We start from the raw sequence: 68,104 nt of genomic DNA on the forward strand, positions 1-68,104 counted from the left end.
ACAGATCTCTCAAATGTCCTAACTTCATCATTGGCTGAATCCTCTTCGTGATGAGTGATGAGTCAGACTAACGTGCGTTACTGAAGTTGCTAACACTTAACAACGAGGCCATTTCATTTGTCATTTTTGAGTTGCAACAACTTTACAAAATTAAGTAAATACAACTGCAATTTAAGTAAACTTAATAATTACATATAAACATAAACAAAGATAAACTGTTATTTTTTTGATGACTTTTTCAAGGAAAATAATTTTCCAAGATTATTTTAAATAAAATCAACTTGTCTGATTTTACAGTGTGATAAATAAAGAACAGTTCCTAATATTGCTATGACAGTCCCGTAGCAGTTTCTATAATGCATCATGACAGATTCCTCAGAGGATGAGCTCAGTGAGCTGCAGCAGGTTATTGATCGGTGGTTGGGTGTGCAGCAGACAGTGGGGAGTCAGCATATACTGCTCAGATATGGACGGCTGCCCGGCTTCACTGTTCGTCATCGCGTTATTTCCAGCGTCCTCCTGCGTATGCATGCATGCGAGCGACGGGCTGATTTCATAACGTGGGGAGGAAGAGAGGAATGGGGCTTTGAGAGCGGAGGAGCAGCAGTCCCGGTAGGCTCTGTGCACCAACACTGCTCTGTGTATTCCCGGGCCATGCACGCGGCGCACTGAGGAGATGCGGTAGTGGAGGCTGCTGATGCTGCTGTCCGATCGGCTCTTCTTTTTCTCTCGAGCATCATCGCCGTGACGGCCACACACACCGAGATCCAGCTCCGGAGCCAGGGACACCGCAGAGCGGACAACACAGGATGGAGTTCAAGCACCTGGTGGAGGCGGCGGAGAAGTGGTGCTCCGGTAACCCATTCGACCTCATCTTCGCCGAGGAGGACGACGAGAGGCGGCTGGACTTTTACGCAGAGCCCGGCGTCTCTTTCTACGTGCTGTGTCCCGGCGGCACTGACACTTTCGTAAGTGAGCTTCAGCAGGGCCTCGAGCTCTCTCACTGTGTGTGTGTATGTGTGTGTGTTGTTGTAGGTGTGTCGGGGGTTCTTTGGAGGTGGGGATGTCACGGTTGGTCCCGGTTTTCCGGCTGATGGACATGGGAGAGGAGGAGGAGGGCGTTGGGCGAAGTGTGGAGGGGATGATGTCATTTCAGTTTGGGTGCCAGCCTCCCCTCCAAACACCTCCTCACCCCACCCCCCTCTCTGTCGATGGTGTTTTTTTTCGTCCATCATCATCATCAGCTGCGATAACCCTCTGAACCGTCGCACCAACAAGCTCGCGAGGCTGGAAAAACACGAGGCCCGTCGCTTTCAAAATAAAAGCCCCGCAGACCGTCCGTTTGCAGTTGGAAAACAATGGAGTTTCTTTTTTTTGAAAAAAAATTTGAATGATGACATGTATCTACCACATGCCAGTTTCACTGTATCATTATGAGGCTATTTAAAGCATCCACTGCTTGATGTTAAGATCAAACTCAGTCTAGTGTGCAGAGAATCCTCTCCATAGTGAATCCACTGATTTATGTAAATAGAAAGGTTGCTGCTCTGCAGAAACACAGCAAATAAATAACAAAAGACAAATCTTCGTATTTTTTATGACACCTTATCCCTTAATTGTTACCTTACAGTTCCATTACTTAACATACTAATAATGATAAAAATTGAGGTGTTTTCAAAAGGTTTTAAAGGGGATAAATAATGGATAAATTTATAGACTGGAATACATTTTAGGAGGACCTTCATTTTACAATAAAGATGGAAAATGAGGAATTGTTTTCATGATGTTAGGCCATTTTTAAGGGTTTTGTTACCCATTGAAACTCTTGTTGAATTTACCTTGCTACCATTAATGATCCCCATGTTTGGCATTTTAATCTGTAAACCAAAAGATTTTTTTCATGATTTTTTTTTTCAATTTTAAAGGGTTAAAACCATTAATAAAATCCACTCATTTTCAGCTAAAAACAAGAAATGTCAAACTATTACTTCTAAAATTGCAATTAATCACTGAATATCAATAGTTAATTGCATTTTAATCACAACTTTAGAATTTCATTATTTTGCATTTCAAAACAATTTTGAATTCCATATTAACATGGTATAGCATTTCTTACTGGAGTGTTTTAAATGGGAATCAAATGAATGAAAAGAAATTTACTTTATGATCTAAAAACAAGAGGCCTAGAGCTTTCAAAATAAAAGTCTTGTAGATCGCCATGCAGTTGGAAAACAAAGTGGGCTTTTCTTAAATTTAAATGAAGAAATGTATTTGAAGGAAAAGTAGCAGAATCTGCCTTTCTCTTAAAATGCCAGTTTCACTGTAGTATTTTTATTTATAGCAATGGAGGCTTGCTGTTAAACTCAAATTCAGATTTTAATCCAGACTAGTGTGCAGATCAACTGTGCAGAAAACTGGAGGAAGGCAATGAGCAATTTAACAAGACATGGCTCAAAAATGAGAAAAAAAAGTGAAAAACAAAATCAAACAAGAAAATGGTGAAGAAAGCGCTGAATTTCAAAACAAACAAACAAAAACATGTATTCTATCTTATAACCTAATTTTAAATATGAAATTATTGGAATTATAAATATAGTTTTCTGGACATTTTCACTGCTCTTTTGGATAATTCTCTGATAACCTTCTCTTCTATTTGATAACTAGTTTTTGAAAAAAAAATTCTTGGCTCATTCTACTAACGTTTTGCAATTTGTGGGACATTTCTTGCCAAGTTGGTCATTGACTTTTTCCCCATGTTTTAGAAAGAAATCAAAACAATTTGCTCACATTTCACAGATTGAAATGCTTGTGAAAGGCGTCTGAGTGCAGCACAAAAAAAATTTGTCAATCCAAGTTTCAAAGGGTTAATTCACTGATCTATATTGTAATCAACAGGTTGATGTTCTGCAGACACATGGTAAATAAATACCAAGGGACTGCTTCATATTTTTATTATTATGGACTGTTATGGGCTCTGATCCAGAACATTAACTAGTAAACCCCCACTCTTATAAAACAGACAAACAAAAAAAAAAAAACAACTATCTGCCAAAAATGAAGGAAGCAGATTTAAATATTTGAAGCTGTTCAGTTAAATATGTTCTCCCTACATTATGGTCTAAATAATGTTTCTCGGAGTGCCCCGGAAATAACAAATCCCTTCATATTTCTATTTCAAGTGTTTTCCCTCAAACATCCACATTTTAAGTCCCTGAACAAAATCAGAGTCAGCCTTATCCCTTTAGAACCTGAACTGACATCAGTTTTGTTGTGCTTCGTTCAGAAGCCTTTAACAAGCATTGACACCTATTGAACCCAAAAGAATTGGTTGGATTGCTTTTGAAAAAATATAAAAAATATATAAAAAATATTTTAATATATATATATATATAATTAAAAAAAAAAAAATAAAAATAATAATTAAATACTATCTAAAGAAAAGGGGAAAATGACCAGAAAAATGAATTTACAAGACTTTAAATTTAAATTTCTTAAATTTTGTCACATCAAAAATATATTATATTTTATTTTAACACTTTCTACAGGTCATTTGCTTGTCTATTTTTTGTTTTTTACTTTTCTTTTTTTTAATTTCAGGTAATTTTCTTGTAACTTTTTACTTATTTCTTGCCAATATTTGGGCCATTTCTTGCTCACCGCCTTCTTCCCATGATATTGAAAGGAATTAAGGGCTTAATTCTCTCAGGTTTTAAAGGGTTAAGGAAACACAGTGGGTGATTTGTCTTTAATTGTTGAACAACAGTTCTGAAAGTTAAAATCCTCTAAACCACAGAAACAATCTAGAGTCTTTGGGTCCTGCCCTGCTCTGATCATGTCCATGCTGTCCCGCCTCTGTGTGTGTGTGCATCCTGTAACAGTGTGCTGCAGTGTTTGAGCCTTAAGCTCCCGAGGCCAGACCCGCCCTGCTCCCTCCTCCTGCTCAGTGACAGGGACTCACAGGGCGGGGAGCAGATGGAGATGACCCAGGAGCCAGGGCGTCTGTTCACTCAATAACATGTTATGTCACAGCCAGCGTGCATGTGTTAGGAGTTTGGTGTGTCCCACACACAGCAGAGCTGCTTTCCACTGAGAAAAATATCAAAATCCAGCTGCTGCACCATCAAACCAACTTATTGGGAACATCATCACAGAGAAAAAAGACACAGCAGAGGGTTAAATAACACAGTCCCTCTCGCTCACACGCTTTCACAGTTTGCTGTCTGCTCACTCTCAAATCAGCCACAAAAACTCTCTCTGCAGGACTCTTGAGATCTCGCTCAATCAATATCGCTATCAGCAGGGTGTCTCTCTCTCTCTCTCTTCCTGTAGCCTTTTTTACACAGAGATGGTGCTATAGAACCGAAACTAACTCCCTTCTTTATGCCTCCTTTGAATTTTTAAACAGAATCAAACAACGGCAGCATCAAGCTATTCTGGTGTGTATTTAACCCTTAGGGCCTGTTCTGCGAATTTTATTCGCCTTTAATTATTCATTTTTTGATTATTTTGGCTGCGTTCATGCATATGGCATACATTTTGGAAATATTGTGTATTTTTGTTTAACCTTTCTAGCTCAGCTCCTACAATAAGTCTAAAATACACTGTGGAAACAAAATTGTTACATTCAGACTGTTAAGTGCAAAAAATGCTCCACTAAAACTCATTCAAACTGACATTTTTGATCCCACAGCCATCAAAGCATAAAAACATGCATTGTATTATTTCTCAGAGTCATTCTGGGCTTTTGACTTGGAATTTGTCATTTTTACTGTTTTCCACCTGATAATATCATTTCGACCATATTTGGATATGGAGAAAATACATATTAATAATATACATAAATATTAATAATTATTTGATATTTATGATCAGGACTGATGTTGGTAAAATATTAATTAAATGAAAGTAGAAACGAATGTTAATGAAAAATCTTTTTTCAAAGCTTGAGTTTGAAAAGCACGTTTTGTGCGCAGTGATTTGGGTGTGTGTAACATTAAACCGGACCCTAAGGGTTAAAGACAGCATGCTGGCATCCCACGATCAAAAGAGGCATGATGAAAGTGACATGTGACATAGCAGAGTCGGCCTCCAGCAGCACTCTCTAAACAATAACAAAGGCGTGACGTGACGTAACAATCATTTTACCTTCTCTGATATATGGCGGCTGATTTCGTCCTCGTCAGACATTTAAGGTCGCTGTTCTTCTTCTTTGAGTTAGCTGCTAATTGCTAATCGCTGCTTTTTAAACCTACCACGGTGGGGCGTACACAGAAACACGCCATTAAAACGTCACATCTCCCCAATCATGATCACATCTTTCCAGCTTTGTGTTTAACACAGACCTCGTTTTAGTGTTACCACCCGGGTTACTGGCTCAGAGGCGAGACCTCTCTGTCTCCCTTTCCATAATCAGATATTATATACAGAACAGCAAGGTGGTGTAACGGTAGGCGTGTTTACATGGAGCCTACTAATCTGATTAAAATAGGTTTCAAAACCCAACAGATTAAACATGATCCATTTAAACACCTCAATCAGCTTAAACAGGCCCAAACCCATTCACATTTCAAGTGGTTGCAGAGGTGGAGTGTGAAAAGTGTCAGATGCATGTCTTGTGGTCAGTGCGAGACTTTTTGCTCATGTCATACAGCTGCTCCTTTTACATGCATCATGTAAACACCAGATCATATTTGAGGACATCCCATGTCAACAGCTGACCCAAAATCTTCAGTCAGATTGGTTTTTAATCAGATTGTGAAAAAGTGTGCATGTGAACTCTACTAATGTAATGTGATATTCCTGCCTTTAACAGGCAGTGACAAACTGGCTTCTCTCTAGCCATGTTTACGCTGCCTGCTCAAGGCGAGAATAATGCGCCGTTATGCTGCCTTGCCAATCTGTATATAAAGTACAGTCCTGTAAAAGGGGGACAGAGAGGTCTCAGCTTTGAGCCAGGACAGGAGGTAGTAACAGCGCCAGAATAAGGTCTGTGTAAAACATAAAGCTGTAAAGACATGACATGAGTAGGTATGTTAGCGGCTAACTCAAAGAAGAATAACAGTGGCTGTAAATGTCCATAAATTGGGCAAATAATGAGATTCAGGAGCTCCTTCCCCTGCGAGCAAAGGAAGAGATCAGCCGCTATGTAACAGGAATGCTAAATGATTATGGTGACATGTCACGCCTTTGTTATTGTTTAGAAAGGGCTGCTGAAGTTTATGTTTTATGTCGCACTAGAGGCCGACTCTGCTGTGTTACATGTCATGCCTTTTGTTGATTACACAAAGCTGTGATGGAATTTATAATCACACACTGGAGTGAAATGATGCCGCCATTATTTGGTTCTGTGTAAAAGTGCAAAGGAAGAATAAGAAGGGTGCTGGTAGCAGCTCTATAGCGCCATCTCTGTGTAAAAAGGGCCTCTCTCTCTCGCTCTCTCTCTCTCTCTCACACACACACACACACACACACACACACACACACACACACAGAGTCTTTTTCTCAGTCAACCTTGTTCTCCTCTCAAACCCTCATATGGTTGTCCTGTCCTTTCACTGGAGGGCGCTGTGAGATCACAGCACAGCTGCACGTCACCGTTTCCAGCTGTGTCATTCCCCTCAGGAGACAGGAGTAGTTTTCAGTTACCTTGGTGATTTGATTCAGTGTTGAGCAGCTGACAGACACGAGCATTTGGATATGCTTGGTGAATCTGCTGAATTGTGGAGGTTTTTTCGGTGCAGCAGAGGCACACCCTCGTGTGAGAGTCCATCCATCAGTGTCAAACTGGAACAACTGTCCCTCAGCACTGAGAGCCACAGCGCTCACTATTAGGCCCCTCCACAACACTGTGAAAACTATTACATCCAAGTCACATGACTTCTAAAAGTCTCACATGAAGGTGTGTCTGCACCACATATTATCACACCTAATCCCTCCTTTTTTTAAACTTTAAAATCCCATTACTTCACTCACTGATAATTATGAAATGAAGGTGTTTTCATTGGGATAATTAAGAGATAAATTAATAGATTGTAAGAGAACTATATTAAGCCAACACATTTTTGAAAATGACCTTATTAATTATCTTAATATTTAGTATTATAAGTTGTGAAGCAAGGGGTGTTTTTTAAGGTTTCGTATTGATTTTATGGAGTAAAACCCTTTTAAAAAAGTGGTACAAATACGTCAATACTAGAAGACTAGAGTTTTCAAGTGATTATTTTCTAAATCATGATTAATCACAGAATTAAAAAAAATGAATCATGATTTTGAATCGCATTTAAAATTCCATTATTTTTCATTTCAAAACTGTTTTAAAGTCCATATTGACTTGGTAAAAGGATTCTGACCAGACTTTTTTGGGAATCAAATAAATGCAAATACATTTACTTTATGATCTTGACATTTGTATTGATTTCTTTCAAATCACTGTTGCACTCCTATGACACTGTCACCATGTCTTATAGGTGAGACAACCCAAAAGTGCTTTTTCTGTCAAATACAGTAGGTGGATTTCCTTTAACCCTCAAATTTTGCAAACTTAGATCTGAATATAAAATATAAAATACTCTTAAAGAGTTTAGAAAAAAACTCCCATTTATTGCAAGAAAGTTATTACACTGGCATGAGGTGGTATTTAAGGCGATTCAAAAAAGCCATATTTAGCAAAGCTGCAATGGAAACACTCTTTTTCTTTTCTAGGTCACATGATACTATGGCTATCTGCTTGTTGATGCGAACTGGCTCCCTCATGATGCAGCAGGAGCTACAAGAGCTGTTATTGCATCACATAACTCTTTAAAAGTTGAGCGGATCATCCGGAAGTTTTGAATCCACAATTCCTCTGTGACATCGTGGGCTATTACCTCCCAGAAATCCCTTAACCGTGGTCGCTCCCACGTATAAGGGGCTTGTCTTTCCATTATTGCTCCATAACACGCTTACGTGGTCTTGGATTGGAAATAATGACGGCTAGTTCAGTGGCTGCAATAGAAATAAAGCTGCTGATGCTTTGAAGATCCATCACCATGGTTTCTGGAATGTTATCATCAGAGGAGAAGTGGCAGAACATTACTCAGTGGAAACGCAGTCATCTCACAATTGTATTTAATCAACATCTCGAAATTATCGCTTCAATTTTTTGCAAATCTGTACTGGAAACCCGCCTACTGTTTGTCAACCTGAGGCGTCCCATATAGACCCAAGTCTTCCACCATGCTGACTGGTCTGCAGTCAGTTTTCATCCATTTAGCAGCGCTGTAGTCCACGTTTTGGATTTAGTTTCATCCACAGGTCTGTGGAGATTCACGCACTCTAAAATAGTGCTTTGCTGGCTTTGGTGATGATGTTACCTGCTGACATCAGGCTGATTAGCTGCCGCTGTGTGCTCAGCTCGTAGGTGGGAGCTCAAACTCAAAGTACTTCTGTTTGACACAAGGTGCATATTACTTTAGACTTGTGAACTGAGCCATCTGGGTGCCCTTTAAAGTGAAGTGAGACAGCAAGAAGCTGTTGTGGCAGCTTTCCTGTGTAAAATGGCAGCATTAGATTAATAATTAAAAAAACGTGTTATGTTTGGACCTTAATCGCATCTCAATTTTTTAGTATCAAACGCTTTAATTCACAGTATCCCAAACTTTCACTTCGAAGCCTGTCCACTCCACATAGGATCACCTGCTTTTGTTTTACCCCTGCAGGTTATTTCCTCCAGCTCACTGTGCACACTTGGCCAGTCTCTCTTTATAGCCTTAATACATAATCTATAACAGTCCGGCCTCTTGACTCCAATTAAGCAACACTAAAAATAAGTGAAACTGAATTGTTGCGATGGCCTTTCCCAGGCACTGATGTTTATCTGACAGTTGAGATGGCAGACAACTTGCACTAATGAGGAAGTTGATTCTTATCTGACTGGAACTCTTATGTCTGATATCAAGGAATTACACACCATCATTAGTTAACGCTGTTTTATTGGCCATCAGCACACTCTTTCTGACCTCAGAACTCACCAGAGGGTTTATACACTAAACGCAGCCCTCAGACCACACATGCTTTGTGGTAAGAAAGAATTCTCTTGGCTAGGGGTGGAGCAGAATCACTGTGTATTGTATGGCACATGTGTGCATGGATGTTTAGCTGTCTTATTGTTTAGGTAACACTTTACAACAAGACACACAAGTCCTGAACAAGGACTTCCTGAATAACTGCGTTATTCATAAACTACAGGTACAGTCCCAACAGGCAACACTTGTATCTGGGGTCCAATGCCAGGACATCAACAAACACACATGCTGGCACGGATGGTTAGGATTAGGGGAAGAAAGCACATGGTAAGGTGTAGAAAAAACACTCATAACATTCAGATGGAAAGAAAATGCCAGTCTGTTGGACCCATCCACTGCCCCTCCAACCCCACCTATGTGCGTGCTCGCACTCCTTTTATTACATCATTACCAGCAGCATTTCAACCTGACGTTGTTCTGTGGTGTATCACGTGGTCACTTAAGGTTCTGGCCACGATCTCACTAAAGGTGGCTTTTGGCATCAGGATTATACGCTGAAAGCACTATAAAAGCAGCATTTGATGACTTTAGACTGAGAACAGGGTGGGTCCCCAGATATGATGCCATTTTGGGCCCATACCCTTTTGGTATGAGGTAGCTTTAAGATAACCCATGTGGTGCCCAGTTCGGTAAACCAACCCATGCGACCAATTGGAACCAGTGGACAATCACATTTAGGGTCCATTTTTCATCCCATTGACTACCTGCACTGGCCACACAGAAATGTTGGCAGTGACTACATTCTCAACGATAGTAGGTTAATAGTGAAATAGTGATGCAGTCCTAGAAACAAGTCTATATAATACACTACTTTTTCTGAGGCTGATGAAAAAACTGGACTAATATGGTTCTGTAGTATGCAAAAAGGAAATAATGAGTAGCTGTTGCTTTGTGGGTATTTAGCACTGGATTTAGAGTTAACCCTTTGAAACCTGGAGCGACATGAGTTTTCTTGTACCTTCAGACACCTTTCACAAATATTTAAGACTTTGAACCCTAGGCAAATGGATTTCTTTCAAAAAAGGGAAAAAAAACGCAATGAGCAACTTGGCATGAAATGACATGCAAATTGCAAAAAATTAGAGAAAAAGCTGGCAAGAAAATTACATAAAAATTGTCTTTTAAAAAAGAGAATCATTAGAGAATTATCAAATAATGAGGGGAAAATATCAAGAAAATTATGATCATAATTTTCTTGATATTTTCCCCTAAAAAAAAAAAAAAAAAAAAAAAAAAAAAAAAAATAATGATAATAAAACATTTTATTTATAGAGCGCTTTTCACAATTGGTTGTGGAGGGCTTTGATGGTGAGGAGGAGCAGTTTGTACAGGATGCGGCATGACAATATATCCAGTGAGGGGCCTTAAGCAAGGCCTTTAATGATATCCACTGATCTCAGGCACGAGTGATGACTTGAATATAATAATCATACCACCTCGAACCGTGCCTGGGATAACAAGGTTTGTGTAAGGTGTTGGACAGGATAACCTGATGGCAAATAGGCTACTGGTACAAGACAAATGTGGAACAGAGATGATAATATGCCAATCCCAGAGAGAGGGAATATATGCAGAGGATATGGGACCTATGCATACTTCCAAACTCATAATCCATGCTAACCAAGAACTAACTAACTCTGCACTCGCAAGCTGCCATCACAACTTGAGATGCAAAGGGGAGCCAGTACGACAGACCAGAGTGGGGGTGTTATAGTCAACACCCTCACAAACAAAAGTTGGATTCCAAGACCCAGAAACACTGAACAGGCCTGACCTGAGAAAAATATTCATAAGCAAGCTGGAAACCTGGCACCCCTGTGGTCAATTACCACGGTTGAAGGACAAAGTCTCCTCTGAAAGTCTGCTAGAAAACGTGAATGCACTGCTACAAATTGTCCCTACTGACACCATTACAGAGGCCAACAAGCTGATACTCAGTACCGCAGCAGTGGTCCTACAGATGCTTGGCTATAAGATGAACAGAATGAGCCAAAAACAGAAGCAGCAATGGAAGAGAAGGCTGGAGGCCAAAATCAAGGCAGCACGGAGGGAAATCAGCCTTCTAACAGAGCTGCAGAAAGGTGTGACCAGGAAAGGGCTACCTAACAAATACACCAAAGTGTCCATAACAGAGGTACTGGAGACTGCCAAACAGAAACTAACACTAATGGCTGCCCGCCTGAAGAGATACACTAGAGAGGTACAATGCAGGAGAATTAACAGGAAGTGCGCCAACGAAACTTGCAGTGGCAGGGGAATGGTAATGCAGCAGAACCACCCAGAGCTGCGACCTAACAGTACTGGAGAAGCATATGGTAGAAAGAAACCACACATAACACCGATGCTCAGTGGCTAGTGGATCTAAGTGCAGACCACAACAACCTCACATATGAAGTGTCACACATGAAGAGCTGGATAGCATCTGGCCCTGAGTTTGCTCACACCTACTGGCTTGAGAAGCTTACTGCACTCTATGAACACCTAGCAGCACAAGTGAACCAATTGCTACAAGATGGGACCCACCCAGAGTGGACTGTCCTGATCATGAAGTCCCCCAGAGGGAAGCGATACCTTCAAACTACCAGCCAATAACCTGCCTCTGCTCAACATGGAAGCTCCCGTCAGGCATCATAGCGGCTAAGATGACTAGACATATGGCTCAATACATGAGCGGGGCCTAAAAAGGAGTTGGCAGTAACACCACGGGAGCCAAACACCAACTCCTGGTCAACAGAGCAGTCAGCCGAGACCAATCTGTGTACCGCCTGGATTGACTATAAGGAAGTCTATGACTCGATGCTACATACATGGATCCTGGAATGCCTGGGACTGTATAACATCAACAGGATGCTGACAGCCTTCATCAAGACCTCAATTGGATTTTGGAGGACAACCCTTGAAGCTAACTACAGGCCAACTGCCCAAGTGACAATCAAATGTGGCATATACAAAGGTGACGGTCTGTCCCCACTGATGTTCTGTATAGATCTGAAACCCCCCGAGCCAGATCATCAACAAGAGTGGCTATGCATACTGGTTCTGAAGTGGAGCAACCATCAGCCATATCCTCTACATGGTTGACATCAAACTGTACGCTAAGAGTGAAAGTGACATTGACTCACTGATCCACATCACAAGGATCTACAACAATGACATCAGGATGTCATTCGGGCTAGATAAGTGTGGACGCATGGTATCTTAGAGATGCAAGATGATCACAATTGAAGGGTTTGACCTGCCAGAGGGCAACATAGTGGATGTAGATACTGGATGTAGAAATTAAAGCAATTTGCTCAGGTTTCAAAAGATTAATAAGGAGTGATTCATGAAGAAAGTAATCAGTGTGTAGTTGCTTTATGGTTTTACGCTGATATAGCAACATGTTTTGTATCAGTCAAGAACTTCTGATTACTGACTGTATAATCCTGGATTCAGATGTATTTAGGAACTACTTTCCCAGCATGTCAATGTTAGTTATTTTCTGACTTTTCTTGGTAAATATTGAGGACTTTGTGTATCTTCCTGTTTGGTTTATTTTCACTCTGCCTGCTGCATGTCCGTGTAATTGCTTCGTTCTAGTTTTCTGTGTGCTGCACACTGGCCCAGACCCAGCTTTACTTATTTACTGGTTGATTCCTTCAAGTTGTGTGTCAGTCTACAGCCCACAGGAGGCTGCGCCGCCGGAGGGAGTGTGACAGTATTCACCTGACTAACATGGTGTTGATTAGTCACAAGTGTTATTACATAAAGCAGTACTGAAGCTTGAAGGTGCTCTCCTTTGTTGTTTTCAGTGATTGGCACATTGGTTCACCCTGGTCGTGCAATATTTTCTTAATGACTGGTTTGGAATGAAGCCTACTTCATAACTTACTTCTTTGCTCCTCTTTGTTTCTGTGTGCGTGCAGCATGTGTGGAGTGAGAGTGAGGACTGCCTTCCCTTCCTACAGCTGGCCCAGGACTACATCTCCTCCTGCGGGAAGAAGACTCTGCTGGAGGTGCTGGAGAAGGTCTTCACATCTTTTAGGCCTGTAAGGAAAAACAGTGACATCTTTTTAACACATTGCATCAACCACAGCACAGTGACTTCTGCTCCATATGTCTGTTTGTAACAACCCCGACACATTCTGTTCTTTCTGCTGCGGACAAAACATGCTGAAATCCACCCACAACTCGGACGTTTGAATTAATTTTGCTTATCAGCAAATGAGACAAAACAGGAGCAGCACATAAAACATGATTCAAGGCCTTTTTTTACATTCTTAGAATACTCTCATATATTTGACTATTTGACATTTAAAAGTATTTTTACTTTCATGAAAGCTGATAGCTGATTTACTTTGCTCAACACTTCTTTTTTGGTAAATATGAATATGTGAGAATAAATATAACAATACTTTCAGATGTTTTTAAAAATTAAAATAGCTTTACTGTAGGGTATCACTCTAAAACTTATTTCCTTGCGTTTATTGCCCAGAAAATTGATTAATTTAGCCATTAATTATGTCAGTAAGTTATTATTAATGGCATCGTAACCCTTTGTAACCTCGATAGACATCACTTTTCTTGTGCTGCATTTGCCTTTCACAAGTATTTAAACCTTGATTTCTTGCATACGAGGGGCAATGAGCAACCTTGCAACGAATGTACCGCAAATGGCAAAAAGATTTATAAAATTATTTTTGTAAAAGCTGGAAAAAAAAATCCAGAGAATATATTCAAAATTCTCATAATTATATTTCTGAATTTATTTTTATAGAACTTCTTATATAGAGTTATTTATAGAATTTTTTCAAGGTTTTTTTTAGGTCATTTCCCTTTCTTTCTCTCTCTCTCTCTACCCCTAACCCTACCCTAACCCCCCCCAACCCCCCTTACTTTATTTTTTTGTTGTGAGCTTTAAGTTTTGTTTTTTTTTTTCATGTATTTCTCTTGTACTTTTTACAAATTCTTTGCTAATTTCTTGGTCATTTTATCCTAAGTTGCTCAATTATTTGAAATAAATCAAGCCAATAAGCTAAGGTTTCAAAGGGTTAAAGCTCCTCCCTTTCCCCTGCAGGCATATGCACATGCTTCAGACAGTAACCCCGCTTTTTAGGTTTTCTCTCTCTCTCTCTGTTTATTAGACCAAAATTAAATTAGCCAGCAAACCACTCCATCGTTCCTTTGCCTTGCTCCCCACCACTGTGGACTGCTTTTTCTGTAGGAGAGCGGGCAGAGGCTGTGGAGACACACCGTTGGTCAGTGGCTGTAGTGGTTTGAAACCCCCCAGCACCACAAGTGACAGCAGGCTGGTGGCCAGCAGCAATGCTGAGTCTAACCTGTGTAACTGCAGCAACAGAATTTGCTGATAGGGCTGTCCGCTCCCCTGAACTGGGGTTTGCTCTGGAGGGTTTTGGGTTGCTGAAGCCGCTGACTGGGGGTCTATCTCTGGAGCTGCTGCCCACTCTCCACCCAGAGAGGTAGTCTGTAAAAGCAGGGAGTGAGGCAGCGGATACATTAGGAGGGTTTCCATTGCAGATTTGTACAAAACTTAAGCAATATTTTCGGAATGTTGATAAAACACAATTGCGAGATGACTGCATTTCCATTGAGTGATGTTCTGTGACTTCTTCTTTGGTGATAACACTCCAAGAAGCATGTTGATGGATGTTCAAAACATTAGTAGCTTTATTTCTATTGCAGCCACCGCACTAGCTGTCATTATTTCCAATCCAAGGCCCCGTAGGCGTGTTATGGAGCCATAATGGAAAGGCAAGCCCCTTATAGGTGGGAGCGACTATGTTGAAGAGAACAGATTAATCTGACTGTTAACATAGTGCCTTGGATCATGTTCTACCTGGCACTGAATGTTTATTTGCAGATAAACAAGACATCCTTAAACTGCCACCGTACAAGACAGAAAGACATTGTGTTTGTGCAATTTACGCACACACACAAGGCAAGGCAAGGCAAGTTTATTTGTATAGCACGTTTCAGCAACAAGGCAATTCAAGGTGCTTCACACAGAACATTGAAATACAAGAACAGGGGGAAAGGAAACACATTTAAAACATTATAAAAGAAGCATGTAAAAGGTGATTTAAAAAAAGCAAAAGTGGAACACAAACACAAACACCGTCTTTATGTCACAAACTGTAACACAACCTTCTCCTCCTCCACTTGTTAGCTGCTGGGTCTGCCAGACATAGATGACGTCAGTTTCGAGCATTACCACGCTGACATGGAGGGGGAGCCGGGGCCAGACCACCAGCAGATGGGGGTCAGCCAGCAGTGATGAGCCCCAAGATGAGGCCTGCAGCCGGGGCAGAGCTGCTTGGAAGCTCTGGATCTCAACTCATTAGCCCAAACACTTAATGACACACTCTTATCCAAACACACATAAACACACACACACACACTTACGGCCAACTCGCTAAAAACGCACCACCATGTTCTTGAATGTCTCAGTGGCTTTGCTTTCCAAAGAGTGCACTCTGTTGCGCTGTGTTGACCCCCCAACCAAACACACATACACACACACACACACATTGGGGCTATGTGAGCAGTTGCCATGTCCAATGCAAGTACCATAATCATTCACCATCTCGTTAGTTAAAGTTCCACAGCACAGCAATATTACATCAGCCCCAGCTGGCTTTGTTATGCAGAAATACAGTCAGATGTTACCGCAATACACACATTTCCCCCCGTGGCGTTGGAGATGAATGTGACAGATAACCTCCTTCTCCGCCTGTCTGTTGACATAGACGGGAGCCAGCTGAGAGACCGATGGGTGAAAAGTGACGGTTTGTGGCTGCGTGAGGAGTGACGCAGGTATAGTTTTCCACTTTATGGAGAGAGAGGAGAAGCGAATGGAGGCATGTAGGGCTGTGACATAGATACAGACGGGGCAGCTCTCAAACTATCCGGTTTTTAACACACTTAAAATAGTCATACAGGTTACACACTGTCAAATCTAACAAGTGAATTTTAAGAAACCGATTGCCTTGAAAAAATGTAAGTAAATAGAACTATTATTCTAGAATTATTAGTTTAGTTATATTTACTTAATTTTGTGAAGTTGTTGCAACTTAAAAATGACAAGTTTAATACAATGAATCTTTCTAAGTTTTAGCAACATCAGGAAACTACGTTTACTTTGCTATATATCTGTAGACTATACAGTCTTTAAGTTGTGATTAAATGTCCTTTCAAAATACTATTTCCAGGTCTAAACCTCGTATTGTTTATAATGCCACAGTGCTGTGCTCCTCGTTGTTTATACAGATCTGAATCCAAAAAAACCCCCAAAATACGGAACTGTCATTTTACAGCTTTCCTATCAATTAGAAAGAGAGGAGGAAATGACTGCAGCTGATGAGGTGAGTTATAATTCTTAAACATTCACTCATTGGCCGTAAGCACTTATCCTGTTAAGGGCTGCATAGGGGCTGGAGCTTATCCCAGCTGTCATTGGGCGAGAGGGGGCGTACATCCTGGACAGGTTGCCAGACTATCGCAGAGACAGACAACCATCCACACTCACATTCACACCTGCGGACAATTTAGAGTTACCAATTAATCTGCAAGTCTTTGTAATGTGGGAGGAAAACAGAGAACCTGGAGAAAACCCACACTGACACGAGGAGAACATGCAAACTCGCACAGAAAGGCCCCGCCCCATCCAAGGTCCGCACCTCGCCACAACCTGAGTTCGAATCAGGTACCCTCTTGCTACCCTCAGGGCTAACCACCACACCACCGTGCTGACCCCCAATACTTAAACTAATGAAGAAAACTAAAGTTTTAGAGCTAGTGCTAACTTTAGCTAACATCAACTGCTAACTGCGAATGCTAACTGTTACCTCTTCACGTTAACAGAAATCACTCGCAAATACCAAACCCTGACCTTGCGGATATGCCCAATAAAAGCTAGTGGCTTTATACTGTTTTTTTGTCCTAACCAAGTAAGAGGTCTTCAAGAGATGTCTTCAGCCGGTTTACCTTACCTGTTATTGATCATTCATGATATCACAGCTTCCCTAACTTCACCAAAACTCCAAAACACGACTGATACATGGTAGTTTCATTTTGATTTCAGGTTAAAATTGAAGCATTCCTGTCCACTTTTTAAGAAATGCCAAATTCAGAACATGTAATACCTTCTCCCCCTTAATGGTAGGTGTCAGCTAGCCAGTTAACTGTTCATTTCTAACTCAACCAATCATAAACTGAACGCTACCCTTTATTATACCCCCTGACAGAACAGCTACACTGACCACCTTTTTTTTAACTCTCCAAGGTCTCACCGGAGAAAGACGTGCTTATGAAATGATTCATAGGTTCAGCCATTGTTGTATGTTTGAATCTGGAAACAGTATTTTAAAAAGGCGAGACTTCAGACAGATTCTGCTGGTTGCAAACTAGTCGTTCATGTTTGTATATTTTCCTAAACATGTCAACAAAATACAACTGGCAGATCTCCTAACTTCATCATTGTTTAAATCCTCTTTGCTATGATCAAGTTAAGTCAGACTAACTTGGTTTCCTGAAATTGCTAACACTTAGAAAGAACAAGGTTGTTTCACTTGTCATTTTTAAGTTGCAACAACCTAAAAAAAAAAAAGTAACAACAGCTAAATTTCAAGTAGACTAAACAATTTGTAGTTTTTGAAAAGTTTTACTTTTTTGAGGCAATCAATTTCAAAGATTATTTGAAGTAAGCTCAACCTGTCAGTTTTCACAGTGCAGTGCCGAGCATTTTCCTCATGTGGGCATCACAGTGTGCCGCTCTCCAGCAGCATGGATCATTTCTTTGGGTGAGTCTCTTAATATTTCCAAGGCAGTACACCTCAAAGAGTCACTTAACAAGGACGTTTTTAATCAATGTTACTATCATATGACCATCACAACAAAGGCCCATGCTGCAGCTTATTAAGCCCTCCCTGGTTTGGGTGTCTCATTGTTACATGACACCCCTCTGTCCTTTAGTCTTCCTGGTTGTTGGTGGTTCACAGTTTTGCTTCTTTCTCAGCACAATCCGACAAGATTCCTTCCTAAATCCAGCCACCGTCTCTTTCTGCAGTGTGTTGTTTTGAATTTATTGGCTTTTAACCATTATTTAATAAGTGCACACCCAAAGTCCCTGAGTGATATCAGCGGGGAGAGGAACTATTTGTTGACAGCCACCCTTGACCTGCCCTGTTACGTCTGCTCTCACAGTGTGTTGTTATGTGTTACATCCAGTGCACTGCGATGCTTCAGGCCCCCTCATCCATCCACATGGAAGACTGTTGCACAGGGTCATCTTTAGCCTGTTTACTTTGGCTTGTAAATGTCTTTTTATTGAATGTTTCTCATGCAGTGTATCTTCTGTTTGTCCTCCGATGTGTGTGAAACTGTTCAATAAAGCGTGTCAGCAGAGCGTGCTTCTTCTTCTTCTCTTAGCTCAGTGGCACACAAAGAGCCAAACATGGAGCCGGCGTACTGGTGACCTGCTGCTGCTGTGCCAATACCCCGCTGGTCTTACTGGGATTGACGTCACGCGCCACCTGACGCGCCCACTCAGACTGAGCTGCGTCAAGTGTGAGATTAGGAGGGAGCTGCAAACAGGAAACCAAGCTCTGGTCTTCAAATTAAAAGCACAAAGGCTGTCCATTGAGGTTTTCAGTGGTAGCTTTTTCTATTCACTACAAGTTAGTTACTTCACAACCAAACTGTGCATTTGGAGGATTTTCACTGATCTCTAAAGGACACACATTGCCTACACATAAACAGGCTACAGTAGTGGAATGTAACTAAGTACATTTACTTTATATTCACTTTATTTAAGTAGTGTACAAAAGTAAAATTTTGAGGTCATTGTATTTTACTTGAGTCTGTTCTTTTAATGCATCTTTGTACATCTATTCCATTACATTTCAGATGGAAATATTGTGCATTACTATTTTTATCTGAAACTTTTAGTTTCTAGTGACATTACAAATTAAACTTTTAACATAAAAAAGAGTTTATAAAATATGTTTTGATAAAATGTTTCAGATATTAATAGTAATGCACGATATTTCCATCTGAAATATAATTGTATAAATGTACAAAGATGCATTAAAAGTACAGATATTATTTTACTGATAAAGCACCTTTAAAACAGAGTTTACAGAGTGCTTTGACACACAAGGCAGAGCAGAAGCAACAAAGATTTCTTGCAGAGGCAACATAACCAAAGACCAAACCAAACAAGAACCAAACAATAATGCCAAAGTAAGGCCAGACAAAATTTAAAGTAGAATTAAACAAGAGAGAAGCAATTAAAATAATAATAACAACAATAATAATAATAGCAATAACAACCTATACCAATAAGAGTAAATACAATTTTTACGAATAAAAGCTGTAAGCACAGAAATAAGAGTACTAATAATAGAATCAAACATGAGCAAGACAGAATAAAATAATAAACTAAAAGATAAATCAAAAGACAAACAAAACTGGAGGAATTAACATAGACGACATCACATAAAAGCAAGCTGATAAGTCAATTAATATTAGCCGAACAGAAAATTGGTTGGCAATGGTGTAGTATCAGGACTTTTATTTAACTAAAGGATCAGAGTACTTACTCCACCACTGCATATATAGGCTGTGTACATATACATCTATCTACCCGATCTCCAGTAATGGTTGGAGTCCTTGCTACCTGTTGGACAGTTTACAAGCATGAAGAACTTTGGGGAATTTTCATTTGGGGAAAACTGGCCTGTTAATTTGATTATAAGGGACTGTTCTTTATTTAGCAGAGGACTAGGGTGGCTGGAGTGTTTTACCTCTCCCTAAAGTTACAAATAGTTTTCCTTGAGCCTTCCTGAGTGACTTGGAAAATACTGAACATGACCCTCCCTCCGGTATGAATTAGTTTTTAGATGTTAAAACGTAGCCTTTAATATTTGAACGTTAAAAAGATGTAAGTTTAAGTTGAAAAAGCCTCCGTTTTTCACTCTTGTTGTGTGTGCTGGTTAGTTTGTACAAACTTTATTTTGGGTCAAATTTTAAATGAGACTAAAGAATAGATATATCACTTCTTCGTGCTCAGATTTGGTTATATTTTTTTATGTTCAAGGACTGTGGGAAATTTGAAAATCCAACAATAATGTCTGTTTTTACACATAAAGGCTATAATAAATGATGTAGTTTTGCCAATTTTTAAAAGCATGTTATCTTTAAAAACTGGTGGTAAAATAAATAAGATATAGAATTTAAATTGTATGCCCCTCCCCTAAGCCAAGATTTTAAAAAAATGAATCCCTCCCCAGTGCTTAAAAAATGATTAGACATGTCTTTTCCTTTTTGCACCCCCCTTTCCCCCTTATAAATACCAAACTGTCCCTTAAACCACTGTAGCTGTTAAACTGATGCATCTGACAGCTAAATAATTCATTTTCTAGCTCAAGGTGCTTTATACCAGTTTGCACAATTAACCCTTTGAAACCTGATTAAACATGGATAGAGTGTGACAAGCAACTTAACAACACAAAATAGCAAGAAATTAGTAGAAAGAAATTGAAAGTATGCAAAAAACTACATAATTTCAAAAATATTGTTGAAAAATTTGTACATAATTTATATCTAGTTTTTAGATAATATCTAATAATCACCCCCATCCCTGCCGAACCCAAGCTATTTTCAGGTCAGTTTGCGTGACATTTCCTTTCCAAGTTGCTCAGCATGTTTTTTCCCCATCTTTTTTGCAGGAAATCAAATCAATTGTCTTAGGTCTCAGAGGATTAAATGCATCTGAATGCAGCAAAAGTAAACTGTTGTCTATCCAGGTTTTAAAGCGTTAAAACAAACAACAAACAAAACATGTGGCAACCAAAAATCCTAAATGTTAAGGACAGTGCTGTGTATCTGTGGCTCAGAGCTGTTAAAATTATTCAAATCATTTACTTCAGTAAAAGTAATCTGTGTTCTACTGAATATAACTAAATTAACTAAGTACTTTTCTTTAATTTTATATTAATGAAATGATCTTGCACAGTTTCCTGCACGCTGTACTCACCGCTTTTACTTTGAAGGCTGAAGTTGTGCTCTCCTGGTGAAGTTGGGGTAATTTGACGGAACTGCCTCACAGAGGGGAGGAGGGCAATCCCTGCTTTTATTTTTCTTTCCAGACGGCCGCAGTTGAGCACAAAAACAAAGTAAAAGGCAGCCGAGCTGCGAGTCAACATCTGCGCTAACGTGCTCGTCTGAAGTGGAGCAACTGAAGACTTATACCTGAAGACATTTCATCTGTTTGATTTATTTTTCCATTGTTGAAAAAAGGGAAGGGCTGTGCCAAGAAAAAAAATAAGTTATGCGTCAGTGAGTGCGCACTTTACGCACAGGGCGCACCGTCAAACTGTGACATGTTGGATCAGCTCGCCTTTATTGTTGTTCACGTGTCAGCCTTTATTTGCTGTGTCGCCGTCAGCTCTGTACTGTAACCATGTGTCGTGGCTAAAAACTTTAAAACGCACAGAGAAAAAAAAAAACCGAGGTGAAGCTGAGACGGTATGGGGGCCAAGCAGAGCAGCCCAGCGTTTGATGGCAGAACTCGGGCTTATTCCAGCTCCGACCTGCCATCTGGAAACGCCAGCGGAGGAGAACGGATCGCCGGGTTCAGGTACACCAATGGACCGGATGGCCCCCGGATCCGTTACACCGGTGGAGGGCCAACCAGCTCTGGGCTTAGTATACCGGCCGGCGGCAGGTCGGGGTCACACGTACTCAATCAGAGCCTCGATGGCACGGACGGTGACGAGGGGGGCGAGCTGCCTCCGGAGGGACACAGGCTGCTTATAGGTTCCCTACCTGCTCACCTGTCCCCTCACCTGCTGGGAGGTAAGACTGTAACACACGGGTCAGTCACATTCACACCTGGGAGCCTGTGTGTTATTGCTGGGTGCCTTTACAGTACTTTACAAAAACATGATGGTGCATGGGGCTTTTTTTAACCCTTTGAAACCTGCGCAAATTGACTCGATTTCTCTCAAAAACTTTGGAAGAAGGCAATGAGCAACAAAAGAAGAAATGACCCAAAACTTAGCGAGAATTAGTAAAAAGTACAAGCAAATTACCTGTACATTAAAACACCAAAGACAACCAGAACATAACAAAACAAAATGAAAAAAATAACAACAAACAAGGAAACCAAGTCTTGAAAAAAAATGCTAGCTTTTTTTTTTTTTTTTTTTTTTTTTTAAATCTAAATGTACAAATTTCTTGTAGTTTATGCACCTTTTCTTGCCAAGTTGCTCATAGTCTTTTCCCCATGTTTTTAAAAGAAAGGGCAGACACCTAATGGTGCATAGGGCTATTTTAACCCTTTGGAACCTGCGCAAATTGGCTTGATTTCTTTCAAAAACATGGGAATAAGACAATGAGCAACAAAAGATGAAAGCAATAAATCAGTAAAAAGTACAAGAAAATTACCTTAAAATTAGTAAAAAAATAAACAAAAAAATCAAACAAAAACAAAAAAACAACAACAGTACAAAACAAAATGAAAAATAAAGTTAAAATACAAACAAACAAGACTTGGAAAACATAACATAATATTAAACATGTGATAATATTAATTATAAATTTTGTTTTTTTCCCAAGCTTTTTTCATTTTTTTCCCCAGACATTTTCCTTTTAAGAAACAATTTTCTAAATCTACTAATTTCTTGCAATTTGCGGAACATTTATTGCCAAGTTGCCTATTGCCTTTTCACATGTTTTTGAAATAAATTGCAGACACATAATGACGCAGTAACTATTAAATAATTATTTCTTTTTCAGCTATATTTTGGTACATTTTTGTGGTACTTGTACTCATGTACCTCCACTCTGAGCTACCATATACATACTGTACTTTCTACCCCATTATATTAACCCCTTGAAACCTGAGCAAATAGCATTGATTTCTCTCAAAGACATGGGAGGAAGGCAGTAAGCAACAAAGGAAAAAAATGACCCCAAACTTAGCAAGAAATTAGCAAAAACCTGAAATTAAAAAAAATAAGCAAAATGTAAAAACAGAAAGTATATATATCTTTCCTTAGTTTGTTTCTTTTTTTCCCTAGACATTTTCCCTAGATTTAAAAAAAAAAAATTATCTACTAATTTCTTGCAATTTATGGACCACTATTTGCCGATTTGCCTTTTTTGCCCATGTTTTTTTTAAGACATTGGAGCAATTTGCTCAAAGTTCAAAGGTTTAAATGTGAAAGGAAAGTAGCCCAAGAAAAGCCATGATTCTCCAAGTTTTAAAGGGTTAATCTATTTTTCGCCTTACTTATAGTGTATTTATTGTTCTTAGTACACTGTCTATTGTCCTTATCTCACCCAGCGGCAATTTTTTCACCTCATGTGGCTGTTTAACTGTAATATTTCTGTGTTTATGGCTCTCAGTGTGAGTTTGCCATTGTCATATTAGTTCATGTAGGATTTCATAAATAGATAATACCCTAAAAGGTACCATAAGCTATATCCATTACAGCTGCTGTCAAAGTTGCTTAGTATTTTTCCGTTTGACATCTGATACCTGGCATATGGTAATAGCCGTGTGATGACTGAGCTCTTTGTTTGGCACTTGTGCACTTGTATCATAGCCACAGGTGGCTCTGCTGTAACTGCTGCCTCTCTTCTTTAAGCTCTCCTCTGTTTTGCAAAACTGGCCTGTTTTTCACTCGGGTTGAGAGGGAAGAGTGCATAATGTAGGTCAGCAGATAAGAGCTTCCTGCTGGTTACACATTGCCTGACACACAAACACACACATACAAACACACACACACGCTTCCTGAATGTGCGACTTTCTAGCTGTTTCTCAACTGGTGGGTTGTCTCCACAGCAGACCACAACTACAAAAACAGGACTGAACCCAAATATAACAGGACTGTAACATCCATGTCACTGGGAAACAGAGCTTTTTTCCTTTTCTTTATTTATACAAAACAAATTTCTTTAAAAAAAAAAGTTTTCTATAAAAATTGCCCCAAAAAAGAAAAAAATCCCAATTTTTTAAATTTTTTTTTTTTTTTTTATAAGAGAACATGCCTTCCAGACCTGCTGACCTGCAGGCTTTGACCTGTATATTCTTTACTAAAACCGGCTATATAATAAATACAAATACAGCATTTAAAGATGTATGCTCCTCCCCTAAAGCCAAAAGTGCTTTAAAAATTATTTGATGTGCCGTGTGGATATAAATGAAGATAGAGGCAGAACACGGCAGAGAAAATGAAGAAACTTTTGTGATCAACAAATAAACAAAAACAACTGAAACTTTGTGGAAAACAGAGGCTCCATAACAACACGTCAAACCTTTTACATGGTTTCCTAGATCCTTATTGTTGTTAGATTTCACGTAAATCCATTTTCCTCATCTTTTATTACAAGATCAATAAAAATATATTTCAGTTCTGATCTCCCCTCCTTTACAGGTTATTCCCCTGATGAGGAAGTCTAATAACAATAACCTTTGCTCATCTCATCATGTGACGGTTACCCTGCAGGCCTGACACTGTGTCCACAGGCCGTTTCCTCTTCTGGCTTAAAAACACATGAGGCTCACACACACTCCGTGATAATAACTGCCTGCATATATGATGCATTTGTTGTCCCTTTCTCCCTGAGGTGTTATAATGTTAAACAGGAGGTCAGCTTATCTCAGGTCAGCCAGCTCCTGGCCAATTAATCTTTGTGCAGCTGAGAAGATGCACAGGGTCAAAGTTCATGTGTATATGGGTCAAATTATAAATGATTGTACATTTCATACATACAGTACAGCAAGCTTTGAGGTGTTTTTGCCGTAGATCTGACTCAGACGCAGATTGTTTACAGAAGACAGAGAACCAGCAAGTGCATGGAGGTGTTGCATATCTAAGTTTTCATGAAATTTCACCAGAGTATAAGGTATATGACGTGTGCTTTCAGCCTTACAGACGAGACAAGACAAAACAAGACAAGAAAGCCACAACAGAAACAAATCAATTGTTAAGAAAAATAATATTCTCACACCTATTTTCCTTATTCAACAGAGAAATACAACTGTACACCTTTTGAATTCAACTTTGTCTCGGTCACAGAAGACTGACGAGGCTTAATTGCCTTGTGAACTCAACATAAAACACACATCAATAAAACTCGACTGAAACATATTAAAACTCACCCATCTGTCTTACTCTTGCTAGTAATCTAGGTAGTAAGTTCATTTTTCCAACATCAACAGCTCCGGTTTAGTCAAAATTAATCCTTAATTCACCAAATAGGACGTAAAAAACATGGAGATATTCCCCACGCCCCAGAGACTGGAGACTAAGCTCTGACGGTGTGTGCTGTGCACCACATACAATGAGGAGAACCTGTATTTATGACTATACTGAAAAACATACCTTCAAGATTTCTAAATACCCTGGTACACCGTACCAGGTATACCGTGATACCACCAAACCTATTAGGAAAGCTGTCGAAGTATAGATACGGTTCGTTTATGCATTGAACCACACTCTCAGAGCACAGAGTGTACTCTGGGCACAGACAGAGCAGCAAAACGTTACATACTGTATCGATTGTGAATTTTTAAAATGGTTTCAATTCTCATTTTCCCCACATTGATAGACCAGTACCAGCTGGGCGTACTCTCTTTCTAATCGTTAATGTTTACTGCGGTCATTCTGCGGTACTAATAACCGGAAAAAGACAAGGTGTCCTTGTCATGTTATAACCATGTTATGTTTGTCTTTTTGTAAAAATATTAAATTGTATGCCCTCTATCTCAACGTCCCCCATGGAATCAAAAATGGTATTGAATATTGAGATATTTCAAGGATAAGTTTGCCACAACTCTCCCCTCTGTTGTACATAGGCCTACCAGTAAAAGGTTATGAGAAAGTCCTCATATTCTTGTCTTTGTGTTTTCCTCCACAGGCTTCCACTGTCCTGTCTGTTCCAAGTTTATGGTATCAGATGAAATAGAGAAGCACCTGCTGATGTGTTTCAGCAAAACGCGCCTCACCTACAACAGTAAGAAATTAAAGAGATACTTTGCTGATTTTCAGCAAGCTTTGTTTTGGGTTAGTTTGAGTAAATGAACTGTTGTCAACTTCTCTCCATCTAACCAGCTAACTGACCTCCCTGCTCATCTGCAAACTCTCATTTTTGCTTACTCTTCTGCTGTTGCTCCAACTACAGATTGTACTCTTGCATTTTTGTATGCAAACCACCACGGACACCAAAAGTGAAGACTAAACTCAGATCAAGCTATAAAACGAAGCAGTGCCGATCAAATATAAACAGATTCAGTGACTGATTTGCTTTTTTCTTAGCTCAAATGCTTTCAAAAAATGTATTTTAGAGAACTTTTTAGCTGTGATACAAGTATTTGTGAACAGAAGGTAGGCGCCATACTGTTTCTTGTATAGTAAAAGCAAAGACTGAAAAAAACAGAGCTCAAACAGTAAAACGAAGCAGCGCTGGTCAAATATAAACCAAGGTTCTGTTACTGAGTTGCTCAAATGTTTTCAGAAGCCATGTTTAGCTTACTGTTTAACTGTAATTCAAGATTATTCGTTAGCAGCCCACCATTGTGTCATCCTCCAGCAGGAGCATTCATTGGTCTTGTGCAGAGCAGTGCATTCTGGTAGTTGTAGGTTGTCTAGCTCTTGAGCAAAGCAAATGCCACAGTTCTTTATCTGTTTTCTCTGGTAATATAGCACCAATTTCAAAAGAGTTTTTGTCCTTCTATTTTAGAGATAATATTAATTAATATTAATTCATTTATATTTATCATAATAACTTTGTTTATATAGCCATTTAAAAACAGAGTTTACGTAGAGTTGAAGTGTGTCGACAAAGCAGAGCAGAAATGAGATACACAGACAGTGATTGAACAACTGAAAGCCAAACAGTCCTATTGAACAAAAGCGAGAAGAAATGGGGGTAGAGTGAGGGTAAAATTAAAACAACAAAAGCAATAAAAGCAATAAAACCCGCAAATAAAATGAGATAAAATAAATACAACATTAATCAAAAGGTAAAATGGAATAATAAATAAAATAAAATAAAATAAAATAAAATAAAATAAAATAAAATAAAATAAAATAAAATAAATTAACAAATAGCCCAGTTTTATGACAAAGACCATCTCTTCTGCAGTGAAATATCTGTTTAAGAATTAAAGTGCAAGAGGGCATAGGAGCTTCTTAAAGTTGAAGGATTTGCCATTAATTTCTGCCCACAGTTACTTTGCACTCAGTCTTCAGGCTATACCTCAGTGTGAACTGCAAGCAGTTCAAAAGTCCCAAGAGTCATTTTTCCTTCATCCATTGTTTCATGTTACAGATTTACAAAGCCCTGAAAGGCTAAAAAAAATTCAAAAATTGTAGAAAAACATCTTAAATGTTGAGTATTTTGTGTCGGTATTATTTTATTAAACTTGATTATTACCTTTCATGTTTTTCATGTAAAATGTTAATCTGCAAGGTAACCATTTAACTGTATTAACTGTCAAATTAGCCCTTTGAAACACTTTTCTTCACTTTTCACTTTTTTTTTGCTTTCTGACACTTTTTACAAGTATTTCAACCTTTGAACCCAGAGCATTTCTTTCAAAAACATGGGAAAAAGGCAACTTGAGCAACTTGCATGCAAGGAATAGATTTAGAAAAAAATATCAGTATAATTATCATACTTACATATTTAAAATAATGTTTCAGAATTATCATGATTTTAAGCAATTTTTCCCAAATCCTGTTTGCTTTTTAGTGTTTAATTTTTTTAAAATATTATTTTAATATTTCATATTTAATATTTAATAACTAGTTTTGTAATTTCCTTGTAAATTTTCACTTATTTCTTGCTAATTTTTTGGACATTTTTGTTCTTTGCTCATTGCTATCTTCCCATATTTTTGAGAAAGAAATCAAGCCAATTTGCACAGAAATAACACCAGAAATATTACAGTTATGCCACCATGAGGTGAAAAAAAATGCTATTGGGTGAGATAAGGATAATAGACAGCGTACTAAAAACCAGAAAACGCGCTATGAATATGACAAAAGATAGATTAACCCTTTAAAACCTGGAGTGACCTCAGTTTCCTTGTGCTGCTTTCCTTAAAAAAAAAAAACATGAGAAAAAAAGGCAACTGCGTAAGATGTGTTCCACAAATTGTAAGAAATAAATACATTTGGATTTTTTTTTAATCTAGGGAAAATAATGGAAAAAACTATGGAAATACTATATTTATAATAATCATGATCAAATATTTATTACTGTCTTCTTTTTGTTTTGCATTTTTTAATTACTTTTCGGGTAATTCTCTTTTTCTTTTTGCCAATTTCTTGCTATTTTTTGGGCCATTTCTTGTTTTGTTGCTCGTTGCCTTCTTCCCATGTTTTTGAGAGAAATCAAGCCGTTGCTCAGGTTTCAAAGGGTTAATGTAATGGAGAAGAAAGGAAAGTATGTATAAAGTAGCGTAGAGTGGAGGTAATCAAGTGCAAATACCTCAAAATTGTACATAAATGCAGCTGAAAAATCTACTTATTCAAAAGTTACTCAGTAATATATATATATACAGTATATATATAACAATAATAGACTCATGCCATTTTCTACAACTGGATCATGAAGAGTATTATGAGTTAATATAAGTCTTGCATGAAAAGTTTCATAAAGTTTATTTTTCACAAACACATTATCCACAGACATGCACCTGTCCTCTGTGTTACACATGCAGATCTGCAGCTCTGTGATGTAGCCACACATTTACACAGCCACGTGTATTTGTGTGCAGGCTCCCTGTGTGTGAGCATCTGCATAGTGCACACACACCTACATGTGCACACACAGGAAAGGCAAACAAATGTTGTCTGTGCAGTTGTCTCTACACACACTGTGCATGCAGAGGCATTCAGAATTGACAGTGCTGCATGTAAACAAACGAGTAGACTGTGCCTCATCTTTACGTGTTGATGTGTGTGTGGAGACATGCGCTCACAGTTTCCAGCTGACACACACCCACAGTAGCATGTTACTGATAAATACAGGGTTCATGTGCAGCTCGTAGACTGCACAGCGTGTTGTAGCTTATCACATGCACACAGATGTGTAAAACCTATAAAATCAATATTTTCATAAGTGCATGTAAATGAGTCTATCTTAGCTTTCCTGCAGGATTCTTTTAAACATGAGCGCATATACAGCAGCAAACAGTCATAATTACTCCTTCCCCTCAGGTATTGACACTAAGGCCTGTCAGAGCTAAATGTGCAGGTAAACATGTGACTCAGAACCTGTTTTTAAAATATATCATCAAACTATTAAATCAAGAAAGGGATCATAAAAAGTGGATCCATTCCATATGTCACAATCTTCTCCCTCTGGAGACAGCATATTGATTCACTGCAACCCTGTAGATCAGAGATACTCAGCTTGCTTTGCTTGGGGGGCACTTTTGCAAAATAACAGGAGGCCAGGGGCCAGTCACAGCAGCTCATTTCATGTTTCTAGTAATTTGTGACATTTCTATGACTTTAGGATGTTTCTAGGATTCTAGGACTTTTCCTGGATTTTAGGACATTCCTCAGGTTTTAGAACATTTTTAGGATTTTAGAACATTTGTAGGAGTTTAGGATGTTTCTAGGATTTAAGGACTTTTCCAGGATTTTAGGACGTTTCTAAGATTGTAGGAAGTTTCTAGGATTTCAGGATATTTTTAGGATTTTGTTTTACAATTCAAGGATTTTAGGATGTTACCAGGATTTCAGGACAATTCTAGAATTTTAGGACATTTCTCAGATTTCAGAACGTTACTAGGATTTTAGGATATTTCTCTGGTTTTAGGGCATTTCAAAAATGTTGGGACATTTCTATTATTTTAGGACATTTCTAAGATATTAGGATTTTTCCAGGAGCTAAGCTCATATGTAGGATTTAAGGAAATTTCCATGAATTTAGGACATTAGAAGTTTAGTTAAGACCTCTGTCTGGGGTGTGGGGGGATCCTCCACTGGCACTTTTTTTTATAAACAAGCTCTGTTTTGATGCTGTTGTATTCACTCTGGCACTTTATGTACACTAAAAGTACAAAAACAATTCCCTGTGTGAATCACTTTATTTTAATTGTAAATTAGAAAATGTTTGGGGGCCTCACAGTACCTTAGCGGGGGTGGGTCAGACTATCCCTGCTGCAGGTACAGCAGGTAACAAGTGATAAACAGATGGTTGTGCAGGATTCAGTGATCTCACTGAGCATCTGATGCATGGTTTGGTGTGCGAGGCAGCTCTTTTTCATCTTGTTTCTGTCTGTATTGTCTTTCTCAGAGGACATCCTGTCCAGAGACTCTGGGGAATGTGCCATCTGTTTAGAAGAGCTGGAGCAGGGAGACACCATTGCCAGGCTGCCCTGCCTCTGTATCTACCATAAAGGGTAACTAACACACACAAACAGGCATAAATAAACAGAGTGTAGAAAAAAATAGTTTGACACACGCAAAAAACCAAGTGTAAACAGAGACGGCTTCACTTTTAGCATGCAAATGCGAAAGTGGTATCAGACTTCCTGCGACACCAAATCAGCGTGTTTCCTGAAATGTCAAAGTGTTCCGGTAATACAGACATTACTAGATTTTCATAATAGAGCTCACACTATGCAAGACCTAGTTAGACTTATTAGTTTCTTACTTTTGCAGGCATTAGATAAAAAAAGCTGTAAATTCAAAACATCTGTATATTTTTGTGGAAATACCAAAAATGAAAATAGGAGGATGGAGAAACAGTGAAACAAAGTGTTTCTTGACAATTTTAAACTTTGTAACTATTGTCATAACTGAAAAAATGCCTCTACATAACAAATGACATGTGTCTTAAGGGCCAGAACCACCAGCCCCTTCAATGTCCCGAACTAGTTGAATAGCTCTGCTCTGTCTGTGCTTTTGGCGTAAGTGAGTGACGCTAAATGTCACGCCAGACAGCATCAGGTGAGAGCACAGCTAGACAGCATCGTTCATGATTTTATTATATGATGGCGGACAGCTGGAGGGAACCCGGTGCATCATCCTAACACGTGCATGCATGGCGTCACTTGAGAACATGGCCAGATGGAACCTGATGCATGCGCATAAAACGTATCAGGACGGCGTCAGGCTGAAACGCTGCCGGTAATGACCAAATATAAGGAGCACAAAGGTGCCTTTAGCGTGAGCAGGAGGAGAGGTTGATGGGTACCACAAACTTTGATGCGAGAGTCCAGTGTTTGCCTTTTTTGTATTTTTCTACACCTTACCAAGGACCTCCTTTCCTTAAACCTTGCTACCCGTGACTTTGTCCCTTGAACCTAACCATCTGTGCTGTTGTTGCCTAAACACAACCATGAGCCATGTTATCCCACTATGTGCATTTGTGGACATCATCATAGCAACATCCTGGAGCGTAAACAACAGACGCAGAAGCATACCTAACTTGTAATATGTAAATGCAGAAGTCCGCTGACAAGGCTGCAATATGTGACGAGTTGGGATGAGAACGTGTTGGAACAACATATGTCACAGTGGAAAAAAAAGTCATACTGTCTTGTTTACAGCTAGTTCATTTATTTAAAGCTTGAAACTATTGAAAGCTTTTCAGGCTGTTGTCACATGACCAATGTGCTGATGAGAGTAAAGAAGGAGGTTGTATGAAGAGGGAAAGTCTGCATGAGGAGGCAGATTGGGGTGATGATGACTCAAACAAACACAGGTCTTTCTCCCAGGAGACCAGTATACCGTGTGAAACCAAGTGAATGTAATTTTATGTTCTTCATCACGTTTCTTTTCCTAAACCTTACCTATGTAAATTTTCATTAAGTACCAACATGTTCTAATCCCAACTCAACAAATATCGTTGCCTCATCAGTTCACGTTAACATATTAAGTGCCATGTATCCTCCTGTGTTTGTTGTTGACTCTCTGGGACGGCGTGTTCATTTATGCCTGTTAATTGCATTTTCGAAATACACTTCGGTTTTCACGTTAAGTGTACAGTTTCTGCTTGTTAGACGCAAACAGTCTTTTTCAAAATAAAGGTACGTCGATAAAGCACCTTGTATGTACATGTATTTCCTTGTGCAACCAAAGCACATGGTTTGGCGTAGAAAAAAACATGGTTTGGCTCAACATTCATAATGGAAGCGAACACAAGGCTCCTGGGTGAAAGTCTGGGGTTCGTTGGACCCATCCTCCTTCCCTCCTGCTCACCCTTTAGGGTCTTATATTACGTTGTTATTTGCAGCATTTCTAACTGATGCCAACCAGTGTTGTATCACACTGCCATGAATGGTGCTTTCTAGCCGCTTTGTTACCTGATACATTCTGATGGTGGCTCTTGGTGTTAGTGTCTGATGCAGAAATCACTGACCAAGCAGCGGTATTTGTTTACTAAAGAATAAGAATGGGCTTGATGTACATGAAGTTATGTTGACCAACCAAGATTCTTTTCCTCAATTAAACCTCCTAAACTTTATTGCCTTAACCTAAAACTTCCAAGCTGGCCGTTCCAACTAACGTTACCTACAAGTTGCAATAATGTTAAAGAACAAATGTAATCTAATTTTCAAAGAACGTTTTAAAAATATTTATTATTATTTTTTAAAAAATGTCCCTGTAACATTAGATGCTGACTAAGGCGTTATGTTTTATTTGCAAAATTATGAGGATGTTTTGGGTTTGTGAGAGGTGACAGATCATAAAATGCTCTTTTGTAAAACTTTCCCACAATGTTGCATAAGAACAAAGGAAGCACATTTTCAAAGCAACATTTAGTACATATTATTGAGGCCTGAGGTTACAGACCATTTTTTATGAAAATGTAATGTAATGTGATATGTGATATGATACAAAAATAAATAATTAAATATATAACATTTTTAGCATTTTTCTTTGTTCATGGAGAATGTTACCATAACTGTAAGAAGAACATTCTGGGAACCAAAAAAAGAAACTTGCTGCTGAGAACATTACTAAAACACTGCATTGGTTGCATTGTACCATTCTTAGATCGTTTTTAGAACTAAAACTTACTAGCTGGGTTTATGTCCTAAACCTAACCTATGAAACTTTATGTTTACTATGTAACATAAAGGCGCACAAGCATGATTCTTTTTGTAAACTCAACCTTTCCTGCACCTAACCTATGTAACTTTACTTTAAGTACATAACATTAGATTAAATATGTAACGTGATGACACCGTTCATGGTTTGCTTATTTGTTGGACATCATTGTGTGTGCATTTTGTAAGATATCATACCAGCTGCAAGGATATGTTGCATATGCACATATAGATGCTCGATCATCTATTCAATCAGAGGACCACAAGTATTGAATCCGTTGGTGAATGAAACATTTTAAGAACAGGCATTGCCAACCAGGTAACATAAAGATGATAAAGATGCCAAGTGTTGAATTTATAAAATGTATAGGTTTGAATTGGAGTTAAATGTAATTCAGCTCTTTCTCCACTAGCTTCAATCACAAGAGACCAACTCCCTTGTTGTCCTCCTCTGCCTGTTTCAGGTGTATAGACGAGTGGTTTGAGGTGAATCGCTCATGTCCGGAGCATCCCGCCGACTAGGAGCTGCAGGAGTACAGTTTCAGTCTACTGTACATCAGTGTGGTCGACTGTGTGCCCTGATCTCATCCCAACACTGTCTGGTCCGGACGAGTCCCAGCGCTCCTCAGGGATTGTAAGACATTAATGTGCACAGGATTTTTCATATTGCCTCATGGAAGAAAGACAGATTTCAGATATGTTCCTCTAGACGCCGTTGGATGTTCAAAGAACCACTGGTGGAGTCACTGCGTCTCCAGAAAATATGTGAATGTTCTTTATGCCACCTGCTGGCCTTATGTGGCTTCATGCAACCTGTGATCTGATGGGAACTGTTAAGCTGAACAGGGTGTGGTTTTATAGCAGAGGACTTGTATAACAAACATAGTGGAACGTCTCTTTCCAGCAGAGGTTTAGATAAAGAGACTGTTCAGACTTGATCGGAAGGCTGAAGGCTGATGTTGTGCAATGTGAAAAAACAGCCATTCAGAATTATGAATGCCTTTTTTCAGCTTTAAGGGATGATTACAGTGTTGATGGTAGTTACGGAATAGATCCGAATTTTATTGTGAAATTTGTGAAATCAATTTTGTTAAACAATCGTGTCATAGACCAAATAGTCTAACGTGAAATAGTTGGACTTTGTTAATCACTTGTCCATTGAGAACCACAGTAATGTGATTGTGTAGTTTTGTGGTGAAGTTAAAGATAAACATATCTAATAATGAGTCATACTCTAAGGAGTGCCATAATATGCTGCTATGTCATAGACTGGAAAGTTTTTCTATAACCTTTGAACCATGTCCATTGTCCTTTCTACTTGTACTGTAATGAATTGCACAACAATAAATGTCTTGTCTTTGTGTCCCAGTACTGCATACAAACTATTAAATATGCCAATGTAAAAGTGTATTTTTTTATGTAAAGGAAATGAGTCATCCTCTAATGAGATGCATTTGAGACAAGAGGAAGAAGAGGAAGGGGAACAAGGCATTACATATTTCAAAAATAGTTCTTTTTAAAGCAGTATTCATAGCATGTATGGATGTCTAAATTAAGGACTGTCTGCAGTTTGCTGTTGTGAAACTTGCCAAAGAATTTCCACTACTACAATACAAAGACAAGACAGCTGAATAAGTTCTGCCAGCAGAGAGACGTCAGTGAAGATGAATGACTCCCTAGACGTGGGCATGCAGAGACATGGGCTGAGTGTTCTTTCCATTTGTTGAGAAAATGAGCAGTCTAAAGAAATGTCAGCTTTTCTCTTACTGAAGGTGTTGCAGAGATATGCCTCATTTGTCTGACTAGCTTTGGTAATAAACGTATGAGTATCACAGACGGTAGTTTTCCAACAGCAAAGGAGAATGTTTTTTTTCTCAGGAAACGGATAGCATTGTACTATTGTAATCTGACAGTACTTTCCTCATATTTACATTATATAGCATGTAATACAGATTAGAACCACAAGCTAGAGAGATATAGAATAGTTATCTTTACTAGAAGAAGAAGAAGGTAGATTTATTTGTTATTTACAAATACACTTGCACTTTTGGTGTTGGAGGAGTTGAGGAGTTTCACAGCCTGGGGAAAGAAGCTGCTCTGTAGTCTGGTGGTTCGGCAGCGGATACTTTTACTGACATTTCAAGTCCATCATATTGATTGGAGAAGTGTTGGTACTTAAAAATTCACCCTACAAAAACCAATGAGTCCATCTTCATACCGATCTTATGTAAAGATAGTCTTGGTTTTATGAAGTGTATTTGATCTATATATAATTATATTCCTTTTATTTGTTTTGTATTCCCCTTGTATAAAATACAGCACTTAAGTTAGTAAAGTCATAAAGTTAATTAAATTTTGTATTCATATTTATCTTTCCAAACTGACTTCTCAATGTTTAAGTTTTGGAAGTGCCTCCAACATTTTATCTTTAATGTAATATATACATACACACACACACACACACACACACACACACACACACATACATACATACACACACACACACACACACACACACACACACACACACAAACACACACATATTTTTTTTAAATCATCTAAGACAGATTCAAATACAATTCACAAAAAAAACATAAACACATGTACAATACCACCACACACCTATTACAATAACACATGAGTGACGAAAGCACGTCCTGGCCACGCTGTCGCTCTCTTGATGACGTGTAAAAAACGTAACATTTACGATACTACAGCAGCCTCCACAACAGGAGCAGCAGTTCGGAGTGTTGCGGTTTTGCTTTAGAGTAAAGTTAACAAGGTTCGTTTTTCATACGCACTCCTTTTTATTTAAAGGTAAGCGTTTCCGCACTAATTATTCATAGTTTCTATCAAACTAGTAAAGTTTCATTCTTCCCCCTTTCAGACTTTTTTTTCTCGGCTAGCTCACAGGCTAACGGTACCGATATGTAGCGTCAGAAGGCTAACTGCACATTTCTCACGGTACTAGCGTACACAAGCAATGAGCAGAGGTCCTTATTTACCGGTTGTTGAATCAACGTTACTCTCGCTACCCCTCCAGTTAAGTGAAGTTAAAGTCAAATGTTATTTTTCAGATCGGGAGTTGACAGCTGAGGATCAAGATGTCGTACATGCTACCACATCTCCATAATGGCTGGCAAGTGGATCAAGCCATCCTGTCTGAGGAGGACCGAGTCCTCGTGATCCGCTTTGGACACGACTGGGACCCGACGTGTATGAAGATGGACGAAGTTCTCTACAGCATCGCTGAAAAGGTTTTGCTTGACATCACTGTCTGATCGTGTGTTCTTGCATTAGCATCATTAGCTCCCCCTTGCTATCTTAACTAGCGTAGTTGCATCTCCCGCTGTGTGAGGTGCATCATTTTATGGACATGCACCTCACACAACGGGAGATGCATGTCCATAAAATGATAAACTAAATAGAAAGATGCATTTTCATAGAGAGAACATATATGTGTTATGTATTTGTCAATATTAAACTAAAAGAACTTGTCTTTCAGTACCATCAAGTTAACAGCAACAGAAAATATTCAGGATGTTTGTATGTTAGATTCAAGCCTTATATTTAAGTTAAACATGTTCTGTTTTATTATGCCCACCTCCAGTCTCATCAAGGTTGCCCCAGTGATTCAGTGGCTTCATTTTGACCACAAAACCCCTTTCGCATTGTTACCTTTGTGAGCAGCTCTACCTGTGCTGACACTGCTAAAGGTGAAAACAGAGCTAACAGTAATAAGTACGAATGCTAAAGGGGGTTTATGGCTTATAATTGATTTGCTTACTCATTAACTCACTCACCCTTACTTGGGCCAGGATGGTGTTATTGGCAGTAATGAGCTGCACCACCAGCTCCTACCAGACCGGGGTTGGGTGCAGTGCAGTAAACTGAAGAGTATCCCAGTTAACCTATAGACCCACGTGTCTAGACAAAAACACTTTTGGTGGTTAATCGTTGACACTTTGCGCATTCAGCTGTTAAAACCAACAGAAGTGATACAGTTTATTGTCTGACTTGACCACAGCTGGAAATCACATTGATTTTGCAGCTGAAAATCATATGAGTCCTTTTCTCCGATACTGCAAATTATTTTATGTTAGATTTATGCTGTCTGTTGAAGGAATGTGAAGATTCATCACTATTTTCATCACAGTGTTCGCTGCTCGTGGCAGTTTACTGCAGATTTTACTGCTAAGATTCCTATTACAGTATGTTATGTTGGGGTGTCTTTCTCTCAGTCAGAATTTTGTAGACCTTTTAAAGGACATGCTGTCCAAAGCTATCAAAACCGTTAAAAGCTGAGGCAGCGCAGTCATTGACGTTTTACTCTGTTTGAAGCTTATTTAAGCATGCCTATGTTTCAGCAGTACACATAAGAGGTGAGGTACTGCAGGTAAAACTTAGGAGGTTTGTGACAGTCAGTGAACAGTGTGTTTAATATTGGTTGATATCTTACAATGAACTGTTGAATGTAGGTTGACATGTAGCCAGTGTTACCGTCATGCAAACAACTAAATGTATTACATGCTTGGTAATGTGAACTGGCAAAGCAAGTAACAAGTGTTTTAAAAATGAAATATGATGATAACAATAAAATCCAAGTTCTAAAAAAGCCAAGACGCTGTGTAAAACAAAAATAAAACAAAATGCAGTTGCAAATCTGGTTTGAACTACATACAAACTGATAAAGTTTTTTTTTTTTTATAAATATACTCTCATTCTTAAATTGATGCCTGCAGCACGTTCCAAAAGAGTTTGGACAGGGGCGACAAAAGACTGGGAAAGTTATGGAATGCATAAAAATCACCAGTTATGCACCATCCACAGGTAAACAGGTTAATTGGTAACAGATGACAATATTGGTCAGGGTTCGATAGGGTCATCCTCAAAAGACTAAGTTGTTTACAAGCAGAGACAGCACAAGCTTTACCACTCAAGGATTTCACAGTGTACAATCCATAACATCACCAAAAAATTCAGAGAATCCAGAGAAATCTCTGAGCACACGGGGCAAGGCTGATAAACCAACATTGAATACTTGTGACCTTTGACCCCTTAGGCTGCACTGCATTAAAAGCCAGCATGATTGAATAAAGGATTTTACGCCATGGGCTCGGAAACATTTAAGAAAACCATTGTAAGTAAACACAGATCATCTCTGCATCTACAAACTCAAGTTCAGACTCTACCATGCAAAGTGAAAGCCAGATATCAACAACATCCAGAAACACTGCAGACTTCTCTGGACCCAAGCTCATCTGAGACGGACTGACACAAAGTGGAAAAGTGTGCTGTGGTCTGATGAGTCCACATTTCAAATGTTTTTTTGGTAATTATGGACATGGTGTCCTCTGGGCTAAAAAGGAAAAGGAGCATCCAAATTGTTAGCAGCTCAAAGCTCAAAGCCAGCAGCTGTGATGGTGTTTGTGTCCACGGCATCATAGCTTGCATATCTGTGAAGGCACCATGATTGCTGAGTGGTACATACAGGTTTTGGAGCAACATACGGTGCTATTCAGATGATGTATTTTTCAGGGATGTCCCTTCTTATTTCAGCAAGACAAGTGTTTGAACAGAGTGGCTTCATAGTAAAAGAGTGCAGCTACTACACTGACCTGCCTGCAGTCGAGACCTGACTCCCATTCAACATGTGTGGAGTATTATGAAGCGCAATGGTGACCCTGGACTGTTGAGCAACCAAAGTTATATATAAAGCAAGAAAGGGAAAGAATTTCACTTTCAAAATTTTAACAATTAGTGTCCTCAGCTTCCAAACACTTAAGTGTTATTAAAGAAAGGATGATGTAAAACAGTGGTAAATATGCCCCTGCCCCAACCTTTTGGTATGTGTTGAAGCATGAATGTATATTTACAAGAAAATAATAAAGTTTATCAGTTTGAACATTCTTTTTTTTCTTTTTAATTGATTATAGATCACAAAGAATTTGCAAATCATTGCATTTTGTTTTTATATTTTACACAGTGTCCCAACTTTCTTGGAATTGGGGTTGTAATAATAATGAAATATCAATAGATTTTTATTTTTTAATCCAGAAATGATCTTTCCCTGTTTTGTTGTTCTGTCAGTAACGTTGAAAGTGTTGGGTTTTTTGTTTCATAATGATAAGATTTTATTAATACTCTATGGTGTCTCCTGACAGGTAAAGAATTTTGCAGTCATTTATCTGGTGGACATCACAGAAGTGCCCGACTTCAACAAGATGTACGAGTTATACGACCCCTGCACCGTCATGTTCTTCTTCAGGTAAGGCACTCAGCGTTTCCATTTAAAAATATCAGTGTAAATATTCCTTGTTGTAATGGGATTTATATAAACTCAGTTGTTTTATGGTGTTTTTCAGGAACAAACATATCATGATTGATTTGGGCACCGGCAACAACAACAAGATCAACTGGACGATGGAGGACAAGCAGGAGATGATAGACATTGTTGAGACAGTGTACCGGGGAGCAAGGAAAGGACGGGGTCTGGTGGTGTCTCCGAAGGATTATTCCACTAAATACAGATATTGAGTTTTATTTTCACCCCAACTTTTTTCAGGAGTTTTTTTTTCTGATGTTTTGTGACATGACAGAGACTACAAGATATAGAAGATATTTTTCAACATATTTGTTTTTGTGAACCAGGACAATATTCTTATTAATGATTATGATTGTGTTGCGTTATTGTGCCACTTGTGTTTTGGGTGTTGACCAACATGTTCAGTTTCTTGAATAGCGAGTAAAATCTTCATATTTCAATATTACAAATAAACATGGATGGATATTTCCATATGGAAGTTATTTTGCTGAAGGTTCCCTTCAGTTGTTGCTAGCTGTCTTTTCAATGTCATTTACACAGTACGGTTGCTTAGAATGGGGAAAATGTATGAAATGAACACAGCTACCCACAAATACTGTGTGAGAGAAACTTTGTGCCCACAGTAGTTAAACTTTTGTAACCTGACCAAATTGGTCTGCTTTCTAAAAAACATGGGGAAAATGCAATGAGCAAAAAAAGAAGAAATTACCCAAAAAGTAGCAAAAAAAATTGTAAAAAGTACAAGAAAATTAGTTTTAAAAAAATCAAACAAGGTGAACAAGACTTGGCAAAAAGTCCTGAAAAAAATATATAATTTTGTAACAATTTTAAATATGAAATTATGATACAGAGAAATATACTTTTTCCCCTAGATTTTTTCCCCTGAGACATTTTTACCTACATTTTAAATATAATTTTCTAACTGCTAATTTCTTGCAATTTCTAACCAAGCTGCCCATTCCCCATAGTTTTTGCGCAGGGTTCAAAGGTTTAATACTTGTAAAAGGCGTCTGAAAGCAGCACAAGAAAAGTGATGTTGCTCCATGTTTCTGAGGGTTAAGTAAAGAAACAAACGCCGTTAAAAACTGGCTGTCTGTAGCAAAGCAGATGAGGCTCATAATGCTTTTTATCAGACACAGATACCTGTTTATTAAATTAAGTCTGGGTCTTGAACAGGTTCTACTCGGGATTTTTGGAACCGTGGTGTTGTTTAGCAAAACAGTCTGCATTTTTTACCAGTTTTCAGTGGAACCATTGTGATCAAACAGAAGTAAACTAGAGGCAAAATCTTGCATTACCCATGAGTTTGCTGGCTAAGTGAGTTATCTTTGGGAGTTTATTGTTATTGGTGAGTGTGAGCATGTGGAAAAAACAGATGGCTCCATACAGGAGAACTGTCTCAATAATGCTGAGGACGACGAAAAAGAATGAGAATGTACAGATGGCTGTAAGTCTCTGTATGTCCATGTTGTGCTGACTGAACCTCAGGTTAATGTAGTGTTATTGTAAGTGTTGTATTGTGTTGATGCCTGAAGCCAGAGAGCGCATCTCCCCAATATCTCCAGCAGGTGGAGCCAGAGATATTTGACAGCTTACTGATTGTCATAATACCAAAGGCTCATACAGCTTATTTACTGTTGATTAGAGTAGTTTGGTGAATGTATTGTCAGGAACTGTTTGATAACGTGAAAATGAAGCAATGCAGCATGTTCAGCTTTGAGCTGGTTTCCAGCTTCAGTTCCTGGGAAGGTAGACACAACACTATTACTAATGGAAATACGCGTTCACAATACTATAGTCAATTCAATCATAGATCCAACCATGCTTGCAAACTTCGAGCATTACACCCTTAAGCGGCAAAGTCTAAACTTAAAGCTTCTGAGGGTCTGCCTAGACAGGCTACTGACTGATGCACTCGCCTGCCTTCAGTCTGCTGTTTGTCTGATGAAAACAAGAGTCCCACTTCTTCTTGTCTTTGATGCAGTTCATTTCTCACCATTGTGGTCTTCTATGAAACATGCAAGAACTGACCATCTGTGTCGATAAACAACATACAAAGAACAACCTTTCATGACTACGATAAGCATGAAATGACACAGTGTTGTGGTCAAAAAAGTGTTTGTGCTCCTCTGTCCAGCAACACCTGTCACTGCATGAATGGTTGCTACCTAAATATACACCAATGAGTTCCACAGGACAGGTAGCATCCTACATGCAATCTACAACAGGACTGGCTCCTGTACACCCAAGCCTGTACCACATAAATGCAGCATGTTCATTCATTAATGTGAGCCGAAAACTCTGGAGAAGGATTCAAAACAAATACAGTGTGTGTGCAATAAAGAAAGTAATCAATGGAATAAAAATAAAATGGTAAGTAGTATAAGTGCTGGAAACAAGCCCATCAGATGTGATGGGCTGTTCTGTATGCTTTCTGTTGGTGACTGTGTGTACTAGAAGTACAAATACATAGTATTACAGAGCGCATTAGAGAGAGTAAGAGAGAGAGGAGGGAGAGAATGCTTTATTTGTCATTGTAGGCAGAACATACAAAGAAATTATGAGCGCAGCTCTACTTGGTGCATACAACAATAAAAATAAATAAATAAAAAGGATTTACACAATAAAATAAAAAGTGCTACATTGATAGATAGAATAAAAAGTGTATGAATGTATAGCACATTAATTATAGAGGCTATGTGTATAGCTGTTACACAGTATGGTCTGTACAGCCTGTGCTGTGAGAGAAGGTGCTTTAGTATTTGAGAGTAAAGGAATATTATGTACAGTTCAGTGTAGAAATACTTTACACAGCTTCAACAGTGGGAACTGGGTAGCTGGCTGATGTGCCAACACTGTTGGAAATTTTACATATGTGAGTGGGAAGAAACACTCCTTGTGTCTGCTTGCTTTGATGCACAGTGCCATGTAGCGCCTGTCAGAGGGGACACATTCACATAGGTTTTTGGCTGGAGTGTGAAGTGTCTGTGATGCACAGTGGACATCCACTCATACCCCTTTTCCACCAGATTAGCTCTGGTTCATGAACTGGTTCTGTTCAGGAATCTTGGAATCTCTGTGCTATCTAGTGAAGCAGGGCTAACTATCATCAGTTTTAACTGGAACCACTGTGATCAAGAACACGTCATCGACAGAAGCAAAAATCGATTTATTTTCAGTATACTACATGCTAAGTAGCATAATAGTTATTTTATTATTACAGTCTGGGATATGTCAATGATTTGCAGCAACATTGATTTGTATACATTATTATTTTTTGTGAGTCAACTCACACTCATACTGCTCTGCACACACAATGCACTTTTCAAAATCAGTCTATAAAACATATTATGCATTAATATAATTTTCTACTTTCATCAAGTTTATTTTTTTAACCAGCATCAGTCCTAATTATAAATATCAAATATCCATTAATTTTCATAATTTTAACCCATTAAATGTCAGGTTTTTGTCATGATGCCACCATGTTTTTAGATGAAAAAAAAAAAACCAAACACCAATGGGAATTATTTTTAACATATTACATGCAAAGTAAATTCCTTTTCTTTTTTGATGATCCCCGCGTGGGATATGCCAATGATTAACAGCAACATTCATTCTGACAGTGCAACTAGTGGACATAAGTATTTTCTCCATATGCCAAATATGGTCAAAATCACGTCATCAGGTGGAAAACAGAAAAAATGATAAATTCCAAGGCAAAAGTCAAGAATGGCACCCAGAAATAATACAATGCATGTTTTTAATGCTTTGATGGCTGTGGGATCAAAAATGTCAGTTTGATTGAGTTTCAGTTGAGCATTTTTTGCACTTCACAGTCTAAATGTAACAATTTAGTTTCAAAAAAAGTGCATAAAATGCATTAAACAGCCCCTACTGTTAAATGTGGAGCCCATTTACTTCCTGTATATGCAAGTTTTCTTAATGATTTCCTGGTTACGCAACATAAATACCTGATATATAAAAAGTCATTGTGCAGGGTAAGTATTCCTTTAATGTCTGCTTAAACAGCCATGCGTTTTCATAAGACATGTTGCCAAGTCATGAGGTCTTTCTCTGTCCACAGTATTTACACTCCACAAACAGCAGGACTCCTACAAAGCAGGGTAACTAATACAGGCCTCACTTCATCCACTGGGTCTTTAGTTTCCTCACAGTTTTCAGCAGTTATCCATCAATGAGAGAATGAGAGAAATAATGGGGAAAATGAGCACAGTAAAAAAAGGACGAGCAAGAAGGGTGAAGAATTAACATCATTAAATCATTAATATTGGTTAGCTATCATCTCTTACAGTTCCTTATAAGCAGACAGCACACAATGCAAGGCAGACACAGGCCAATTTGTTGAGTGATAGATGAGGTGAAAGCAGACAAATTCTATCTCTCTGTCTATTTCACTCTGTGTGTGTGTATGTGTGTGTGTGTGTGTGTGTGTGTGTGTGTGTGTGTGTGTGGAGCGAGGGCAGAGCGGGATCCTCTCCAGAGTAAACAGCCTGACCTCTTCACCTCTCCTGAGTGCGACAAGTTGGAAGTCACCGGGGAAAAAAACCCCAAACGCAGTCGATAGCCGCTTTAACTCTGCCTGTTAAGGGTTGGAATATCGCAGCATATTCTGCCGCCTCCTCTCTCTGTGTAAAAGGTGCGATCAGAAATGAGGAAACATGGTTTGAAACTTTGAACCAAGGCAGGTGTTGGTAACAGTGCTGAAACTGTCTGTATGAAGAGCGCTGGCAGAACAGGTTTGACGTTCTGATGGCGTGTAAAGTCTGCGACCCACTGTGGGAGATTTAACCCTTTGAAACCTGGATTGACATCAGGATTTTTTGCTGTGTTCATATACCTATCATAAGCTATTTTAACTCTTTGAAACCTGAGCAAAATGGTTTGATTTCTTTTGAAAGTATGAGGAAGAAAGGTAGTAACTACCTTTGTGAGAAACAAATTGCGAAAAAAAAAAAGTAAAAGGTGACAAGAAAAGATCTTAAAATTAGATTTGGAAAAGGGGGAGGATTATTAAAAAACTATAATAAAAAAAGAAAAAAGGGGAAAAGGTAAAAATGTCAAAAATTATATTTCAAATTTTTATAAAAATTATATTTTATAAATACACACACACACACACACATATTAAGTAGTATAGTCTAGAAGTCCCAAGCTCAAAATACACGATGTTTAATTCTGTGGTCCTCTCCAAGAGTGAAATGAGCACATGTGGCTGCTGTTTGGACTGTCACTGACTTGTCGGTACCAACCACGTTGCTAATTGAATTAATCTTCTGTTTGGATTTTTCATTTTCAGATACATTTCTCATCATTTTTTTTTAATGATTTTTGTGCCAATATTTGGACCATGTCTTGTTTAGCTGCTCATTGCCTTCTTCACGTTTTAAAAAAAAATCAAACCAATTTGCTCAAGTTTCAAAGGCTTAAAAAGCAGCTGAACAGCTGTTCGTGGCTAGCTCAAAAAAGAACAGCAACCATAAATGTCAGCAAAATGAGAAAACAATGACATTTGGGAGCTCCTTACCCTCCGAGTAGAGAACGAGATCAGCCGCCATATAACAGAGAAGTTAAACTGTTATTGACATGTTATTTCATTGTTATTGTTTAGAAAGAGCTGCAGACGCTTATGTTATATGTCACACTAGAGGTTGCTGCTGCTGTGTTGAATGTCATGCCTGTCATAGCTCTTTTGCTTCTGCAACGCCAGCACGCTGTCTAAAATCACACACTTGAGGGGAATGATGCCGCTTTGCTTCATAAAAATGTAAAGCCAGCATAGAGACGGGACTTTATAGCATCTCTATATGCTGGTCTCCATATAAAAAGGGGCTGATGTGTGTGTTTCTCACAATACACTGTATTGCATGTCTCTGTCTTGAAATGACCCCCTGCCCAGCTCTCAACGGCCCATCGTCTAGTTGTAACTGGCCCCACAGAGCGCAGTGGAGGAGAAGACGGGTATGGCTGAACAACAGCTGGCTGCTGAGAGGAGGTAAAGGGAGGAGAGAGGAGGCCAATATCTAATGTGGCTGCTGCAGTAACAAAACACTCTGACCATACTTGGCTGCTCTTGAGCAAAAACCACATAATCTGTGAAATATCAGACTTTCACAAACCAGGAAAATGTGTTTTTAGGTCGAGTGCCATTTATTTTTTATGCATTACAGTATGAAATCTAGAGCTACAGGCTGACTTCATTGTACCGATGTGTGTACACTGGCAGGCACGAGTGTATTTACAGTTGAAAACAAACTCACCTCCTAGTCTTTCAGCATGTTAAGGACATATAGACACCTCCCCCAGGCTTCCCATGTCCCTTCCACTTACATGAACCTACAGTCTGACATGCTTTTGTCTGTCTGGCCCATCCCTGCAGGGCTTGTGAACACTGTTTCTGTACCGTTGGCCTCAAATGGAGCACAGGGCCAAAGGCCGCCTCCATTGGCCCATTATAATTCACATTATCATGCATTGTTGTTCCCTATTACTGTTAATCAGCTCAGCCTAAGGAACAGCTAAGGACGGACAGCTAAGGGTTACTGGCAAACTCCAGTCTAAACACATATGGAGACATGGCAGGATGTACAGAGTGTGTGTGTGTGTGTGTGCGTGCGTGTGTGTGTGTGTGTGTGTGTGTTTGTGTGTAAAGAGGAGGTGGAGTTGTTTTTCCTATTCCACATGAACGGCCCTTCAAAGTCATCATTACGAGTGGGAAATTTTGATGATACCAGAGTTGCTGAGTTGTGATGTTTGCGTGACATTTCCTGGCAGCAGAAATGACGGAAAGCATGGAAACAATGCTAAAAAACTGACAGTAAAAAAAAAAAAAAAATTATTATTTTGGCTCAAGTAGCTCTCATTTACTTTTAGTAGTTGCTCATTTTAGTTTCTGCATCTGTTAGCTGTAGCAAGCAAGCAAACTGAGCTATAAACAACATAAGAATAACCTTATTTTATAACACAAGTTGCTGACTTCATTATCGTCATGAATGCATAAACATGGCGGGCAAATGTGAATATTTGATCCATGGTAAGAAACTTTTTTTTTTATCAATTCATATATTAAATATCCATTTTTGGGCACATGCTAAGTGTAATATGGTATTAATATGGAAAATATAATATGGAATAACAACTTCCCAACTTGCAAACTACGACCTGCTGACATCACATGAAGGCAGCATATGCACCAAATTAATCCAGGATCTGTTTTCAGCTGATAGTGTGTAAATAATTTGCACAAGGAGGGTGCAGCAGGCAGGCAAGCAAGCAGGTAGACAGACAGACAGGCAGTCAGGCAGGCAGTCAGGCAGGGCATGAAGATCCACTGGGTGCCAGGGGGAAGACACGCTGGCATCCCTCCATCCTCTCTCTCTGGCTCTTCTCCCTCCTCCTCCTCTAGTCTGTCACTGTCCATGAGGGGGCCCAATGAGGGGGAGGGGTGAGGGGAAATTGCCAATTTCTAAGACACCCCATCCCCCACCCCAGCAGCTTCCCCCGTTGGCACTGATACAGATGCACACATATACACAAACAATGTGTTAACCCCTTCTCTTTACCCAGTAACTGTGGAGCTGTGCGTCACATCTCATTCTAAGCCAATGTCTCCAGAGGGTCAGTGTGAATCATCACCATCAGTGAGTAAATTCTGTCTTTTTTGGGCCTGTGGCCCCTAAAACCAAGCTATGGGGCCCTTGTCACAAATTGCAGGTGTACATCGTTTACATGTGGGATTCAGCCAAAAACTCAAATAATACATGCACAGGGTTCCCACACATTTTCCAGGACAAAATTTCAAAACTTTTCCATGGGTTTTAGAGGACCCATAATAAATAAATATTATTTTTTTATTCATTGCTTATTTATGGCATTTTGTTCAAACATCAGATTCAAACTCTGTTCAAACATGAGCTGCGTTACGTCCGCTACAGAAAATACATTTGCTGTTATGTTACACTATTTGAAGGGTTATCCATAGAAGTTTACTAAAACAATTTCTCTACACAGCAAAATTCCATTATATTTTCCGAAACAAACCATGATTTTTAAAAATTCTATGACTTTTCAGCTTTTCGATAACCATGGCATCCCTGCATACAAATAGTCGCTGGGTATCCCAGTAGCTACACAGAAGGGAAACAGGGGAAACATGTTAAATTTAGCATTTTGAAACCTGGATGGACATTGCTTTTCTTGTCTTGCATTTAAACACTTTTCACAAGTATTTTAAATATTTAGACCTTTTACTTACTTACTTATTTTTGGCAAGAAAATGTCCCCAAAACTGCAAGATTTTTTATTTAGAAGTTACTAAAAAAACAGGAAAAAATTCTAGACACAATATTTTAAATGATCATAATCACATATTTAAAATTATGTTAGAGAATTATTATCATTTCTAATCACTTTCTTCAAGTCACTTCCTTGTTTGTTTTTGTTTTATACCCCCCCCCCATTTCTTGCTCATTTTTTCTGAAGTTGCTCATTGCCTTCTACCCTTGCATTTAAAAGAAATCAAGTGAATATTCTAAGATTTCAAAGGGTTGCAGGAGAACAACAAATACATGACAGCAAGTTTTTTTTAAATTTAAATTGCTTTGTACATAAAATATAATCCTTGTTTTACAGCGTTGCTGGCGCTGTCCTGACGCGTTTCATGGACGCAGCAGATTCCATCAGGCCATCCAGTGGCATATAATAACACTGCAACCTATTGGTTCTGTCCTCTCATGTTCTCAGCTGACGACCTCCAGCAGTCTTCCACGAAAACGCAAAAGGTGGCTTCTGGCATCACAATCTCACACCAAAAGCACTAACACTAGCGGGGGTATTTATTTTACAAGTTTGGGATGAGAACGGGTGAAATAAACTATTTCACTCTCCAATGAATGAATGAAATAATGTACACTGAGAGCAAAACCAAACATGTATTCATCAGTTTATTGGTGGTACCATGTGAGCCCACAGGAAAGTCAATGTATTTCTCTGTTCAGACAAAGAGCACATGGTGTTACACTGCACCATATTATTCATCACTGACACACTCACATAAAAGAGCCTTTTGTGTTCATAGCCAGCTAACCGGGAATGTTCCCATGTTACCTGCAAGATGCAATCATTTTTTAAAGAACATGTTTTAGTCTAATGTTCAAAGAACATTTTAAGGATGTTTATCATTTAAAGCAATGTTCCTATCAGCTTAAATAACTGAGACGTACCATTATAACTGCAACATTCTGATGATGTTTTGGTGATGTTGAGAGGTGACAGGTCATAGAATGTTCTTTTATAAAATGTTCCCACAATGTTACATGACAACAAAGGCAGGATATTTTTAAAGAAACATTCAGAAAATGTTTTCAGAATGTTGTTAAGGCTTGAGATTACAGGAAATTTGTTTTATGAAATGTTCCTGTAATGTGAAAAAAAGTCAACATTTTGATGATGTTTATAGAGAATGTTACCATTCAGGGACCTAAAAAAACTCACCGCTGAAAACATTACATTGCATTATACCATTCTCAGAGCGTGTTTAGAACCAATAATTGTTAGCTGGGTATGTATGTATGCAGTTCTCCTGTCAGCATGTCTCCAACAGTGTCCTGATTGTTTCATGTCCTTCAGTGTACTCATCACATGAAGTCCATCGCTCCTCTGCTTACATCACACACTCTTTGCATAACCAACACAGCTCAGAGAGCTATCAAGACTCATCTCTCTCTCTGAAGCTTTCTTTCCCTAATTCCTTCAAAGAGAATACCAATTGAGGAACATGATGGAGAGATGCGAGGAGATAGTTGTCTGTCAGATATCCTGAGAGGAGAGATGGTGAGGACAGGCTTATCTCCAAACTCCCTCTGAATCCACATCTGATTTATTCATCTGATCTATTTTCTTGGAAGATCTGCGTGGCTGCGTGGGCTTCAGGGTGGGTTTGAGTTTGGTCCCTGTGGGGGAATTACTCAGAGTAAATCAAATGTTGCCTACAGGTTGGTAGAGATTAACTAGAGCAGATGTTTCATACTGATAATATGCCTAAACAAACACACACAAACCCTGTGCCGTTAACGACACTGCTGACACACTTAGCAGCCACGTGTTGTGTTGGTTTAATTCCCTTCTCTTCCCCTCCATGCAGTTGCCTTTTACTCTACTTAGGGACCTGTGACTAAATGGATTTGCATCTCTCTTCCCAAAGGGGTGTCATCCCTCCATCTGCAGCTAAACAAGGCCTCTATTTAACTTAACAGAGACAGATAGCAGCACACACAGAGGATGTGTGTTTATGCAGTCTGTGACACCGCTGATGCTAACGTACCGTACAAACACACACACACACACACACACACACACACTGAACAAACACACGTGAATCACTCGAGGTTCCTCGCCCGCATTTGCCTCCATTCATGGCAGACGCCTCCATTCAGAGGCTTCAGGCCCAATTAGCACCTGCCCTGTCCTCACAGAGCTCACTGGCCTCCTGCTGTACAGGACGTGTGATGCTGAGACACGCTCCAGCTGAACCAACAGGAACAGCACACACACACACACACGCACGCACACACACACACACACACACACTTGAGGGGAAGAACGTCATTTTGTCTTACTGTAACTTACTCAGGAAGACATCTATTGAAGCTGATCATGCACATTTAAAAATCACTCTTACCAACACCTGTTTATTTTTAGAGATGATACTTTCTTCCCAAAACATGGTAAAAAGGCAATGAGCACCTTGGTAAGAAATGTTCCAGAAACTGCAAGAAATGGGTAGATTTAGATTTATTTATTTATTTATTTATTTTTAGAATGCCAGGGAAAAAATGTCTCAGGAAAAAGCAAAAAAGATGTTTGAAAAAAAAAACGATATTAATAATTATAATAATTATATATTTTAAATTATGTTAAAGAATAATTATGTTAAAGAAAAATTAAAACAAAACAATAATCACAAAAAAACAAAAGAAAACAAACAGTACAGCTCAGTTTGAAAGAAATGAACGGAAGGCCATAGGAGACAGTCTGCTTTACAAACAGATGAAGGTTCACAAAAGTCCAGATTCAAGAGAGTCCTTGTACAAAAATGGAGGAAGAGTCAGGTCCAAGATAGTCCAAAGAGGGCAGCCAGACTTTATAAAACTGGTCTACTTTGTCCTGCAAAAATACTAGTAAGATATTCCAGAGGAAGCAACCCAAATATAACCTTACACCAACCTTTAATAGAAGGGGCCTTATCACTAATCCACTGTAACAATATATTTTTTCTGGCAGCAAAAACTAGGATGTTATACAATCTTTTGTTCCCTACAGTGGTTAAATGTCTACTTCCAAATATTTTCCCCATTTCACACAATATGTCAGACCAGTATTTCTGTAGTTTATAACATTACCATAGACAATGAGTTAAGGTACCTATTTCAGTCTTACATTTCAGACACAGACGAGAAAGTGTCGGGTTAAAAGTATGTCTTCGGTTAGGAGATATATGCAGTCTATGTATTATTCTAAACTGGATTGCCTTTGTACCAGTACAGATGGATATTTTTTTAGCATAATCCCAAATATCATTCCATCTCTCCTCGCTAATAGTCACTGACAATTCCTTTTCCCATACATCCTTAACCCTCTGCGTATTAGTGGAAGACATGTCACATAAGACATCAATGAACAAGCTAAGAGAAATCTTCCCTTGATATTGGAACTTTCTCAATCTCAGAGATCTCGGGGTTTTCTATAAGGGTTGTACTCTTAGTGATATAATGCCTTATTTGTCAAAAAAGAAAAAAATCTTGCTTTGGGAGCTCTTCATCAGCTGTTCAAATGAGCCTCCCCTCTAGACGTCGGACAGATCGGCATGCCTTCAGCATATTTATGTTATCGGGTTGGTACAGTTGTCTCTTATGCTTTTAAAATTCTTAAAAAATAACAAATCTTGTAGTCGACCCTTTGCTAAAGATGATTCTATGTCTAGCCAAATAGAGGTGGCTTTGTCCTGTATCCATTATATTATATTATAATATTTGGCAAATCTAAACCGCCCATTTGATCTGGCAGCTGCAACATTGACATTTTTAATCTAGGCCTACGTTTACTCCATATAAACGAGCTGAGCCAGCTATTCAGATCTTTTAAGACCCTATTTGAAAATAATATAGGAACCATTTGAATAAAAAGCAACCTGCGTAACACATTCATTCTTATCAGGGTTATTCTACCTTACCTAAGAAACAGGGAGTGAGTTCCAGCGCTCTAAGTCTTGTCTTATTTTCCTAAATAATGGAACAAAATTAGCTTTATACAACTACAATTTTGCGGGACAATGGTGCTTTTAATTCTTTCATTTTAGCATCCACCCTGCCATTTTCACATGAGTCTGACACTGGTGCACTCATTCCAGTGCAGGGAATGGGGCTGCAGACTTTACGGGTTCCTCAGCATAAAGTGATGTTGTCCTGTGATCTGTTTCAGGGGGAAGTGGCTGTTGCAATGCGCTTAGCTCAGTAAGCCTGACGGGAATGCCCCTGAGTTCCGGAGGCGTTTGCTCAGCCCCTGGTTAGGCGTGTGCGGTTGATGGTGCTGCCCCTCCGCTTATCATTGTTACAGGAATGTGCCATGAAGCAAGCACAATAGACCGATATGACTTTCTCTGAACATGAGGATGATGCTTCACAGCAGGATGTGTCTTGTATTGATGTTCCTTGTTTCGGTTTCACACAGTGAGCGGGTGACGGAGCAGCAGGCTATAGCTCTTGGAATATGTGGAGTGCAACCGTTTGGTGAGGTTAAAAATCATGCCCAGTGCTATTTCACTCAAAATGATGTGTTAATGACGAAGTGGGTGCCTAATGGGGAGGATTTTGTTGGTGAACCCATTTAAGTTGTTGTGCCTTCCAGATTTCGTACTGTGGTGTTGCAGGTTTCCCACGATGAGTCTGGCCATTTGTGCATCAGGAAGACCTACAACCGCATCTTGAGGTATTTTTTCTGGCCTAGGCTTAAGCGTGCTGTGTCTACCTACATTAAGTCGTGCCATACATGTCAACTAGCAAGCAAACCGAACCAGAGCCTAAAGCTAGGTCAGACCAGGGGTCCAACTTTTCATCTGTGTTTTTTTGCACAGGTGTTGAAACAACTGCACACATAACTCACAAATCAGGTGTCTGCGTACCACACTGAGCCAAGGTGCTCTGAGCGTTTTTCACCAAACGCTTAAATCTATGTTGCGTGCATACTGTACCCAAATGAACAAGAGGGGGAGGAGGGGTTACCGTGGTTGTTGTTGGCGGCCAGGGAGGTGGTGCAGGAGAGCACTGGGTTTAGTCTCAATGACCTTGTGTTTGGTCATACGGTGCAGGGTCCCCTAGCTCTTTTGCAGGACAACTGGGCAAAGGCCCAGCCACCCCAGAACCTCCTTGATTATGTTAATGGTTTCCGGTACAAGCTGTACTGAGCACAGGAGGTGGCTAAGGACAATTTAGTCTCTGCATAGGGAAAGATGAAGAAGTTGTATGATCGCCAGGCTGAGAAGAGGGTTTTTTTTCCTCGGAAATCAGGTACTCGCCCTGTTGCCCCTCGTTTCATCTCTATTCCAAGCGAAGTTTTCAGATCCATACTCTGTGGTGAAGAAGGTGTCTGATCAGAACTATGTGATAGCTACTCCCAATCGCAGGTCACCTACTCAGCTTTGTCATGTTAATTTGTTCAAGCCATACTACCCTCGGGAACTGCGGGCAGTCAACCAGGAGAGCCAGGGGTCCAGCTTTCGTCCGGTTTGCTTGGTGGTGCCGGTGTCCCCTCATCATGTGGTGGCAGGGCATGGGGAGGAGGATGTGTCAGCTCCGGATGATGCTGTGCTTTACGGTCACCTTAAAAACTCAGAGACTCTGCAAAATCTGGATGGCTTGCTCAGCCATTTGGATGGGCCTAAACGACAGCAGTTGGTGGGGCTACGCATTTGGTACAACGTGTATCCGTGTCTGTTTGGTGACACACCCACTATAAGTCGTACGATCCATTTGATAAAGTGTGAGTGAGCATGACATTCATTATGTTGGGGATTATGTAAAAGCCAATCAATCCAACAGGGCCGCATGGTGAGGTGCAATAAAGAAAAATAAAATACAGTGGTGAATGATATGAACGTGCAAGTACTCATTTGACTTAAGTTGTACTGAACATTATGGATACACATATATATAAAATAAAGGCACTTTCCTTTTTCTTTTCGGCGTTTGTGCTGAGTCAGTAATCCAGAGTTTAAACAAGAGAGTCCACAAACGCCGCCGCTTCCTCCAGTGAATCAAACCTCTTTCCTGTTGACTGTAACCCTGAATATGGCCAGGTTCATCTTCTTCAGCTGCCCCTTCACATCATCAAAGGCCTTACATTTCCTGGCCACTGTCGCCAAATAGTTGTTGAAGAAATAAGTCTTTGGTTCCGTGCGTGCAGGTGGGTCCAGTTCCACACCGAGACGACGGGCTGCATTCATGATGCACTGCTTGTCGCTGAAGTTGTGAAACTTTATGATGATCGGCCTGGATTGTTGATTGGGGCCGGACTTTGGTGCTGAGGAGCGGTGCTCACGGTCCAGGTTGGTTGTCATTTTAAAATAATCAGGTATCCACTTCTCCATAAAACTCACAGGGTCTGTTCCCTCAGTACCTTCCGCTAACCTGACCACACGTACATTACACCTGCACCCACGATTATCCAGGTCATCAGTGTGCTCCAGCATTCACCTCACTTGTTTCTCCAGACTTGTCGTTTTAGCCTGTAATGACTCCGTCGTGGTCTCCACACTAAATCCTGCTCTCTGCCTCTCTGACTCAGGTTCCGAGCGCCTGTACTTGTGTCGACTGTTCCCTTATAGCCACAAGCACCAAGACAATTTTAGCATTGATAACTTTTGTGATATTCTCCGTAACATCGTCCATTGCTTGGAGAATAACTGGGTTAGCACTGCAGCTAGCATCCTCACATTCGGCTTCATTTACAGTGTTAGCTTCCGTAGTGTTAGCCTCTGCAGCCTGCTCGATAGACTTTGGTGGTTTCTTCTTAGTTTTTACCATATTATCAGGTATTTTGAAGAAGTAATTGTCAAGAGACATTATAAACTCACTCCCACTGTAAAAATGACACTTTCACCATGCAAATACGTAAAATAGTCCGATTACTGATATATACCTCAGGAGCTCAGTGAAGCACAGTATTCCCTCTACGCTGCCATCTTGATTCCCCCCTTATAATTCATTCATTCATTCATTCTCAGACTTGGCTTAGGAACAGGAGGGTCTCCAGGTCAAGTCTTTATCTGGGCAAGTATGGAGCTTGAACTGGTAGCTTGAGAGGTGCTAATTTGCCTCTTGGGCACTGTCCAGAAACCCCAAACTGCTCGGGGCATGTGTGTGTATATGAAAAACTGAATTTCCCCTTGGGGATGAATAAAGTATATTTTCTTCTTCTTCTTCTTGTGTATTATTGTGCCTGCTATTTTGATCAATCAATGGTATTTGAACAAACTGTTCATGATAAACAGCAGATCCATATGACTTGGCAGCCAAAGGCTGGATTTCAGATAGGCTACACTCCTCTGATTCCACCTGTGATGATGAGTTCAGCTGTCTTCAGGAGAACTAACTCAGCCTGTTAAAGGCTTGTATAATGTCTGACAAATGTCACAAAGTAGCCCTGGTGATGTCATCAGGGTTATCTTAAGAAAAAGAAACTTGACAGTTTTCAATGCAAAACCTGCATTAAAAACTGTCAATACTATTATGTGAAGTATAAGACCCAGTGTTTTTGGAGACTGACCATATATGATCTTCACCGTTCTTTTTAAACATATGAGCTTTACGTCAACATACTTCATGTTAGTGAAATTCTATACTGCAAATGTATCTCTGCTATGTTTGGTGTCAATATTTGGCCTTTTCTTACAGAACTGCATATTGACCAGGCGTTGTATCCATACCTGATTTTAATAGTTACAAAGCTTTTTGTTTGATTACATTTTGTATAACTGATCGATACTTTATTGATGGTAAGTAAAAAAGCGCTGAACCTGAACTGACTGTAAAATGAGACGTGATCCCACCGCAGCAAAGCATGCTGGAATATATTGATGTGATTAAGATGACAATCAGGCCATGTGATCCCTGTGATGACAAAAAGGAATAGGATGATGATTACTAAATAATGATGATGATGCTGACAACAGTCATGTTATCAGTTCTGATGCTACTGTCAGTATAGATGCAGATACTTTCTGAGCTTACAGCTGACAGGCCAATACATTTTTTTCGATTCAGACACTGTGACATGCTGATATGACCTTTAGGGGAAACAAACATCTCTCAGTGGGTGGAAGCTTTTCAGCAGATTGGCGTTATATCACATGCAATGAGAAAAAGGCTAAATATATAGAATGACAGTTCTGGGGCAAAAACCTGCTGTGTTTTACATTAAAATGGTTTTGGATTACCTGGTGGATTAATAGCCATAGCCAACATCATATGCCACATACCAGCGGTGTACGGCATCTAAATCTGGTAAATTGAAGGTTAATCAGAGATGTAGCACTGAGTGCATTTTACATGGACATGAACAACCCATTTATGATCGGGTTTCTGGAGTATTCTGTTTATGTGTTTGAGCATGTAAACAGCATATTCTGTTTATGAGAAACACGATTATGTTAGCTGTAGTGCTATGAATGAAACTTGGATGTATCAGCCCATTTTCATTCTTAACTCGTAACATAGTGTTGCTCATTGCTTTTGGAATAAGTTTGTGACACCAAAAGGCACCTTTCACATGAAACACAGCAGGAAAGCGTCAGTTTCAAACACTACTAGCAAGTCTTGAAATAAGGAGCGCAAGGGTGGGCAGTCGGGAAGGGTGGTGGATGGGTCCCACAAACGACTTCCATGTCTTTGCAAAAAAAAACCCCATTTAGACATGTACAAATATTTAATATTCAGAGACTAAATATCAGTAGTTTCTAATGAATTTAACCAGTGGACAGTCTAAACCAGAGATATTTGACTTTCTTTCCTAGGGGCCAATTTTTCCAAAATGACAGGAGGCCACGGGCCAGTTTCAGCAGCCTCATACATGTTGCTATGATTTTAGGACATTTCTGGGATTTTAAGTCGTCTGTATGATTTTAGAACAATTCAGGGAAAACTAGATCTTGAAATCTTTTGCATGACATTGAAAATTGATGCCACAAAATATGTTCTACTCTTCAGATAAAAATGTTGCTATTTTCTTTGCAAAGCTCCAAAGCTTTACTTGAACCTAAATTCTTATCTCACAATCCCCATCACTGTTTCTCCTTGGCCACCTTCATCCCTCCTCCTCTTCCCATTTTCTGTTTCCTAGTCTCTGCTCCTCTGCCTCTCCATCATCCGTCACTCCTGCTGGAGCCACTGTCCCCCAACCTGCCTGCCTGTGCTGGTACAGCCCCCTCGCTCTGCCTCTGTCAGTGTATTTTGCCCTTATAAGGAGAGAGCTCAGGCAGACTGTACTAACCGCGTGAGCTTAGCGGGGGGTGTTGCAGGGGCAGGGAGCCACAGCAACTGTAACAGCAGGGTGAGATGGGAGGAGGATGGAGGAGATTGGATGGAGGGGTGTCGAGCTACCACACTTCTGTCAATGACTCCACATAAGACAACAGAAATAGGCACCGGGGAGGAGGAGGTGGGGTGAGGGAGCAGAGGGAATCGGAGACTGGGTGGTGAGGAGAGGCAGGTGGATGTGTCTGAGAGTGCGTCAATGTCAGGTTGAGGTAATGTTACTCAGAGCCAGAACGCTTCCCAGAGACATTTACCTTCCATGTCAAAAGCCAAAGTCTCCACACTGATAAAATACATTGACACAGCTCTCATTCTCTCCATCCTGACGCTGTGAGGAGCGTCTGCATGCTGCCAGCTCACCAGCTGCCCACATACTCATCGATATGGAAGTGTAACATTTAGCTGGTGAGAGTCATGGAGGGAGAGTGTGGGCTTCAGTGTGGACGTCTGTGGTGCAACGTGACTGGTCCAGGCTTCAGATGTTCTGTCCTCTGATGAGAGGAATAAGACGCCCTTTGACTGGCTGAGCCTAGTAATACAAAATAACTGGTCTGACATTGTTGAGCATGTTCCTACTGATTATCTTTTAAAGAGTAGGCTGTGCAGCTTTAGCACCACACTCCAAAACCACTTTCAAACTCATGATGGACAGTTTGAAGAAAAAAAAAGATCAAAATTGATGCAGCAAAGTCAGAAATAACAACTTTTTTATTCCACTCATTCTTCTTCTTTGACAAATCCTAGTGCCTATATTACCCACAATGCAACTCGAACACCAACAGCTTCTCGGAAATATTGTATTCACGAGTTACATGCACATGAATGGCCCTTCAAAGTTATTATTATGAGTGGGAAATTCTATTCTATTAGCTGTAGCAAGCCAGCAAACTTTTAACTATGAATCATGCCAGGCGAGTATACTAAAACATAAATAACAATTTTTGATCACATGAAAGTATAATATGATATTACAGTTTTTTCCAATTGCTAACACACTAAATTGACATGCATAGCACAATTATTTAAACTAACACACAGAGCAAAACCTCTTCTCAAGTCTCCAAAACTCTAAACACATTTTTTGCTTTACACACATTTTGCAATTCAAAATGGCACTTTTTAAATGCGCTGAACACGGTTCTCTGCATAAGACACAACAATCTGACATAAAGTCACATGTTTGCCGTTTCGAAACACTGCCATTCAAAGTTACACTACATGAGCTAATTGGCCAATATATGTGCCACCTGGCCAAACACCTCAATGGTGAATTGTTACCACTTCAATCAGGAAGTAAGCACAATAAAAAGACCACAGGTGAGCACCTTTTTTTTTTTTTTACAACAACAATGGAAGACATTGCAGAGAGAGGAAGAGGGAGGGTGAGAATGAGAGGGGGAGGAAGAGTGAGAGGTAGGGGTAGATCTGGTAGAGGAGTTTTCAAATGAAATCAGAGCAACCTTAGTTGATCATGTCATCAACCACGGGCTGACAATGTGAGGGGCTGGACAGACAGTGCAGCCCAACTTGAGCCGTTTTACTGTTACCTCTGTCATCCGGACATATGGACTGGAGTACAGGTATGTAACCAAAATTTCTTTCACACTATGTAGTACCCCCCATGTCATAGTGTATCAGCTGGGTGACACCTGTTTACTTCATGAATGGCTGATGTCATATACTAACTGTACAAGTTTCCTGTACAATTTACTCTACTGTGGGGGAAAAATCTTAAGGCTGCATTGTCTAAGCCTTATTTTTTTTTTTTTTTTTTTGGGACTGAGAGATGCAACCATGGTGGAGGAAGGGGTCAAATGTTCACCGGGGTACAGGAAGCTGCCATTGTAAACTTGGTTTTGGAAAATAATGATATCAGATTACGAGAAATTCAAAGCTACATCATCTAAGACAACACCATATTCAACAACATTCAACGAGTCAGTCTGTCCACATTGGCTCGCATTCTCAAACGAAACCAAATCAGAATGAAACAACTTTATAAGGTGCCTTTTAAGAGAACCTCTCAAAGAAACAAAGAGCTCAGACGAGCATATGTTGACTGCAGTACACTACATGCAACATTGTTTCCCAGTGTACTGGATAACACCATATTGACTGATTTTTGTTCTTTGGGTGGGTTCAACCTAGCAAAGACCAGAAGAAGGGGAAGAAACGTCATTGGCCACAGAGCCATTATAGATGTTCCTGGCCAATGTGGTGGGAACATCACAATGTGCGCTGCCAAATCCAATACGCATGAGCTTTCATCGTGCAGCCCCGGTCCAAAACTGGTTTGCTGACCACCCACCATTTCTCGTGCAATACCTCCCACCATACTCACCATTTCTGAACCCCATAGAAGAGTTCTTTTCGGCATGGCGGTGGAAGGTATATGACCAGCAGCCCTTTGTGTGCATGCCTCTTGTGCAGGCTATGGAAGAGGCATGTGATGAAATTGATGTGGGTACGATTCAGGGATGGATAAGGCACACTTCTTCCCTCATGAATGCAACATTAAACTAGCAGAATCAGAATCAGAAAAGATTTATTGCCAGGTATAGTTAACACAATACGAGGAATTTGTTCTGGTGGTTTGGTGCAACATAAATATAGAAAAAAAAGAAAACAGATAAAATGAAGATACAAATATAAAATATAACAAATAAAAGGTGCAAGTCTATATGATACAATATAAAAGGTGACCCCGATTACCAAGTCTAGTATTGATATTTTACATTGTAGCCTATATGCTGAAACTTTAAGTTTCAACAATATATATATATATATATATATATATATATATATATAGAGAGAGAGAGAGAGAGAGAGAGGGAATAACACCTTTTCTTCCTTTATAAGAACAACTGATGAGCAATAACACACATCCCTCCTCAATTCATTACACTCAGGCTGTTTGAACCTCTCCTGCTCTTATATGACCTGTAGCCTCTGGCTATTGCTATCTAAATGTAGGCACTCAGTATTTCTGTGTAACTAACTTTACTGATTGAGTTCACTGACTCAGGGCTAATTCATTGTTTCCAAGAGGGCCCCTTTGGTCCATGTAACTTGAATCTTGTTATCCACCCATGCCGGTGTCTGCAAACTGCTCAATTTTGTGACAGTGCAGACTGTAAGCTTTAAGAAATACTTTGCCAATTTTCAACTAGCTTTGTATCAGAATCAGAAATACTCTATTGATCACCAGGGGGAAATTGTGTTTCGTTACAGTCGCTCTGATGCAAGCATAGAGAATTATAGCAAGTAGACATAAGTGCCAGCACAAGTATCCAAAAATATAAAATAGAAATACAGTGATGGGGAAAACATAGGCAAAAGTATGTAATTTTTTACAAATAAAAGTATGTATAATATGCTGAGTATGTAAGTGTGTAAAAATATAAATGTAAAGAAATACAGTTAAAGGCAATAAGCCCTTGTATGTGAATATTGGGTTAAGTTATTATATGGATAATGTGCTGAGTGTGTAATGTGTGTAAAATATAAAGCTGCCTTATGCTACAATGCAATGTATAAAACTAGTATGCAAGTTAAAAATGTAAAAATATAAAAGTATGTGTGATGCTACAATAAACACCAGGGATATACATAAGTGAGAACAACAATAAAAATGAATATGTACAATATGTGTCACATGTTAAATATAGCCTACATTCAAAAGGAAGAATATTGTACATTTAAATAACTGCATAGAGGATGCTACCAATATATTGCTGTTAAGACAGTGATATAAAGAACTATTGCACCTGATAAACCCTATTGCACATCTGAAGTATAATAAATATAAAAACAATGTGGTTAGTATGTGTGACATAAAATGTTTTCAGAAACATATTTTAGCGCCCTGTTTGGCTGTAATAGTGGGAGTTTGTGAACAGGAGGTGGACGCCATACTGCTTCCTACAAAGTGAAAATGGGTCTGAAGAAAATGGAGAAAACTGAAATCGGGGCGCCCAGTAACTCACTCAGAAGTGCAGACACCCTATGTACAAAGGCCTATGTCCTCACCGCAGCAAGTGCAGGTTTAATTCCAACCTGCCACCCTTCCCTGCATGTCATTCCCTCTCGTACCTTTCACATTAACAGCTGTCCTATCACATTAAGACAAAAGCCAAAAAAATTATTTACGAAAAAACAAAGCAGGAGATAAGACAGTAAAACTAAGCAGTGCTGATCAAATATAAACCAATATTCTGTTAATACTGAATGTTGTTATTTCTCTCCTCAAATGCTTTCAGAAACATGTTTTAGCATGATGTCATCCACCAGCAGGAGCGTTTATTAGTCTGGTATGGTGCAGTGCATTCCTGTAGTTGTAGGTTTTCTGTCTCTTGAGTATAAATGTCCTTTCCCTGTTTTCTCTGGTCAAGCAGCACCAATTTCATAAGTATTTGCGTCTTTTTACTGAGTGCATAAAAAAAGCATCAAAATAGAGCTTGATAATCAAAAAGGAGAACTGGCATATCCATCTGGTGTGGCTCCCCTGTGCCACCAGCCCCTTTACAGTGCAGGCCCCAGTGCACTCCAGACCCAACAGCACCTTCTCAGTTTCACTTTCAACTGACGTTTACTACTGAAGGTTGAAACGGACACCCACATGTACTATCAAAGAACAGGGGGCACATTTAAGTGACCTCTTCTATGCACACGTTTACTGTGGAAGAGTGTCAGAGTCTTTAATGATACTTCTTTTCTTGTGCCACTGTTACACTTTACAGTCTGGCATTTAACATTTCTTCTCACTTGTCAATTGTGACCACAGTACTGACATTGAGCAAAAGTTACATCGTCTCACTTTAATGTACATGAATTTGACAGAGGCAGATGGCCGCCCACCATGCAGTCTGCTTCCTTGCCACTGTTACACAATGTGCTCGCTCTTGGTGGGAATTTGTTCGAATTGTTGGATCTCTGTAAATATAAAGACCTAGACATATGAAAAGTGTCCTGAGATAACTTTCGTTGTGATTTAGTGTTATGTAAATAAAAATGTACTTGAATTGACGAACCCATTAAAAACAGCGTGTTCCATCACACCATCCACTGTTGTAATCCAAGCACGTGTAAATATATGGTGCTGAAACAAGACATTTCAGTATAAAAGTCTCCTGAAATAAGTGTCCTCAGCTTTGATTTTCTCACCCCAAGTTCCTCTTACTGTGTTTCACCTTAATGCTACTGGTGCACTTTACCTTTTCTCATAATTCATAAAGGCAGCCATTATAAAGACCAAACTCATCTGAGGACTCACACACCACAGGCAGCCTCTGCCATTCATGCAATGGCAAGCAGGATGGGACAAGTGACCTAAAAAATAATAGACACTGTATAAATAATCCAAGGAGCTGGTTGGCAATAATGCGCAGGTATTAATATTTCAGCTCAAAAGAACCTCCATGCCTGTCTGCACTTCCATATATTGCAGGCTGGGTGCCCAAAAGACAACTTGTCCTCTTTTTCACCTCCTAATCAATATGGACAGTCAAATGCTTTCAGTTTAACAGCTGATATGATGTCTTACAGTTTTCAGATAAAGAGCATAACACAGACACTTCTGTGCATTTAAACAGGGGTGTTACTAGGCTTTTGATATTTATTGCTGGATTTATTATCTCTTTTGTTATATATATATATGCTTTTTTTGTGTACTCTGGCACCTTATTTATTATGAAAAACTTTTTTCTTTTTTAACTTTACTTATGAATTTTGCTGTTAAGAATATTAGCAGTTGTTAATAATTAGTATTGAGTAGACACAGAATATTTTACAACTGCTATCATCAAAAATGTATTAACTAGAGTTAAAAATAGTCTGTATTTGTGTTAAAAGTGGGAAAATCGACATACATATGCTAAGTATAGGTTTGGACAGAAAAACAGATTATTACATCAAGGGCTTTTTATCATTATTAGGGACTGGTCATTAATTATGACATAGGAGGGAATGGTGCAAAAATAAAAAAATCTATAAAATAAAAATTATTTTTTAAGCACTGAGGAGCAACTGAGTTTTCCATTTTGGTTAAGTGGAGGGGGGTCCAACTTTAAATAGCTGTATCTTGTATTCATTTGACAACTGATTTTTAAAAGCAAAGCTTTTTTTTCCTTTAACATTTTGGGTGATTTTTTAAAAAAAAACTTTTGTTTTGGGTTTTTTTCTTTACCTTTACAATTTTTTGGTAACTTATGCCTTTTTATTTTTCTTTTATAACTATTGAGGATTTTCAAAGTAACATGCCTTCCAAAAACTGCGTGCCAGCCAAAATGACACCACTGATTATATACAGAAACTGTAAAAACTAAACTATTGTTCAGTTTTCACATTTCCGATGGCCCTTGAGTACATCATGTGGGACAAACACTTCCTTCCAACTTTCCTCTGAGTCACTCAGGGAGGCTCAAGAAAAAATATTTACAGGTTCTGGGAGAAAAAACAAATCAATACAATAAAAAACCACCCCCTCCTTTGATAAATAAAGAACAGTCCCTTAGACCTATTCTTTTTTTAAAGGTATTTATGAACCAGGTTAACAAGTGGCTTAGTGATCATTAATTTACGTTGAGGTACTACAGTAAGACACTGTATACTCAGTTTCTCTGGAGGGAAACTTTCTGTAGAGGCTTATGCAAATGGACTTACTCACCATCATGGCTCAGTATCCTTGGATACCACTTATTTATTCATTTTGGTCTCCACTGCAGACCGTTTCTTAGAGCAGGTGATGATCATGTGTCTCAGCCGGGGTCTGCAGTATCTGCTGTTCAATCTGAAGCACACACACAGAAGACACTGGTGTGAGTCTACGCTGTAACAGCATACTAAATTGAATTTCACGGTGTGGTGAGATGTGAACAATTTATCAGCTGGCCTGAGCTCAGCAAGACCTCACATCAAAGCTGATGTTTATTCACAGATAAGAGGCAAAGCTCGCTGCCCTCTCTCCTCTTTTAAAGAGAACATCTGGTCCCGTGCACATTTGAGCCAGTAGGGGCAGTGATACTTGCTACAACTGTGTGAAACTGGAGGATTTGATTGTTTGAAAGTCTTCCAGATTCTGAGTTGATTCTGATTGAGTTAATAAACAATCTCAGTCTGTGCTGGAGGCCATTTCAAAAGAAAAATTAAAACATTTATTGATATCAGTAGGACAAGACGATGAGTGGGGCCACACAGTCAGTACTACCTGCAGAAAGCTCAGGCCATCATCAAAACCAGCAGATGTCACCATAATGTGCTGCTGAATATACTGGCCCTGAGGGCAACACTCCAACATTTCAGAAAACACTATAACATTTTAGAAAACACTTCAACATTTCAGAAAACATTACATTTCAGAAAACGATCCAACATTTCCCAACTTCCCCAAACAGAACAAACATTGTGTTCTGAAATGTTATTTTGTTTTGTCAAATGCGGTGTCATTTTACATTTTGTTTTTGGGAAATGTAATGTTTTTGGGAATGTTACTTTGTTTTCTGAAATGTGTTTATTTGGGAAATGTATTGTTTTGGGAAATGTTGCTTTGTTTTCTGAAATGTTGTAGTGTTTTGACCCTCAGGGCCACCATAGCTGAGGCTTCAGGTGTCAGGATTCATCCTCAGGACAGATTCACTCAGCAAACAGAGTAAACCTGCTGTCTTCTATCCACATCAAAATATTTGTTTACCTGACTGAGGTGGGAGGCTCACTCCACTTTTTAGGAGCCAGGTACTGTTCATACAATCTCATAACAGGTCTCACACCAGCTTTATAATAACCTCCAACTCAGTGAGCGTCAGTGACTCATGAAAAACTGTGTGACGTTGGTTCTCCTCCACTCCTCAGCCTCTGGTCCCAGCAGGGGTTCAATAGAAATGAAGTGTTGCTCCTGCTCTGCCTCTCCTTTCTGTATCTTTCATCTCCCTTTCATCTTTGTGGCGCTCAGTTGCCAGATAACAGGAGGGTGTCAAACACTGCAGCACCACTTCCACCACTAGGTTTCTCTGCATCTCTTCCTGGCACAGGTGCATTCTGGTGTATGGAGTCCACTCAGCCTTATTTCTTTGAATGTGTGCCTAAAGCAGGGATACTCAACGTGCTTTGCTTGGGGCCCAAAAGGACAAGAAGCCAGATGTCAGTCACAGCAACCCCATACTTGTTTCTAGGATTTTAGGATATAGCTAGGATTTTAGGACATTTCAGGATTTTAGGGCATTTCTAGGATTTTAGGATGTCTGTAGGATTTTAGGACAAGCCTACAATTTCAGGATGTTCTAGAATTTTAGGACCTTTCTTGAACTTTTCTATGATTTCAGGGCATTTCTAGGATTTTAGGATGTTGTTAGGATTTAAAGGCATTTCAAGGATTTTTGGATGCTTCTAGGACTTTAGGGCATTTCTAGAATTTTTGGACATTTCGAGGATTTTAGGATGTTTCTATTATTTTCATCTCAAGAATTTTTGGATGTTTTAGGGATTTTAGAACATTAGGGACCACTGTTGGGGTTTGTGGGGGGATCCTCCACTGGCACATTTTTTTATGAACAAGCTCTTTTGTGTGCTGTTTTTATTAGATAAATGTTGGGTGGCCACCTGGCACCCTATCTGGGGCCACATTGGGCCCATGGGCCTAAAGTTGGGTATCAATGGCCTAGAGAGTAAAGTGTTAAAATATGTATGTATGCAGAGGCTGAAATATATATATGTTTTTATCCCACAGGCACATGGTTTTTAATCTACATTAGCCTGCAAGATCATGTGGAAGTTGAGGTAAAAGCAGACTACATCTCATGTTTGCATGTGATCACAGGCTGCTGATCTGAAGTCTGCTCAGTAATGCTGGACAGTGTTTGGTGATGTGAAAGTAGCAGTCAGAAGATCCACCTCTCAGACACAACAACAGAAAAAGGAAGAGCCATATTTATTGTTAGACATTATACCCTTTGTTTGCTTTTCATTTAGCCTGAGCAGACAGCACAGAGTGGAGTGAAGCTCAGCCTCAGTTATCAGCAATACATGCAAAGCTTTGTTACATCTCAACCAAATGAATTGGCAAATTGAAGCCATTGGCCATTACTGATGACCATTCAGCTTTTTCTCTTTTTTTTAAATGAATTTGAATTCATTATTCATTTGCAGATACCTGTTTAAAGATTAGCCACAGAGCACACAGCGGAGGAGATAATTTGGACCAGATATCTGCTGACTACACCAAATCCCCTGACACACCAGATCCCCCGAATTATTCGTTAGCCAAAGGGTTCGGAGACTAGCATTGTGCTGGTGAAGGGTTGGTGACAGACATACCTCTATGGTGCATATATATATATTTTTTTAAAGGCAAACAAACATTATTTCTTGCCAAATCAGTGTAGTTTTACTCCAGAGATAGAAACCTACAACTACCAGAATGCACTGTGCTCACTGGACCAATAAACGCTCCCACTGGCAGATGTCATTTACACACACTGCCCACGTTGTCATAATAAAACTGATTAAATATCGGGGAAAAAAATCCCTTTAACTTTGTCACATTCAGAAAAGGAGTGTCTTCTTGAGCTAATTTGACCCAAAACCTGTTCAATTATTAATAACGTCCGCAGTGGGAAGAGTTCATCAACTGGACTCCTGGACTCTGTCCCTAAATACACTCCTGTAACCTGATTATAAACGGGCACCGGGTCTTCCTAACCTGATTCTGCCTGAAATTTGGCTGTAATGCAAACTGTGGTCGAGTAATGTATGGCAGCATGTGGCCTTCAGCTCTGACAATGTTTAAGTCCCCCAGGCTGCCATCAGCACTGGTCTGTGGACAAGACCGCCACACAATAGACACTCTGTCCTTCCCCTCAAACACTCACTCACTCGCTCTCTCTCTCTCTCTCTCTCTCTCTCTCTCTCTCTCACACACACACACACACACACACACATACACACACACACATAGACAGATTGACAATTAAGCCATGGCTCATTTAACCATGCCCTTTCGTCCTGGCTGCAACTCTGAAATAAGGGCTCCTAATGGGAGTTTTCATATTTCATATAGTTTTCATACTAAATTCTTACTGAGGGACAAGATCTAAGAGGAAAGGGCCAACACACACACACACACACAGAACAGTTACTTAACCCTTTAAAAATTAGAGCTGCATTGGCATCAGCTTTCTTCATCAGTGCTGCTTTAAGACGCCTTTCACAAGTATTTATTACAAGGAGCAACTTGTTAAGAAATGTTCCAAGAACTGCTAGAAATTAGTAGATTTAGATAATTATCTTAATTATCTCCAGATTTAAAGATTTAAAATATGATAGAAAATTATTCCAATGTTTCAAGCACAGTATCCATGTCATTTGTTTGTTTTACTTTTTTCTTGTCTTCAAATGTTAATTTTTGGGTCATTTCTTCTTTTATTGCTCAATTCCTTTTTTCCATTTTTTTTAAAGAAATAAACCCTTTAAAACCTAACCAAAATAGCTTGATTTCTTTCAAAACATGGAAAATGGCAGTAAACAATGAAAAAACAAATTGCCCAAAAAATTAGCAAGAAATTAGTAAACAAAAAAAAGTACAGGATAATTACTTGAAAATTTGTCAAATAAAAATAAAAATAAGGTTAAAAAAATTGAAATGACCTTGGAAAAGTGCCTAAAAATAATATGTTTGTAAAATATTTTTAAATATGTAATTATGGTAATTATAAATGCAGTTCTCTCCAAGCTTTTTTCTTTTTTTCTGTGGCATTTTTTCACAGCTTCAAAAAATAATTTTCTAAACCTAGTAATTTCTTACAATTTGTGAAAAATGTATTACCAAGTTGCTCACTGTATTTTTTCCATGTTTTTGAAAGAAATACATCCTTTAAAACATATGCAGACTGGCTTGATTTCTATCAAAACATGGAAGATAAACAATGAAAAATTAAATTACACAAAAATTTGAAAGAAACTGGCATAATAGATTTAAATATGTAATTATGGTAATTATGAAAACAGTTCTTCCCTTGTTTTTATACCCTCTGCATTTTTT

General features: G+C 39.2%; 3 protein-coding genes across 4 annotated transcripts; all 3 read left to right on the forward strand.

The window, feature by feature from the left end:
• Positions 1-422: 422 nt before the first annotated feature.
• On the forward strand, positions 423-17,162 carry mturn (maturin, neural progenitor differentiation regulator homolog (Xenopus)). The gene is made up of 3 exons (XM_042506485.1): positions 423-968; positions 12,968-13,090; positions 15,229-17,162. Exons 1-3 carry the CDS (start codon positions 810-812, stop codon positions 15,334-15,336), a joined length of 390 nt encoding a protein of 129 aa, XP_042362419.1. The 5' UTR covers positions 423-809; the 3' UTR covers positions 15,337-17,162.
• Positions 17,163-21,184: 4,022 nt separating this feature from the next.
• LOC121957620 (E3 ubiquitin-protein ligase ZNRF2-like) lies at positions 21,185-34,512 on the forward strand. The gene is made up of 4 exons (XM_042506305.1): positions 21,185-21,917; positions 25,989-26,084; positions 30,384-30,489; positions 33,609-34,512. Exons 1-4 carry the CDS (start codon positions 21,590-21,592, stop codon positions 33,664-33,666), a joined length of 588 nt encoding a protein of 195 aa, XP_042362239.1. The 5' UTR covers positions 21,185-21,589; the 3' UTR covers positions 33,667-34,512.
• A 1,329-nt stretch (positions 34,513-35,841) lies between these two features.
• Positions 35,842-39,951, forward strand: txnl4a (thioredoxin-like 4A). 2 transcript variants are annotated; one of them, XM_042506484.1, is made up of 4 exons: positions 35,842-35,926; positions 36,222-36,401; positions 39,309-39,412; positions 39,510-39,951. In XM_042506484.1, exons 2-4 carry the CDS (start codon positions 36,249-36,251, stop codon positions 39,679-39,681), a joined length of 429 nt encoding a protein of 142 aa, XP_042362418.1. In that variant the 5' UTR covers positions 35,842-35,926; positions 36,222-36,248; the 3' UTR covers positions 39,682-39,951. The 2 variants fall into 2 exon arrangements, with proteins under 2 accessions (XP_042362418.1, XP_042362417.1); XM_042506483.1 differs by having other exon boundaries at positions 35,853-35,961.
• Positions 39,952-68,104: the final 28,153 nt, after the last annotated feature.

This window comes from Plectropomus leopardus, chromosome 18, assembly GCF_008729295.1.
Source record: "Plectropomus leopardus isolate mb chromosome 18, YSFRI_Pleo_2.0, whole genome shotgun sequence".
NCBI classification, from domain to species: Eukaryota; Metazoa; Chordata; class Actinopteri; order Perciformes; family Serranidae; genus Plectropomus; species Plectropomus leopardus.

Excerpts from the sequence above, each read along its gene's own strand:
- mturn (XM_042506485.1), top strand. The coding sequence starts at position 810 with ATGGAGTTCAAGCACCTGGTGGAGGCGGCGGAGAAGTGGTGCTCCGGT. Across the intron at positions 969-12,967 it reads CCGGCGGCACTGACACTTTC|CATGTGTGGAGTGAGAGTGA; the intron begins GTAAGTGAGCTT and ends GTGTGCGTGCAG. Across the intron at positions 13,091-15,228 it reads TCTTCACATCTTTTAGGCCT|CTGCTGGGTCTGCCAGACAT; the intron begins GTAAGGAAAAAC and ends TCCACTTGTTAG.
- LOC121957620 (XM_042506305.1), top strand. The coding sequence starts at position 21,590 with ATGGGGGCCAAGCAGAGCAGCCCAGCGTTTGATGGCAGAACTCGGGCT. Across the intron at positions 21,918-25,988 it reads GTCCCCTCACCTGCTGGGAG|GCTTCCACTGTCCTGTCTGT; the intron begins GTAAGACTGTAA and ends TTTCCTCCACAG. Across the intron at positions 30,490-33,608 it reads CTCTGTATCTACCATAAAGG|GTGTATAGACGAGTGGTTTG; the intron begins GTAACTAACACA and ends TGCCTGTTTCAG.
- txnl4a (XM_042506484.1), top strand. The coding sequence starts at position 36,249 with ATGTCGTACATGCTACCACATCTCCATAATGGCTGGCAAGTGGATCAA. Across the intron at positions 36,402-39,308 it reads TCTACAGCATCGCTGAAAAG|GTAAAGAATTTTGCAGTCAT; the intron begins GTTTTGCTTGAC and ends GTCTCCTGACAG. Across the intron at positions 39,413-39,509 it reads ACCGTCATGTTCTTCTTCAG|GAACAAACATATCATGATTG; the intron begins GTAAGGCACTCA and ends GGTGTTTTTCAG.